Below are 72089 nucleotides of genomic sequence, written 5' to 3' on the forward strand. Positions count from 1 at the left end.
AAATCTCTGATACACTACACTGCCAGCACTATAACACTCTGAAATATCACACACACCACACTTAATTCTCTGATTTAACCCGTACCCCTCATTTTAACAATGTGATATACCCTACACCCCGCACTGTAACAATCTGATACACCCCACACCACTCATTGTAACATTCTGATATACACTAAACCACTCATTGTAACACTCTCATATGTACATCCCTCACTGTAAAACCCTGATATACACAACAACCCTCAGTCTAACACTCAAATATACAACTCACCCTTCACTTTAACACTCTGATATACACCATGACGCTTACTGTAACAATCTGATACAACTAACATCCCTCACTGTGACACACTGCTATTCCCCACACTCTTCACTGTAACGCTCTGATATCCCACACCCAACTAAATGTAACAATCTGATATATGCCACTCTCATCGCTAGAACGCTCTGATATACCCCACACACCTCAAATTAACACTATGATATACCCCATAACCCTCACTTTAACACTATGATATAGCTAACACCACTCACTGGAAGACTCTTGTCTACCCCACACCACTCACTGTTACACGCTGATATTCCCCACAGCCCTCGCTCTAACACTCTGATATACCACACAGCCCTCTCTCTAACACTGATATCCCTCACACCAACCGCTGTAATCATCTGATATAGCCCACACATCCTAAAGTAATAACGATATATCTCGTATCACTCTTACATACTCCGGCCCCCACATTGTAACACTCAGATATAGTCTAACTCCATCACTGCAACACATTCTGATATAATTCACACCCCGAAATGTAACAATCTGAAATTCCTCACGTCCCTCACTGTAACACCGTGATAAACCCCTCAATGTCACACTCTAATATACCCCAAACACAACAATGTAATACACTAATATAACGCAAAACCCTCACTGTAAAATACTGAAATAATCCACACCCCTCACTGTAAAACTCTGATGTACACAAAACCGCTGAAACACTCTTAAATATCCGACACTCCTCACTGCATATCTCTGATACACTAACAGCCAAAACTATAACATACTGAAATGACACACACACCTCACAGTAACAGTCTGATATAACCTACACCCCTCGCTGTAACACTCTGATAGACCTACACCACTCACTGAAACAACCTGATCTACCCCATACCACTCACCTTGACACTCTGATACACCCCGTAACCCTCAATGTAACACTCTTACATAACCCAAAACCCACACTGTCCCACTCTGATATACCCCACACCACTCTCAGTGACAATCTGATGCACCCCACACCCATCAATGTAACACTGCTATATACCCCGCAACCCATAACATACTACGATATACTTCACATCCCTCGCTGTAACACTCTGATATACCCCACAATCCTCAATGTAACACATTGATATAACCCACACCCTCACTGTAACACTATGGTATAGCACACACGCCTCACTGTAACACTCTGCTTTGCACCACATCCCTTGCTGTAACACTCGAATATACCGGCACCCTCATTGTAACATTCTGATATACCCACACCCCTCACTGTAACATTCTGATTTACCTCACACCACTCAATGTAACACTGATACACCCCGCACTGTAAAACTGATATACCTCACACCACTCTGATATAATCCGTTGCCCTCATGTAACAATGATATACTCCACCTCCAACACTAACACACTCTGCTGTACTCCACACCAATCACTGTAACACTCTGATACAGATCGCACCCCGTACTGTAACACTCTATTACACGCCACACCACTCAATATAACACTCTTATATACCCCACAGCCCAGACTGCAACACATTCTGATATACTTCACACAGCTCGATGTAATAAACTGATATAACCGACTCCTTCACTGTATCATTACGAGATACTCCACACACCTCACTGTTATGCTCTGTATTAACCCACATCCCTCGCTGTAGCACTCTAATATACGCCACAGTCAGTACTCCAACACTGATATACTCCACAACCCTCACTTAAAGCATCTGATATACCGTACACCTACACTATTTCTGATATACCACACACCCCTCACTGTACAATCCGATATACCCCAAACCCTTCACTGTAACACATTCTGATATAACCCACACCCCTCACTGAAACAGTGTGATACATGTCACACTCTGGACTGTTATACCCCACACCAGTCATTGTGATACTGATATACATCGCACCACTCACTGGTGCCACTGCCACTTTAGTCCCATGGTCTTCAGTTTTGGTAATATGTGGTACTTTATCAAGCACATTTTGAAAATATAGAGAAATTGGAAAAGGGTGAGTAGTATCAATCATAAAACCATAGAATTGGTGAGCCAAGTTGTGTTGACAATTTTCTTAGCAGAATATGACGCTCCACTCTGATCACAGGCCTCGTCTGGTTTCAGTCAGTGAATTTCATAATCAGTGATTTTATTCCCATTATAATATTTATTTTTATTTGTTCTCAGGATATGGGTGGCACTGTCAAGGCTAGTATTACTTGCCCACTCCTAGTTACCCATGATTGAATGGTGTGCCTTCAACTCGAGCCACTGCAGTCCATGAGGTGAAGGTGCTCCCACAATACTGCTATGGAAGGCATTCAGGTTTTGACCCAGTGACGATGAATGTACGGTGATATATTGAAGGGTATGGTAGCATAGTCTTTATGTTGCTGGACAAGTAAACCAGATGCATGGACGCATGCTCTACAATTCAACACCCAACAGCTGGGGAATTTAAATTAAATGAATTACCAAATCTGGAACAAAAGGTTAGTCTCATTAGTGGTGAACAGGAAACTACCGGTTGGCCTCAAAAACACAGCTGGTTCTCTAATGTCCTTCAGGGAAGGAAGTCGGCTGTTGTTACCCATCCTGGACGCAATGTGACTCTAAATGCCCAGCAATGTGTTTGAATATTATCTGCAAGTCACTCCATTGTATGAGGAGTCACAACAGAACCTTCTCCAGGGCAGAAACGGTTGGGCAATAAATGCTGGCCTGGCCCGCGGTGCCCACATTACAAGATTGAATAATAAAAATGTATTAATTATCATAATGCTTTATAAAGATTTATGTCATAACCCGTGCCGCCATCTTTGTTACGGGCGCTGGAGCCGCCATTATTGCACGGGGGGCTAGAACCGCCGTCTTTGTGCATAGCGCCAGCGCTGCCCTTTTTGATTGGGGTGCCAGAGGTGCTTTTTTTGTGCTGGGCACCGGATCCGCTATCTTTGTGAAGAATATGCATTTCGCCATTTGCTATGGGGCAATGGAACCACCATGTTTGTGTGGCATGTTGGCACCATTATCTTTGTGTGAGGCAATGTCATTGCCATATTTGCGATGGGCGCCGATTGCACCATCTTTGCACCATGGGCCATAAGCGATTCCACAATTGATCAGATCAAATCTCGGCAGCCCTGCCATACCCAGTTGTGAATGTTGGTGACACTTAAACAAATAACGGGAGTAGGAGGCTCCAAGAAAATCCCTATCTTCAATGATGGTGGAGCCCAGCGCCTGAGTGCAAAATACAAGGCTGATGCGTTTGCAACCACATTAAGCCAGAACTGTCGAGTGAATGGACCACATCGGCCTACTCACGAGGTCCCCACCATCACAGAAGCCAGCCTTCAGCTAATTGGATTCACTCCACATGGTATCAGGAAATGGCTGAGTGCACTGGATACAGCAAAGGCTATGTGCCATGAAAACATCGCGGCTATTGTGCTGCAGACTTCTGCTCCAGAACAAGCAGCACCTCTAGCCAAGCTGTTCCAGTACAGCTACAACACTGGCATCTATCCAACAATATGGAAAACGGCACATATATCTCCTGTCCACAAAAAGCAGGACATATCCAACCTGGCCAATTAACGCCCCATCTGCCTACTCTCAATCCTCAGAAAAGTGATGGAGGGTGTCATCGACATTGCTATCAAGTGACACTTACTCACTAATAACCTGCTCACTGATGCTCAGTTTGTGTGCCGCCAATCCACTCGCCTCCCGACCTCATTACAGCCTTGGTCCAAACATCGATAAAGGAGCTGAATTCCAGTGCTGAGGGGTGAGTGACAGCACTTGACATCAAGGCAGCATTTGACCGAATGTGGCATCAAGAAGCCTTAGTAAAACTGAAGTCAATGGGAATCATGGGGAAATTGCTCCACTGGCTGGAGTCATATCTAGCAAACAGGAAGATGGTTGTGGTGGTTGAAGGTCAAACATCACAGCCCCAGGACATCACTGCAGGTGTTCATCAGGGCAGTGACCTAGGCCCAACCATTTTCAGCTGCTCTTTCAATGACCTTCTCTCCAACATAAGGTCAGAAATGGGGATGTTCGCTGGTGACTACACAGTGCTCAGCGCCATTAACAACTCCACAGATAATGAAGCAATCCATGCCCGCATGCAACATGTCCTGGAAGCCTTTCAGGCTTGGCCTGATAAGTGGCAGGTAACATTTGCACCAACGAAGTGCCAGGCAATGGCTATCTCCAACAAGCTAGGTTCTCACCTCCTCCGCTTAACATTCAGTGGCATTACCGTCGCCGAATTCCCCACTATCATTATCCTGGGTGTCACCATTAACCAGAAACATAACTGGAGCAGCCACATAAATAATGTGGAGCAAGAGCAAGTTAGAGTCTAGGTATTCTGTGGCGAGACTCTCACCTTTGACTCCCCAAAGCCTTTCTACTATCATCGAGCCACAAATAAGGGGTGTGATGGAAAACTCTCCCCTTGCCTGGATGAGTGCAGCTCCAACAGCACTCAAGGATCTCGACACCATTGAAAACAAAGCAGCCCGCTTGATTGGCACCCCATCCACCAAATTAAATCTTCACTCCCTCCACCACTGGCGTACTGTGGCTGCAGTGCGTACCATATACAGGATGCACTGCATCAACTCACGAAGACTTCTTTGGCAGCACCTCAGAAACCCGCAAACTCTTCCATCTAGAAGGACAACAGCAGCAGGCATATGGGAACACCAACACTTGCATTCACCCTCCAGATCACACACCATCCTGACTTAGATGTATATTGCGGATCCTTCATCATCGCTGGGTTAAAATCATGGAACTCCCTCCCTAACAGGACTGTGGGAGTTCCTTCACCACACGGACTTCAGTGGCTCACCACCACCTTTTCAAGGGCAACTAGGGATGGGCAATACATGCTGGCATTGCCAGCGACGCCCACATCCGATACACGAATACTTTTATTTAATATCACACCAAGGCAGCTGTCAGGCTGCGAATTATCTGCTTCAAATCATCCTTTAATGAATTTTACAATCAGAGTAAAAGGATAATTCCCCATATTCTTCAACTGCTCTCTGAACTTAGTCTGGGTGACGGCATAAATCCCAGTGTTGGTGCAGCAACTCAGCAGCTGCAGCATCAATCCCAATTCCTGTAAGAAAGGAGGAGAATTTGCAGACATATAACTGATAGAACCTATCCGGCTCCATATATAAACCACCATAAACGCTGCCCATAACAGGATGAAATTGCCAGAGATAACAAGCAGCAAAATGATGGATTTCCAGCGGCTCTCCATCTCTGGGTCACTGTGACTCTCCCCACTGCTGGGACCCCGGAGTCTCCTACGGGCTCTGCTGGACACTAAAATGTGTCTGACAGTGAGAGCATTGAGCAGCAGAATTAGAACAAATGGGACAGCCGGGGTGAGACTGTAATGAAGGAGCTCGATTGCTGCCCAGGCCCGTGATTTCATAACACCGACTGTTACCTCACAAAACCAAGGCATGTTCCAAAGCCAATACCGATCTGTGAACATAAAATACCAGATGATGTTCTTTGAACCGCTCAACACAGTCACTGTTCCCAGAACCACAGCCGCCGTTTTCTCGGTGCAATATTTTGTTTTCAGCTTCTGGCAACAAATGGCCACAAATCGATCAAAGGTGAAAGTGACGGTGAACCAGACAGAACAGTCTGTGGCTGCATAAAGCAGGACGGCATGTATATTACACACGGGGATTGACAGCACGAAATAAAAATGTCTGTAATAAACAATCGGAATTTGCCTCAGTATCACGTCGAGGATAACGACCAGTAGATCCGCCGCTGCCATTGCCAGCAGGTAGCGAGTGACACATGTGGAGAGACCACACTTTCCCCGAGACAGGATCACAATCGTCATTAAATTCACTGTGAGCAAGGGAAATAAACAGGAAAATTATACATCAGGCTGGGGGGGAAATAAACAGGGAAATTATACATCAGGCTGGGAGGGGAAGTAAACAGGGAAATTATACATCAGGCTGGGAGGGGAAGTAAACAGGGAAATTATACATCAGGCTGGGAGGGGAAATAAACAGGGAAATTATACATCAGGCTGGGAGAGGAAATAAACAGGGAAATAATACATCAGGCTGGGAGGGAAAATAAACAGGGAAATTATCCATCAGGCTGGGAGGGGAAGTAAACAGGGAAATTATACATCAGGCTGGGGGGGAAATAAACAGGGAAATTATACATCAGGCTGGGAGGGAAATAAACAGTGAAATTATACATCAGGCTGGGAGGGGAAATAAACAGGGAAATTATACATCAGGCTGGGAAGGGAAATAAACAGGGAAATTATACATCAGGCTGGGAGGGGAAATAAACAGGGAAATTATACATCAGGCTGGGAGGGGAAGTAAACAGGGAAATTATACATCAGGCTGGGAGGGGAAGTAAACAGGGAAATTATACATCAGGCTGGGAGGGGAAGTAAACAGGGAAATTATACATCAGGCTGGGAGGGGAAATAAACAGGGAAATTATACATCAGGCTGGGAGGGGAAGTAAACAGGGAAATTATACATCAGGCTGGGAGGGGAAGTAAACAGGGAAATTATACATCAGGCTGGGAGGGGAAATAAACAGGGAAATTATACATTAGGCTGGGAGGGGAAATAAACAGGGAAATTATACATCAGGCTGGGAGGGGAAATAAACAGGGAAATTATACATCAGGCTGGGAGAGGAAATAAACAGGGAAATTATACATTAGGCTGGGAGGGGAAGTAAACAGGGAAATTATACATCAGGCTGGGAGGGGAAATAAACAGGGAAATTATACATCAGGCTGGGAGCAAGAGTAGCAGTTTGAAGGAATTCGGAGAGAAATCTGCAACTCATTAGTGATTTTCACTGATATAATCTCATTCGATTACCAGTGGAGCTGAATACAGGGTTTATTTTAAGAATAATCGGGAAAACATGGAAGAATCAAACAATGAAACGTGTCTAAATACAACAGGAAAGCAACAGATGAATGATAAATGAGAGATTAAACGATAGATCTGCCTTTAGCCCAGCAGACAAAAGCAACGCCCGAAGTACCAGGGATGCAAAAGACCAGAACCTCTCAGGAAGCATTCGTGTCTCAGGATCAATCAGCATTTATCGCAGCGCAATTTGCTTCAGTGCCCTTTATGTTAGAGAGGGGGATATCCCACTTGGAATCCAGCTCCTGGTTAGATAGCCATTATATTTAGGACAGAAAATGAAGGCAACGGCAAAATAAAGAAACTGCAATCTTGGCGTGCATTAATTACAGTATTTACATGTGCAGCTGTAATATGAAAATACTGAGAAAATAAATACATGTGCACTGCAGCTATAAAGATAACTGGGCTGTAAGAAGTGTGTTTATGATTGAGCTTTCTACAGTTTTGGCTATATACACAAATTGTAGCTCATTGAAAGGAAGATTATCCATATAACATTGCAAAAAATGGACTCTGAATTAAAATAACTATTGATAATTGACCAGGTAATAGCCCACTAATGCATTTATTTGCATCGTAATATCGCGACTTATCCGACAGGCAACGAGCCGCCGAACGCTTTGTAAAGTATCTGAACACAACTGGAAGAGATATATCCTTGTACCTTTTCACCTATTGGTTTCCAAATTGTGCAGAAAATATTGGTCGAGAAAATAGGAAAGGATTTTCTTATCATCAGTCCTTCAGTTTCAATCAGCGAGGATTTTTTATCCTGCAGTACAGCAGGAGGGAATAAAGAATCACTCTGGGTCTCACTGAATCCAGTGAACTGTGACAGACGGGCATGGGCTCCAGTTGTAAATTCAAAACAAAGATTGGAAATAAACGCATTGAAATATGGCTGACTGAACGTTTTTTGAGAATGTAAATAATCCTTGTAATCCTTATCTAACCATCAGAAGCAGTGCCACTAATGCAGAACTGGAGATGGTGGGAAAGGAGACACTGACTGCAACTGAATGATTAGAGGATATTTCAGACATTTAACGATGTGTTTGTGATCTGCCAGGATTTGCTCCTGTGACTCTGTGTCAGTAAATATACCGAGCATTCAGTGAAAACTAATGCAAATTACTGCGGATGCTGGAAATCTGAAATAAGAACAAAAAATGTTTTCAATACTCAGCAGGTCAGGCAGAACCTGTAGAGAGAGAGAGTGTTAACGTTTCAGGTCGATGATCTTTCGGCATTAGGTGAAAATCTCCTCAATTAAGACAATATTTTTCTGATCTGTTACACATGTTCAGTGTAGAAAGCAGAACGGATTTCATTAAGGAGAGAGTCTCGTCAAAATATTTTCTTGAGTTGAATATAGAACAATTAAATCTTGTTAACGCTGTATCACCTTCAGATTCAATAGCCGACAGCAGTGTGGATGGGATGGGGAATGGCTTGGAGAGAAATACAGTTAAAGATGATTAAAAAAAATAATAGCTGGATACAGATACTTACCAGGAACACCAACAGCAGCGAGGATGTGCCATTCTTTTTAAACAACAACTCTTGTATTAACAAAGATGCAACAACTTGTAACACAGATTACCATTAATAACAGAGTATTCCACGGTGATTAGCGAGAATAATATTACAGTGTATCATGGTTCCTCTTCTTAAGCCGTCCCTCGGAACCGAGGATGACTTGCTTCCACATTAAAAATGAGTTCGCAGGAGACTGATAAGTCCAATGCGGGACCTACAGACTCTGTCACAGGTGAGGCAGACGGTGGTTGAAGGGGCGGATGGGTGGGGTTCTATAATTGACGTGTGCTCCTTGCACTGCTTGTGCTTGGCTTCCGCTTGCTCCCGGCGAAGATAGTCGAGTAGTTTGTGGCCATCCCGGATGCCTCTCCTGCACTTTGTGTGGTCTTGGGTCAGGGATTCCCAGATGTCAGTGGGGATGTTGCACGTTTTCAAGGAGGCTTTGAGGGTGTCCTTGAAGCGTTTCCTGAGTCCACCTGGGGCTCTCCTGCCGTGTCGGATCTCCGTGTAGAGCGATTGTTTTGGGAGAATCAAATCGGGCATGAGCACGATGTGACCCGTCCATCGGAGCTGATCGAGCATGGTTAAAGCTTCGCTGCTGGGGATATTGGCCTGAGCGAGCACACTGATTTTGGTGCACCTATCCTGTCAATGGATTTGCAAGATCTTGCGGAGGCAGCGTTGGTGGTTGCTCTCCAGTGCTTTCAGGTGACGGTTGTACATGGTCCATGTCTCTGAGGCATACAGGAGGGCGGGTATCCCTGCAGCTCTGTAGACTGTGATTGAGAGAATTAATAACTGGACATAGATACTTACTAGGAACATTAACAGCAGCGAGAAGGGGATAGTAAATATTTTGTATATCCTACCCTTCTCTTTCAGCATTCCGAAGGACCCGCCCCCGCCGTAATACCCTGGTTCACTCCTTAATCACCCGCAACAGCCCCTCCCATCCCCACAGAACCTTCCCAGGCAAGCGCAGGAGCTGCAACTCCTGCCTTTTAACAATCCCCCTTCCCACTGTCCAGGGCTTCAAATATTCCTTCAAGGTGAAACAGCCATTTAATTTTACTTCTTGCAATTTAGTATACTGTATTCACTGCTCACGATGCGGTCTCCACTCTAATGGGGAAACCAAATGCAGATTGGGTGATCGTTTTGTGGAACACTTCCTTTCAGTTCATAAGCTTAATGCCGAGCATCTGGTCTCCTGTCACATTAATTCTCTGCTCCCCTTCCACCCTGAGCTATCTGTCCTCGGCTTTTCATAGTGTTGCAATGAAGCTCAACTTAAGCTCAAGAAACAGCACTTCCTCTTTCTTTTAGTCACTGTACAGCCTTGTGGACTCAACGTTGAGTTCTGCAATTTCGGACCAGAACTTCGGCCCCTATTTTTTCAGGCGGCAGCGGTTGATGTTACTCCCATCCCCATTTGCAACCTTTAACCACTCCTGCCTTGCACCCTATCACAGACCGACCCTTTGGTTCATTCTGATCCTACCACCTTTCCCTGCCCCTACACCTGCTTAAAATCGGTTGCAACTCGAAACCTTTTCAGTTCTTAGGAACGGTCACAGACCTGAAACGTTAACTCTTTCTCTCTCCACGGATGCTGCCTGACCTGCTGAGTGTTTTTCACATTTTTTGTCGTTAGTCCAAAGTATTTTTGTTAACTACCACTGTTCCAGAATACATTCCATGGAGACCCTCAAACCCACGACATCCCTTCTGTGAGAGGCTGGTGGTCTTTGTGCTGGAGGCAGCGCGCTGATTGTGTGAGGTCACTCAGTGAAGGGAGCTCCTTATTTAGAGCAGAGCGAAATCTCCGAGTGACATCATTAGGCCTCACAGTAACTGGCATTAATTACAGTCATTGAACAAACAGACACATTGAGCCATTATCACCCAACACTTCACTTCAACACAATCTAGCTCACACTATTGTACACCGCCTTAAATTAAAAGTGAGCGTATGCATCACATTTCACCCTCCCTCAGTCCAGGAATTTAACTCGCAGCCTAGATTAAACTGTTCCTGCCTCAGTCCAGGAATTTCATTCCCAAGGCCGAATATATTACACTGCTCCCGCCTCATAACAGGAATTGAATTCCTTTTGCCATCTGGATTACACTGCGCCCTCCTCAGTCCAGGAATTTCATTCCCAGGGCCGCCTGGATTACACTGCTCCCACCTCAATCCAAAAATGTAATTCCCACGGCCACCCAGATTAGACTGCTCCTGCCTCAGTCCAGGAATGTCATTCCCAGGGCAGACTAGATTACACTGCCCCGGCCTCTGCACATGAATTTCATTCCCAGGGTTGCCTAGATAACACTGCGCCCGCCTCAGTCCAGGAATTTCATTTGCATGGCTGCCAAGGTTACATGGTCCCGCTTTAGTCCAGCAAGTTGATTTCCAGGCCATACTATTTGCCTGAATCTAGAACAAGAATAACTAGGTGTTTCTAATGATTGACCTCAACCAGCCAATTTTGTAATAGTGATTTACATAGCTGGAGAAAATAATAAAACGAGCAATGGTTTGACACCAAGGAATCAAAGAAAAATGCTTAAAATATTAACCAATGCGATAAGTACCCTGTAACTATTTCAATACTCTATGAAACGCTCTGGAAACATTGCATTCTCGCACAATCATTGTCGCAGAACCAATACTATCAGTTAACATTCCCAAGTCCTCCATCACCATCCCAGTGTATCTCCTGTACCGCCGGAAGGACAGACTCACCAGCGGCGGGGTCACAGGGATATACAGTCAGCGGGGAGAGATAATGCGAGTCCTCAACAATGCCTAAGGACATAATGAATTCTCATGGTTCCGATCAGGAATGAGCAAGGTAACTTCCTGATGATTACCGCCTACCACCGTCATTCAGCTGATGAATCAGCACATCTTCATGCTGAGCACCAGTTGATCGGAGCACCGAGAGCAGAAAAGGCACAACCTGTACTCTCTGGGTGGGGAGGGGGAGAATTCAATGTCCATCACCAAGAGTGACTCTGAAGCACCATCATTAACCGAGCCCTGAAGAACAGAGCTGCCAGTCTGGCATTGCTGCAGGTGGTGGGAGGACCAACACAGGAAGATATCCTGCATGATCTGGTCCTCACCAATCTAACTATCGCATGTGCACCAGTCCATGACGCTATTGGTAGAACTTACCACTGCACAGTATTTGTGGAGAATAATTCTCGCCTTCACACTGTGGATACCATCCATCGTATCCAGTGCTACTACCATCCTGCTCAGTGGGATTGAATTAGACAGATTCAAGCGAACCCACAGTCAACAGATCAGATTATTTCAAAGCTGTCATTTCCTTTCGTCAATGGTAGTGAACAATAAAGCCGTTGCCCCTTAGTCCTGAACATTTCTCCTCTTCACGGATATACCACATTACCTTTTGAATGTTGCTGTTAAGAAAGAAAGACTTGCATTTATAGAACGCCTTTAACGACCTTGGGATGACCTAAAGCACTTTACAGTCAAGTAAGTAATTTTTAAGTGAAGTCAGTGTTGTACTATAGGAAACACAGCAGCCAGTTTGTAGACAGCAAGTTCCCACTAACAGCATTGCAATTACGACCATGTCATCTGTTTTAGTGATGTTTGTTGAGATCAATAATTACCAGAACACTGGGGAGAACTTCGCTGCTCTTCTTCGAATATTGCCATAGGATCTTTTACATCCAGCAGAGAGGGAGCAGAGCGCCTCGGTTTAACGTCACATCCTAAAGACGGTCCCTTCGACAGGACAGTGATCTCTCAGGAATGCAACTACAACAGTGCGGCGCTCCCTCAGTAAAGTCCCTCCTCGAATTCAGAGCACCCACAGTAATGACCATCTAACAGTGCAGCGCTCCCTCAGCACTGCCCTTCCGACAGAGCATCACTCCCTCAGTACAGCCCCTCTGACAGTGCAGCGCTCACTCAGTACTGTCAATCTGACAGCGCAGCACAACCTCAGTACTGACTCTGCAACTGTAGAGTGCTCCCTCGGTACTGTCACTCCGACAGTACAGCGCTCCCTCAGTACTGGCGCTTCAACAGTGCAGCGCTCCCTCAGTAATACCCATTTGATAGTGCAGCACTTGCTCAGTGCAGCCCCTCAGACAGTGCAGCGGTACCTCAGTACTGACCCTCCAACAGTGCAGTGATCCCTCGGTACTGCCCCTCCGACACTGCAGAGCTCATTCAGTACTGCCCCCCCGACACTGCAGCGCTCATTCAGTACTGACCCTCCGACAGTGCAGTGATCCCACAGTACTGCCGCTCAGTCACTGCAGCACTCCCTCAGGACTGTCCCTCCCACAGTGCAGTGGTCCCTCAGTAATGCCCCTCCGACAGTGCAGCGATCCCTGTATACTGACCCTCAGAATGTTCAGCTCTCACACAGTACTGACCCTCCGGCAGTGCAGCGCTCCCTCAGTACTGTCCCTCCATCAGTGCAGTGCTCCATCAGTGCAGCGCCTCCAACACTGCAGCGCTCCCTCAGTTGCCTCTCCGACAGTGCAGCTCACCCTCAGTACTGCCACTCAGATGGTACAGCGCTCCCTCTATACTGGCCCGCAGACAGTGCAGCGCTCTCTCAGAACTGGCCCGTCTACAGTGCAGATGTCTCTCAGTACAGTCCCTCCATAAGTGCAGCGAACCCTCAGTAATGTCCCTCCGACAGTGCAGCGCTCCCTCAGTACGCCACTTTGACAGTACAGCGATGCCTCAGTACTGAGCCTCCTGCAGTGCAGTGGTCCCTCAGTACTCTCCGTCCGACAGTGCAATGTCCCTCTGTACTGCCCCTCCAACAGTGCAGCGCTCCATAAGTACTGCACTGGAGTATCATCCTTGATTTTTGAACGCAGGTCCCTGGAGTTGGAGTTGAGCACAGAACCTTCTGACTCAGAGGCGAGTTTGCTACCAACTGAGACTATTGAATCTGCTTCCACCAACCTTTAGGAGATTTCATTCCAGATCATTTCACTGCGTGATCAAGGTTCGGCCATTTGGTAATGACAATTCAGCCAGTGGAAAAATGTCCCCTTTGTACTGTATCATAAGAAAATAAGAAATAGGAGAAGGAATAGGCTGCATGGCCGCACGAGCCTGCTCCGCCATTCAATAAGTTCATGGCTGATCTTGGGCTCAAAGGCACTTTCCAGCCCACTCCCCATAACCCTTCACTCCCTTATCTTGCAAAAATGTGTCTATCTCCACTTTAAATGTATTTAATGAACCAGCCTCCACACCTCTCTGGGGCAGAGAATTCCACTAATTTACGACCCCGAGGGAAGAAATATCTCGTCATCTCAGTTCTAAAAGGGCGACCCTTTATCCTAAAACTGTGCCCCAGAGCTCCAGATTTCCCCACGAGGGGAAACATCCTCTGTGCATCAACGCTGTCGAGCCCCCTCAGTACCTTATATGTTCTGATAAGATCACCTCTCATTCATCTAAATTCCAATGAGTATAGGCCCAGCCAGTTCAACCTTTCCTCATATGTCAACCCCTTCATCGCTGGAATTATCTGAGTGAATCGTCTCTGAACTGCCTCCAATGCAAGTATATCCTTCCTTAAATAAGGAGACAAACACTGTCCGCAATACTCCAGGTGTGGTCTCACCAATACCCTGTAGAATTGTAGCAGGACTTCCCTGCTTTTATACTCGAACCCCCTTGAAATCAAGGTCAACATTCCATTTGCCTTTTTGATCTTTTTGCTGGACCTGCATGCTAACTTTGTATGTTTCATGCACAAGGACCCCCAGGTTCATCTGAGCTGTAGCATTTTGTAATCGCTCTCCATTTAAATAATAGTTTGCTTTTTTATTTTTCCTGCCAAAGTTGATAACCTCGCACTTTCCCACATTATACTCCATCTCGCAGGTTTTTGCCCACTCACCTAACCTGTCTATATCCCTTTGCAGATTGTTTGAGTCCGCTGCACAACTTGCTTTCCCATACATCATTGTGGCATCCGCAAAATTGGCTACATTACACTCGATCCCTTCATCCAAGTCGTTAATGTAGATTGTAAATAGTTGTGGCCCCAACACCGATCCCTGTGGCACCCCAATAGTTACCGTTTACCAACCATAAAATGACCCATTTATTCCGAATCTCTATTATCTGTTAGTTAGCCAATTCTCTATCCATGCTAATATATTACCCCAAACTCCGTGAGCTCTTATCTTATGCAGTAACCTTTTATGTGGCACCTTATCGAATGCCTTCTGGAAATCCAAATACACCACATCCACTGGCTCACCCTTGCCCACCCTGCTTGTTAAATCCTCAAATAAATCCAGCAAATTTGTTAAACATGACTTCCCTTTACTAAACCTTGCTGACTCTGTTTGACTACAGTATGTTTTTCTAATGCCCAGCAACTGCTTCCTTAATGAAGGACTCCATCATTTTCTGGTTAACTGGTCTATAATGTCCTGCTTTCTGTCTCCCTCCTTTCTTAAATACGGGTGTTACATTACGGTTTCCAATCCGCTGGGACCTCTCCAGAGTACAGAAAATGTTCGTATATTGCAGCCAATGCATCCATTAACTCTGCAGCCACTTCTTTTAAGAATCTGGGATGCAGACAATCTGGTCCAGGGGACATGTCGTCTTTTAGCCCCATTATTTTACTGAGTCTCATTTCCTTAGTGATAGTGATTGTCTTTAGTTCCCCTCCCTGTGGCCCTTTATTATCCATTATTGGGATGTTGTTAGTGTCTTCTACAGTGAAGACAGATGCAAAATATTTGTTCCGAATCACTGCCATTTCACCGTTCCCCATTACGAATTCCCCAATCTCATCCTATAAGGGACCAATGTTTACTTTAGCTACCCTCTTCCTTTTTATATACCTGTAGAAGCTCTTACTTCCTGTTTTAATGTTTGTTGTCAGCTTACTCTCTTAATTCATCTTCTCTCCCTTTTTCATTTTTCTAGTCACTCTTTGTTGGTTTTTAAAGAATTGCCAATCCTCTGGTTTCCCACTAATCTTAACAACATTGTATGCCTTCTTTTTCAATTTGATACCATCATTTTTGTTGAGAGTTATGAAATATCTCCTTAAATGTCCGCTACTGCATTTCAACTTCTTACCCTCTAATTTGTGTTTTCTCTCCACTTCAGCCAGTTCTGCCCTCATGCCAATAATTTTGCCATTGTTTACCATCAGGACACTGGTTTGGGATACAACTTTGTCACCCTCCAAATGAATTTGAAATTCAACCATGCTATGTTCACTCTTTCCCAGAGGATCCTTTACATTGAGTTCAATTATTAATTCTGCCTCATTACAGAGTACCAGATCCAAGCTAGCCTGACCCCTGGTTGGTTCCTTTACATACTGTTCCAGGAAAACATCCCACTTGCACTCTATCAACTCCCCCTCCAGGCTAACTTGGCCAATTTGATTTGTACAATCAGTATGGATATTAAAATCATCCATGATTGTTACCATACCTTTTTTACAGGCTTCCATTATTTGTTGATTTATACTCTGTCCAGCAGCATTGCTACTGTTCAGGGACCTGTACATTCCGCCCACCAGAGACTTTTACCCCTTATTATTTTTTTACCTCCACCCAAATCCATTCTACATCTTGATCTTCTGAGCCAATATCACTTCTCACCACTGCACTGATCCCATCTTTTACCAATAAAACCACCCCACCTCCCATTCATTTCTTTCTATCCTTCTAAATGACCATATACCCTTGAATATTCAGTTATCAGCCCTGATTGCCTTGCAACTACTTCTCTGTAGTGGCGATCAGATCATACCAATTTGTATCTTTTTGTGTAATCAACTCATCTATCTTGTTAGGAACCAATATTCAGATATAGAGCTTATAACTTTGTCTTTTTACTATTTTTCCTTGCTTTGGCCTTTTTTCCGTTACACTCATATTTTTAAACATTCTGTCCCTTCCTGCCACACTCTGGTTATTGTTTCCCCCATCTATAACCTGCTCTATTGCATTCTCATTTCTCATTCACTGTTTATTTTCCCGCTCACCTGGATCCACCGCCCCCCGCAAATATTTATTTTGAATCCCTGTCTACAGCCCTAGTTATTCGATTTGCCAGGGCTTTAACCCCAGCATGGTTCAGGTGAAGACCATCCAAACGGAACAGCTCCCCCTTATCCCAGTACTGGTGCCAGTGCCCCACAAATCGAAACCCATTTCTCCCACACCAGACTTTGAACCTCTCACTCATATCTCTGATCTTATTTACCTTATGCAAATTCGCTCGTGGCTCAGGTAGTCATCCAGAGATTATTACATTTGTGGTTCTGCTTTTTAATTTAGCCCCTAGCTGCTCATACTCCATCAGCATAACGTCTTTCTTTGTCCTACCTATGTCATTGGTAGCTACGTGGACCATGAGAACTGGTTCTTCCCCCCCCTCACTCCAATTTTCTCTCCAGCCCAGAGGAGTTGTCCTTAACCCTGGCACCGGCCAGGCAACATAGCCTTCGGGACTCACACATTCTCAGCTACAGAGAACAGTATCTATCCCCCTCGCTATACTGTCCCCAATCACTACAACATTTCTTTTTGCTCCCCCACTTGAATTGCTCCCTGTACCACGGTGCTGTGGTCAATTTGCTCATCCTCCCTGCAGTCCCTGGCCTCGTCCACATAGGGAGCAAGAATCTCGTACCTTTTGGACAAGGCCCAGTTGCTGTGGCTCCTCCAACATTACCTCCTGTATCCCAATACCTGCCTCGGTTGTAGTCACACCCTCCTGTCCCTGTCCATGGGCCAAATGGGAAGTAAATATTTAGTCAGTGTGACTGCCTCCTGGTGCATAGTGTCCAAGTAACACGCCCCATCCATAATGTGTCACAGTGTCTGAAGCTCGGACTCCAGCTCATCAACTCTGAGCCGATGTTCCTCGAGCCGCCAACATTTATGCAGATGTGGTCGTCTTGGACCTCAATGGTGTCCGCCAGCTCCGACATGCAAAAACAACATCACATTGCATGGTGTCCCATCTCAATTAACTAATTCGTTTTAACATTTGGAACACTTATATCTTTTAATCTACACCATGGCACTTAAATTTAGACGCTCAAGTTTGGAGAAAAGACAAGAAATATAGAAATACTTACCAACCAATCACTTACCTGCTTTCTAGTGACGTCACATTTCTATTAACTTTTACTTATTTACACTTTATTTTTTTATCTCAGCGCCTCCCGCTGCTTTTGAACTCTCCCGGGTTTTGGCGCTCTCGCTCTGCTCCCGCTGTGTTGAAATCTCCCGGGATTTGGCGCTCTCACTCTGCTCCCGCTGCTTTTGAACTCTCCCGGGTTTTCCCGCTCTCACTCTGCTCCCGCAGCTTTTGAACTCTCCCGGGTTTTGGCGCTCTCGCTCTGCTCCCGCTGCTATTGCAGTCTCCGGGGATTTGTCGCTCTCACTCTGCTCCCGCTGCTTTTGAACTCTCCCGGGTTTTGGCGCTCTCGCTCTGCTCCCGCTGCTATTGCAGTCTCCGGGGATTTGTCGCTCTCACTCTGCTCCCGCTGCTATTGAACTCTCCCGGGATTTGGCGCTCTCGCTCTGCTCCCGCTGCTATTGCAGTCTCCCGGGTTTTGTCGCTCTCTGCTCCCGCTGCTATTGCAGTCTCCGGGGTTTTGGGCTCTCGCTCTGCTCCCGCTGCTTTTGAACTCTCCCGGGTTTTCCCGCTCTCGCTCTGCTCCCGCAGCTTTTGAACTCTCCCCGGTTTTCCCGCTCTCACTCTGCTCCCGCAGCTTTTGAACTCTCCCGAGTTTTGCCGCGCTCGCTCTGCTCCCGCAGCTTTTGAACTCTCCCGGGTTTTGCCGCGCTCGCTCTGCTCCCGCTGCTATTGAACTCTCCCGGGTTTTGGCGCTCTCGCTCTGCTCCCGCTGCTATTGAACTCTCCCGGGTTTTGGCGCTCTCGCTCTGCTCCCGCTGCTTTTGAACTCTCCCGGGTTTTGGCGCTCTCACTCTGCTCCCGCTGCTTTTGAACTCTCCCGGTTTATCAGAACCCTCAACATTTTGAACACTTCTATTCAATCTCCCACTAACCTCCTCTGCTCTATGGCGAAGAATCACTGCTTCTCCAGTCTCTCCACTTAATTGAAGCCCCTCACCCATGGTATCATTATTGTAAATTCTCTCCACACAAGCAGCAGGCGATGACCAACTCCAGCAAGAGATATTCTAAATTCCAGCATTTGACAGTCAATTGCATTTCCATCACCGAATCCTCTAGCATCAATATCCTAGGGGTCGCCTTTAATCAAAAAATCAACTGGACAAGCCACATAAATGACTATAACAGCACGTCAGATGCTAGGTATTCTGTGGCGTGTAACTCACCTCCTGAATCCTCAAAGCCTTTCCAAAACCTAAAAGGCATAAGTCAAAAGTATTATGAATTACTCTCTGTAGACACCGAGTACATTAGAGTAGTGGTTATTTTACTGGACTAGTATTCAAGAGGCTTGGACTATTAATCCGTGAGACGTGAGTTCAAATCCTACCATGGCAGCTGGGGAATTAAAATTCTGTTAATAAAATAAATTCGGAATTAAAAAGCTGGTATCAGTAATGGAGACCCTGAATCTACCGGATTGTTGGAAAAACCCAACTGGTTCAATGACGTTCTTTGGGGAAGGAGATCGGCCATCCTCACCAGGGCTGCTCATATGTGTGTGACACATAACTGCCCTCTGAAATGGCCCAGCAAGCCACACAGTTGTACCAAAGTCAGACACTGTGAGGGTATCTAAAACTCAAGGACTGCAGCGGTTCAAGAAGGCAGCTTACCACCACCTTCTCACGGACAATTAGGGATAGGCTTGTCTTGCCAGTGATGCTCACAGTCCATGAAAGAATCAATAAATAAAAAACACCGAACCTTTCTCAAAATTAAGGAAAATTAAACATATTAAAACTAAGAGTCTGCAAAATAATCAGGTTCAAAGGGGTTATATTCAGGACAAGATTATAATCTGTGAACGAACTTTAATTGTCTACTAATCTGTAAGGACTAATATGGGTTCCTAGAATTGCCGGTCCGAATACTTCTGTTAAGTACATTCGCTCGAGAGAAAGTTCTAGACCCTTCAGCTATCACAGTTGTTTCTCCTAAATACGCCGGTGTGACTGACTCTGTCTCTTCAAAAATCTATTTAACTGGCCCTGTTTCTTGAAAAAGCAGTTATCAGTGTTTCTGATTCATTAAAATGCCATTATCACGTGTCCTGTCTCTTTAAAAAGCCTGTAAGACTTGTCCTGTCTCTTTCGAAATGCCTCCTTGTTTGGTGCTGGCTCTTTAAAGAGCCCGAGTGACTGGTCCTGCCTCTTCAAAATGTCAGTTTGACAGGTAGTGTCTCTTTACATAACATATCTGACTGGACTTGTCTCTTTATAAAGACATTGTGACCAGTCCTGTATCTATAAAAAAGCCTGTGTGACTGGCCCTGTCTCTTTAAAATGTCTGTTTGACAGGTAGTGTCTCTTAAAAAAACCTAAGTGACTGGACTTGTCTCTTTATAAAGACCTTGTGACCAGTCCGGTATCTGTAAAGAGCCTGTGTGACTAGTACTGTCTATTTAAAAATCCTGTGTGAATGGTCCTGTCTCCTTAAATAGCTTGTGTGACTCGTTCAGTCTCTTTAAATAGCGAATGCGACTGTCCCTGCTTCTTTATGAAGGCGCTGCGACTGGTCCTGCCTCTTTAATAAACATTACGACTGGTTCTGTCGCTTTAAAAAGCCTGTGTGGCTGGTACTGTCTCTTAATAAGCCTATATGACTGGTCCTGTCTCTTTAAGAAGCCCGAGTGACTGGTCCTGTCTTTTAAAGGAGCCTATATGACTGGTTTGTCTTTAACTGGTGTGTCAGATCATTCATTTTCAGATCCTGCTCTCATCTGCCAATACTGCTCAGTATTCCAGAATCATTCTGGAAAGCAAAGATGAATTCCGGCTCCTATTCTCTACTGCTAACCGTCTTCTTAAACCCCTCTCCACAGTCTCCTCCACCCTCACCTCCGATGACAAGTGTAAGGAGCTCATGGACTACTTTGCCTCTATGATTGAGACCATCCGTTCAGCTGCCTCTGCTACTTCCCTTCCTTCCTCTAGCCCACCGGGCCAAACTTGCTCTCAGGTTCCCCCCTACCCTAGCCCTGAACTAAAAACACAAGAAAATAAGAAATGGGAGCAGGAGGAGGCCCTATCGTCATATCCCTTGATGCCTTTACTTGTCAGAAATCTATCGACTTTTGTTTTCAATATTCCAAATGATTGAGCATCCACAGCCCTCTGGGGTAGAGAATTCCAAAGATTGATCACCCACTGTGTGAAGAAATTTCTTCTCATCTCTGTCCTGAATGTCCTACCTTTTATCTCGAAGCTCTGGCTCCTTGTTCTAGAATCCCCAGCAAAGGCAAACGTTCTCCAAGCATCCAGCCTATCAAGCCCCGTAATAATTTTGTATGCTTCAATGAGATCCCCTCTCATTCTTCTGAATTCAAGTGAATACAGACATAGTTTACTCAATCTCATCTCATACAACTGTCCTCCCACGCCAGGAAACAATCTCGTGAACCTTCATTGCACACCCTCTATGACAAGTATATCCTTCCTTAGGTATGGAGAACAAAATTGTACACAGTACTCCAGGTATGGTCTCATCAAGGCCCTGTATAATTGGAGTAAGACTTCTTTACTCCTGTACTCAAATGCTCTTGTAATGAAGGCCAGCATACCATGTGCCTTCCTAATGGCTTGCTGCACCTGCACATTCACTTTCAGTGACTCATGTACAAGGACACACAGGTCACTTTGAGCATCTGCTTTCCCCAATCTTTCACCATTTAGGAAATACTCTGCATTTCTGTTTTTTCTACCAATGTGGATAATTCACACTTATTAAGTTTGTATTCCATCTGCTATGTCCTCGGCCACTCTCTGAACCTGTCGAGATCCCCTTGAAGACTCTTCCTACGCTCTGCACAACTGACAATGTCACCCAGCTTTGTATCATCAGCAAATTTGGAAATGATACATTTAGTCCCCTCATGCAAATCATTTTTATAGATTGTGAATAGCTGGGGCCCAAGACCAGATCCGTGCGGTAACTGACTAGTCACTGCCTGCCACCCTGAAAAAGAGCCATTTACCCTCACTCTTTGTTTCCTGTCTGTTAACCAATTCTCAATACATGCTAGTTTATTACCCAGCCAATTCCAACTCAAATCTTTCTCCAGTTTCTCGCTGATCTCCGCTCTTGACCGCTCCGCACTCTTCTTGTCCAGGAGACCAACTTCCAACTTCCTCCTCCCTCTACCCTATTCCTAGCAAGCTGCTGACCACCCTACTTCCTTTTCAGGCTCCCATGTTAGCTGACGTTGTTAACGGTTCTCTCTGCTCGGGTACTGTCCCCCTCTCATTCAAAACTGCCATCAGCAAACCTCTCCTCCGCATAGAAACCTTGACCTCACTGGCTTGCAATCTAATGCCACATCTTGAAATTCCCTTTCCTCTCTAAATTAATTGAATGTGTCCAAATCCGTGCCTATCTTTCCCGCAATTCCTTGTTTGAATCACTGCAATCAGGCTTCAGCCCTTGCCTCAGTGCCACTGGTGAAACCCTCATCCACGTCTTTGTTAACTCTAGACTTGAATATTACAATGCACTCCGGGCTGACCTCCCATATTCTATCCTATGGAAACTTGAGATCTTCCAAAACTCGGCTGCACCTATCCTAAATCAACCAAGTTCCGTTCGCCCATCACCCATGCTCTCGCTGAACTACATTGGCTCCTGGTTAAGCAGTGCCTCGATATAACATTTCTGACCCTTGTTTTAAAATCACTCGATGGACTCGCCCCTACCTATCTCTGTGATCTCCTTCATCCCGATCCCCCTCGAGGTATCTATGCTTCACTAATTCTGCCCTCTTGAGCATTCCTGGTGATAACCACTCAATCATTTGTGGCTGTGCCTTCTGTTGCCTAAACGCTGACATCTGGAATTCCCTGCCTAAGACTCTCCGGCTCGTTACCTCTCTTTCCCCCTTAAAGATGCAGTTTGAAATCTACCTCTTTGACCAAGCTTTTGGTCACCTGCCCTAATTTCTCCTTATGTGGTTCGGTGTCTATGTGTTTGTCCCATAATACTCCTGTGCAGTGCCTTGGGACGTTTTACTACGTTGAAGGCGCTATGTAAATACACGTTGTTGCTGTTGTTATTGTTGTTAAAGAAGACCAGATGGGTTTTTACTACAATCCATTAGTTTCATGGTGTCCGTTACTTAGACTAGCTTTTTGATCCAGATGTCTTTAATTAATTGAGCTTAATTTCCCCAGCTGTTGAGATTAGAACTCAGGGTCATTCGTCCGGGCATCTGGTTTACTAGTCCAGCAACATAATCACTGTGCTACCATACCCATCAAATATATCGCCGTTCCTTCATCGTCACTGTGTCAAAAGCCTGAAATTCTTCCGTAAGTGCATTGTGGGAGCACCTTCACCTCACAGACAGCAGCACATCAAGATGAGGGCCCACCATTTTATCTTGGGTAACTAGAGATGGGCAAATAATACCACCCTTGACAGCGGCACCCATATCCTGAGAGCAAGTACATATAAATAATACAATGGGAATAAAGTCAATGATTTTGTAATTCATTGCTTGAAACCAGGTGCGACCTATGATCAATTCTATGGTTTTATGTTTGATACTGCTAACGCTTTCCCAATTTCCCTATGCATTCCAAAGTTTTTTGATAAAGTACCACATAATACCAAAATTGAAGCTCATGGGATTAAAGGGGCTGTGGCAACAGGGCTCGGAGATTGGCTAAGAGACAGAGAGTAGTTGTAAACGGTTGTTTTTCAGACTGGAGGGAAGTATACAGTGGTCGTTCCAGGAGTCGGTATTGGCACCATTGCTCTTTTCCTGTATATCAATGCCATGGAGTTGGGTATACAGCACATAATTTCAAAGGTTGCAGATAATAGAAATCTCCGAAATGTTAAGTAACAGTGAGAAGGGTAGAAACAGACTTCAGGAGCACATAGACAGATTGGTGAAATGGGCTGTTACATGGCAGAAACAATTTAACACAGAGAAGTGTGAAGTGATACATTTTTTTAGGAACTACGAGCAGAGGCAATATAAACTAAACGGTACAATTTTAAAGTGGCTGCACGATCAGACAGAGCAAGGGAACATTACACAATTTATTGAAGGTGGCAGGACAAGTTGCGACAACTGCTAATAAAGCATACAGAGTACTTGGCTTTACAAACAGAGACACAGAGTAACAAAATTCAGGTAGAAATGCTAACCTTTTCTAAATCAGTGGTTAGACCCCAGCTGGAGGATTGTGTCCAATTCTGGGCACCACACTTTGCCAAGCATGTCAAGGATTAGAGATGGTGTAGGGATTTAAAAGGATTGTACCAGGGATCTGGGACTTCAGTTGCGTGGAGAGGCTGGAGAAGCTGGGATTGATTTTTTTAGAGCAGCAAATCTAAAGGAATTATAGAATTATAGAATCATAGAATCATAGAAATGTACAGCACAGAAGGAGGCTGGTCACAAAGGAGCCATCCAGACTGATCCCACTTTCCAGCTCTTGGTCCGTAGCATTGCAGGTTTTGGCAATTCACGTGAACATCCCAGTACCTTTTAATGTGATGATGGTTTCTGCCTCTACCAACCTTTCAGGCAGTGAGGTTCAAACTCCCGCCACCCACTCGGTAAAAGGAATTCACAACTCCCCTCGATTCATTCTACCAATTACGTTAAATCTATGCCCCTCGTTATTGACCACTCTTCTGATGGAAAAAGGTGCTTCCCATCAACTCCATCCAAGCCCCTCATAATTTTATGCACATTAATTAAATCTTGCCTCAGCCCTCTCTGCTCCAAATGAAGCAACCCCAGCGTGTCCAATATTTCCTCATAGCCAATATTCTCCAGTCCTGGCAACTTCCTCGTAAATCTCCTTTGTACCCTCTCGAGTGCAATGACATCTTCCTGTAAAGTGACGAGAGCTTTACACAGTATTCTAGCTGTGGCCTACATAGTGTTTTATACAGTTCTAGTATAATCTCTCTGCTGTTACATTCTATGCCTCAGCTAATAAAGGAGATTATCCAGTATATCTTCTTAAACACCTTATTTAACTGGCCTGCTACCTTCAGGGATCTGCGGACATGCACTTCAAGGTACCTCTGTTCCTCTACATTTCACAGTATCCTATCATTTGTTGTGTATTCCCTTTATTTGTTAGCCCTGCCTACTTCCTCGGATTGAATTCATTCTGCCAATTTTCTGCCACCTTACCACTCCATTGTTATCTTCCTGCAGTCTAGATTTTTCTTCCTCACTTCAGCCACACGGCCAATTTTTGTATCATCTGCAAACATTTTAATCATGCCCCCTATATTGAGGTCTAAGTCATTGATATTTCCACAAAAAACAAGTCACCTGGTACTACACCCTGCACAATCCCACTGGAAACAGCCTTCCAGTCACAAAAACACCCATCGATCATTACGCTTTGCTCCCAGTCACTGAGCCAATTTTGGATCCAAGTTGCACTTTCCCTTGGAGCCCTTGGGGTTTTACCTTTTTGACCAACCTGTTACTTGGAATTTTGTCAAACGACTAGCTAATAGCTATGTGGACTACAATAAATGCACTATCCTCATCGACCCTCCTCGTTACCTCCTCATAACATTCAATCAAGTCACTCAGACACAACCTTCTCTTGCCTCTCTTAACACCTCGGATTCATTTCATCTGGGCCGGGCAATTTATCTGCTTTCAAAGATACAAAACCTCTTAATACTTCTTCTCTCTCTATGCTAAGCTCATGTAATATTTCACACACTCCCTCTTTAAATACAATGTCTGCATTGAGGGGGTGACTAGGTGTGTGGATGAGGGTAACGCAGTTGATGTGGTATACATGGATTTCAGTAAGGCCTTCGATAAAGTCCCGCACAGCAGACTGGTCAAGAAGGTAAGAGCCCATGGAATCCAGGGTGCCTTGGCACATTGGATACAAAACTGGCTTAGTGGCAGAAGGCAGAGGGTGATGGTCGAAGGTTGTATTTGTGACTGGAAGCCTGTGGCCAGTGGGGTACCACAGGGATCGGTGCTGGGTCCCTTGCTGTTTGTGGTCTACATTAATGACTTGGATATTAATGTAAAGGGTATGATCAGTAAGTTCGCGGATGATACAAAAATTGGTAGGGTGGTAAATAGCGAGGAGGGTAGCCTCAGTCTGCAGGACGATATAGATGGGTTGGTCAGATGGGCGGAACAGTGGCAAATGGAATTTAACCCGGAAAAGTGCGAGGTGATGCACTTTGGGGGGACTAACAAGGCAAAGGAATACACAATGAATGGAAAGACCCTAGGCAAGACGGAGGGTCAGAGGGATCTGGGTGTGCAAGTACACAGATCCCTGAAGGCGGCGGAACAGGTGGATAAGGTGGTAAAAAAGGCATATGGGATACTTGCCTTCATTAGCCAAGGCATTGAATATAAGAGCAAGGAGGTTATGATGGAGCTGTATAAAACACTGGTTAGGCCACAGCTGGAATACTGTGTGCAGTTCTGGTCGCCACACTACAGGAAGGATGTGATCGCGTTAGAGAGGGTGCAGAGGAGGTTCACCAGGATGTTACCAGGGCTGGAGCGCTTCAGCTATGAAGAGAGACTGGGCAGATTGGGTTTGTTTTCCTTGGAGCAGAGGAGGCTGAGGGGGGACATGATTGAGGTGTACAAAATTATGAGGGGCATAGATAGGATGGATGCTGAGGAACTTTTTCCCTTAGTAGAGGGGTCAATAACTAGGGGGCATAGATTCAAGGTAAAGGGCGGGAGGTTTAGAGGGGATTTGAGGAAGAACCTTTTCACCCAGAGGGTGGTTGGAGTCTGGAACTCACTGCCTGAAAGGGTTGTGGAGGCAGAAACCCTCACAACATTTAAGAAGCATTTGGATGTGCACTTGAAATGCCACAGCATACAAGGCTACGGGCCAAATGCTGGAATATGGGATTAGATTAGACAGGGCTTGATGGCCGGTGCGGACACGATGGGCCGAAGGGCCTCTATCCGTGCTGTATTACTCTATGACTCTATGACTCTCTATTATTGCTCTTTTCTGTGATGCCAGATGCAAAGTATTCCTTTAGAACCATACCCATGTCTTATGCCTCCACACACAGGTTACCTTTTTTTGTCTCTAATAGGCCCTACACTTTCCTTAGTGATCCTCTTGCTCTTTCTCTATTTATTAAATATATTTGGGTTTTCCTTGATTTAACATGTTAATATTTTTTTCATTCACTCCATTTCTTTTACTTGAGACATGGCTAACGGAAAATAAGGACTGGGAATTAAACATTGCTGGTTTTGACATATTTAGAAAAGATAGAAAGAGTTAAAAATGGGAGTTGGAGTAGCTGTACTTATTCGGGATAACATAATGGCATTAGACAAAAGTGATGCAGGTATCAGCAAGACAGAAATATAAATAACGTGGATATAGATGAAAAATTATGAAGAATCAATCACACTAATAGGGGTCGTCAACATACCACCTAATATTGGAAGAGAGGTGGAGGAAGAAATATGAAGACAACTTAGGTAAATTTGTAAATAACACAGAATAATAATCAAGGGGGCTTTCAAATACCCAGATATTAATTGATCAACTGAGGCAGGTAAAGGGAATAAGGGAATGGAGTTACAACAATGTGTACAAGACACCTTTCTAACCAATATGTAAAAATCCCAACAAGGGAGGATTCACTATTGGATCTAGTAATGGGGAATTAAACAGAGCAGATAAGAGTAGTAAAATTAGGGGAACATCTAGGCAATAGTGACTATAATATAATACTCTTTAAGATAATAAATGAGAAGGATATAAGTATGTCAAAGACAAGGGTAATAGATTGGAGAACAGCTGATTTGAGGGGCTGAGAATAGCACTTGGGAAAATAAAATAGACAACATTGGAGAACAACGATGTAGAACAGCAGTGGTAAACATTAAATACAGTGTTCAATAGTGCCAAGGAAAAATATATTCTGCTAATAAACAAGAACAAGCTAAACATTAATGAATCACCGTGGATGAAGAAAGGCGTAAGGGAAAAATTGAGCATAAGGAAAGCGGCATACATTAAGACCATTGTCAGCAGGGGAGAGTGATAAGGGAGAATATGAAGCTTTTAGCAGAGGACTCACAAAAACAAGTTGGAAGGCAAACTGGAACTAAAAAATTAAATTATCAAGGAACATAAAACAAAATATTGAAATAATTTACAGGCATCTCATTAAAAAAGCAAAGTCGCAATAGTAATAGAGCCAGTAAGTGATAGGGAGGGTAATGCCACAAGCAGCAATAGAGAGTTGGCAGAGATATTACATAATTCCTTTGCTTCAATATTTACAAGGGAAATAGAAGAGGTGGATATGACATTGGATGATGAGATTAGTAACGAGTTAACTGCATTTAATATAAAATGAAGAGATATATTAAATAAACTTATCAAAATAAAAGAGGATAAAACCTCTGGTGTGGGCGGATTACATCCACGTGTTTAAGAGAATCTTGCGAAGAGAGAGCAGAGGCATCACTACACATATTTAATCATTCGTTCGCAAAAGTTCTAGTGCCAGAGGACGAGTGATTAGCTAACGTAATACTTATATATAAGATGGGAGCTAGAACATGTCCACGGAACTATAGACCAATCAGATTAATATCGGTGGTTGGAAAAATATTGGAATCCCTTCTAAATGATAACATTAAAAAAAATCTAGCAATGAGAAACATAAGAATGAATAGTCAGCATGGATTTCAAAAGGGATAGTCTTGCTTGACAAAACTAATGGTATTTATTGAAGAGGTAACAGAGAGAGTAGACAATCAAAATGCAGTAGATGGAATCTATCTAGATTTTCAAAAGGCTTTCGAAAATGGATAACACATAATAGTCTAATCAATAAGTTCAGGGAATGCAGAGTCGGGGACAAGTAGCACAATGGATAGCTAGCTGGCATCAACACAGAAAGCAAAAAGTAGGGGTAAAGGGTAGTTATTCAGGGTGGCATAACGTGGGTAGTCGTGTTCTACAAGGATCAGTGCTGCTACCACTGCTGTTCACAATTTATAATTAATGAATTAGACTTTGGAATGTAGAACACAATTTCTACATTTGTGGACGACACTAAATTGGAGGGGATGGCCAATACTGAGGATGACTGCAACAAATTACAAGAACACGTTAAAAATCTTGCAGACTGGGCATATAATTAGCAAATGAAATTCAACACACATAAATGTGAGGTATCATATTTTGGTAAGACAAATAGGAAAGTCACATATTACTTGGAAAATAAGAATCAACAATGGGGTAGAGGAATAAAGGGATCTAGAAGTACAAATACACAAATCATTGAAATGTATTTGCACAATTTAACATGAACTTAGAAAAAACAAACCAAACAATAGGGTTTATTTCTAGAAAGATAAAATTGTAAAGTAGTGAAGTTAAGCTAAACTTGTATCGAACATTGGTGTGGACTTGGTTAGGCCACACTTGGATTATTGTGTGCAATTCTGGTCGCCATATTAGAAAAATGGATATAAAGGCACTGGAGAGGGGGCAGCGAAGAATTACAAAGAAGAAACCTGATTGCGAGGGAACACCTACCAGGAAAGGATGAAGTGTCTGGGACTATTTTCTCTTGAAAAGAGAAGGCTGAGTGGTAAACTAAGAGAGTTCTTTAAAATCATGAAAGGTGTTGATAGATTAGACACAGAGAGAGTGATTTCACTTCTGGGGGAGAGCAAACTTGAGGTCAACAATATGAGATAGTCTCCAAAAAATCAAATAGGGAATTCAGAATAAACGTCTTTACCCAGAGTGTGGTGAGAATGTGGAACTCACTACCACAGGGAGTGGTTGAAGCGAATAGTATCGATGCATTTAAGGGGCGGTTAGATAAGCATATGAGGGAGAAGGGAATACAGGGTTCTGCTGATAGAGTTAGATGAGGAAAGACGGGAGGAGTCTCGAGTTGCTATGTAATACTATGTAATACTTTTTACCCCCTGCAATTCCTATACTGCTCTGGACATTCTGTAGTTGTGAGCTCTCAGTATCTGAGAAAAGCTTCCCTTATTTCCCTTATACTCCCCTGGAAGCTTCTTCACATTCAGTGGGCTCTAGTTTGTTGAGTCCCATTCTTTTTGCCAGCTGTGGCTCAGTTGGTCGCACACCCACCTCTGAGTCAGAATGTTGTGGGTTTAAGACCCACTCCAGGGAGCTGAGCTCATAAAGCTAGGTTAACACACCAGTGCAGTGCTGAGGGAGTGCTTCAAAGTCGTAGGTGCCGTCTTTTGAAAGAGACGTTAAACTGAGGACCCGTCTGCTCTCTCAGGTGGATGTAAAAGACCCCGTGGCACCATTTCGAAGAAGAGCATGGGATTTATCCCCGGTGTCCTGGCTATTATTTGTCCCTCAATCAACACAACAAAACACATTATCTGGCCATTATCACATTGCTGTTTGTGGGATGTTGCTGTGTGCAAATTGGTTGCTGCAGTTCCCACATTACAACAGTGGCTATTCTTCAAATGTACTTCATTGGCTGTAAAGCGCTTTGAGAAGTCCACTGGTCTTGAAAGGCGCTATATAAATGAAAGTTTTTCCTTTACTTTTTTCTTTGTGGGAACATATTTGCTCTGAACCATCTCTATCTCACCCTGGAAAGAGCCCATTGCTCTGACACTGATTTAACTCCAGGTGAATGTTTCCAGTACACTTTTGCTGAATCACATCTCAGCTTATTAAAATGGGCATTTCCCAAATTGAAAGATTTTACACGTTGTTTATCTGTATCATTTTTCATAAAGAGAGATTTAATATAGATTTCAAAACTTTGAATGAATTTGATCGAGTGCATTTGTCATTTTCTTTCCACTGACAGACAGGTGGGTAACCAGAGGACACAGAGTTAAGGTAATAGGCAAAAGAACCAGAGGAGAGATGAGGAGAATGTTCTTTTTGCACTGAGTTGTGGTGATCTGGAATGAACTGTTTGAGAACGTGGTGGAAGTCGAGTCAATAGTAACTTTCGAAAGGGAATGGGATAATTAGTGGAAGGGGAATTTTTTACAGGGCTCTGGCTGAAGAGTAGGAATAATGAGACTGCTTTTTCAAAGAGACACCACGGACACGATGGGCTGAATGATCTCCTTCTGTGCTGTACCATTTCATGATTCCATGAGCATGAAACAGAGAGAGAGAAGAGGGAGAGAGAGAGATAGAGAGAAAGAAAGATAGAGACAGAAAGACTGGGAGGGGAACAGCAGGGAATACATTAAATTAAAAAGAGGAATTGGATAAATACTTGAAGGGTAGCAATCAGAAGGACTATGGGAAAAGAATTGGGAAATGCGACTGATTGGAGTGGTGAGGCCATGGTGGGATTTGACTTTAATGAGGAGAATATTAAGATCGAGGCTTTTCCCACTCGGAAGCAAATGTTGGTCAGCGAGCAAAGGGGTGATGGGTGAATAGGACATGATGCGAGTTCGGTTTTGGGCAGCAGAGTTTAGGATTAGCTCTAGTTTATGGTGGTCAGCCAGTAGATTATTGGAATAGTCGAGTCAGGTTTATGCAGTGGAAGGGCTGAGGAGAGACGGACACGGTCGATATTATGGAGGTGATTTTAGGCAGGACTGCTGAATCAGAGGATACGAGGTAGGTACTCAGCTCAGGATCACAGAAAACGCCCTGGTTGCAAACAGTCTGGGACATCCTGACACGTTGGGCAGGGAGGGGGATTGAATTGGTAGATTAAATAAATGGAGTTTGTGACGAGGACCGAAGACACTGGTTTTGGTGTTTCCAAGATTTAATTGACAAACACAGTAATACAGTGAGACGTGGTGTAACAGATGTAATTGCTGGATGTAGAGACTTAGCAGGAACAACAATAGCAGCAAATATGAGAGAGTAACATACGAGAATAGTGATAAAGTATGCAAAGGTTTGCCGTGTTAATAGCTGGATACAGAGACTTACCCATGTTACGACAGTGGCTCAACTTCAAAAAGTACTTAATTGGCTGTAAAGCACTTTGAGACATATGGTGGTCTTGGAAGGCGCCACAAAAATGCGTTTTACCAGGAATAACAACTGCAGCAATGTAGGGGTTTGTAAAAAATAAGAACAGTAATGCTGTTAAACACGGTTTATAGACTTAATAGCAATATGGAGAGCCTTACCAGGAACACCAACAACTGCAAGGAGGGGATAGTAAATGGATTGAATCGTCTGAAGTGCATAAATGATCCGACTTTGTAATGATAGCAAACCATAATATTCAGAAAGTGCATCAAACGCCCAGGAAAAACTCCTGCCCATTGTTGTAAGATTCCAATCTACTGTTTTCAGATTCTGATCCATTGTTGTAACATTCCAATCTTCTGTTCTCAGATTCCAATCCATTGTGTAACATTCCAATCTAATGTTCTCAGATTCTAACTCACTCTATGTAGAGCAGCGCGTTGATCCCTGTCAGTGCCAGAGGCAATGCTGTCACTGATACTATGGGATAACACATTGAAAGGTGTCCCTTATTAATAGAAGAGGGAAACCCTGCACTGATGCAATTAGGGTCCATGAAGACTGACATTAATTACAGTCACTGAACAAACAGTTTCAGTTAACCCGTGGAGACTGACATTAATTACAGTCACTGAACAAACAGCATCAGTTAACCCTTTCAATCCAGCACGTTTTCAACCATAGTAAAATAGAACTTGTTCGTGGTCCGGATGGGATTAATGATAGTTGCTGAGGGAAGGAATGGTGGAAATAGCGCAGGATCTAGCCAGAATCATTCATTGCTCCTTGGATATGGGTGTGGTGCCAGAGGATTGTAGGTTTGCAAATGGTCCACTAAGACTAAAAAAAGGAGAGAGGGATAAACAATGTAACTACAGGCCAGTCAGGGTAACGTCGGTGGTGGGGAAATTTCTAGAGGCCATATTCCTGGAGAAAAGTATCTGTCACTTGGAAAGTGACATGAATTAATAAATGACAACCAGAACAGATATGTTAACGGAAAAGTATGTTTGACAATCTGGATTAAGTTTTTCATGAAGTAACGGAGCGGATTGTTGAGTTTGACGTGATTGACATTGTCTATATGGATTGTTAAGAACAAAGGCGCAGTGGCAGTTGGGATTGGACTTTGGCTAAGGGACAGAAAACAAAAGGTAGTGGTGAGTGGTTGTTGTTCAGACTGGAGGGAAGTAACGTGTGTTATCCCCAAGGGGTCCCTATTCGAGCCATCGATATTTTGATAAAAATTAATGATATAGGCTTAGGCATAATTTGAACTCATGCAGAAGAAACGAAACAAGGAAATGTAGTAAACAGTGAGTGGGATAGTAGCAGGCTTCAGGAGACAGAGACAGTCTGGTGAAAAGAGCAAAGTGCTAAAAAGTTTCATCGACACGGCTTTGAAGTGGTCGTTTCCAACCAATAACCTACTCAACGATGCTCAGTTTGGGTTCAGCCAGGACCGCTCGGCTCCAGGCTACATTTCAGCCTTTATCGAAACATGGACAAAGAGCTGAATTCCAGTGTTGAGTTGAGAGTGACTGCCCTGTACATCAAGGCAGCATTTGACCAAGTGTGGCATCAAGGAGCCCTCGTAAGATTGAAGTCATTGGGAATGAGGGGGAAAACGCTCCATTAGCTGGATTCATACCTGGCACAAAGGAAGATGTCTGTGGCGTTGGAAGTCAATAACCTCAGGCCAAGGACATCGCTGCAGGAGTTGCTCAATGCAGTGTCCTAGGCCCAACCATCTTCAGCTGTTTCATCAATGACCATCCCTTCATCATGAGTTAAGAAAAGCGGAATTTTGCTAACGATTGCAGTGCTCACTGCCATTCGAAACTCCTCAGATATTGAAGCATTCCGTGTCTGCATGCAGCAAGGCCTGGACGACTTTCAGGCTTGGGCTGATAAGTGGGAAGTAACACACGCACCACATAATTCCAGGCAATGATGACCTCTAACAAGAGCAAACTGCCCGTGATATTCTGTGGCATTGCCATCGCCAAATCCGCCACCATCAATATCCTGAGCGTCAGCTTTCAACAGAAACTTAACTGGACTGGGACCAGACACATAACAATTTTGGCTACTAAGACAGATCAGAGCCTGGGTATTCTGTGGCGATTATCTCAGATCCTGACACCCCAAAGTTTTTCCACCATCTACAAGGCACAAGTCAGGAGTGTTATGGAATACATTCCACTGGTCTGGATGAGTACAGCCCCAACAATGCTGAAGATGTTCGACATCACCCAGTATAAAGCAATTCCTTTGATTGGCACCAAGTCCACCAACTGAGAAGTTCACTCCCTCCATCGCCGGCGCACCATGGCTTAAGTTTGTACCCTCTACATGATGCATTGCAGTAACTGGCCAACGCTTCTTCGGCAACACCTGGCAAATCCGTGAACTCTACCACCTAGAAGGATAACGGCTGCAGGCGCATGGAAACGTTTCCACCTTTAAGTTCCCTTCTAAGTCACACACCTTCCTGGTTTGGATGTATATCGCTGTTACTTCATCGTCTCTGGGTCAAAATCCTGCAACTCCCTCTCAGCACTGTGGGAGAACCTTTGCCTCACGGACTGCAGCGGTTCAAGAAGGTGGCGCAACTCCAACTTCTCAAGAGTAATTAGGGATGGGCAATAATTGCTGACCGTGTCAGCCATGACCACATCTCATGAATTAGTCAAAATGAAATAAAGACTAATGAAATTTAATGCAGAGAAATGTGATGGTTAAATCTGGGAAGTCAATGAGGAGTGACAATATAAATTATGTTGTACAATTTTACGCCGCGGCTGGAGTATTGTGTCCAATTCTTGGCAGCACACTTTAGGAAGGATGTCGCGGTCTTGGATTGGGCACAGAGGGGATTTACTACAATGGTACCAAGGAGGAGGAACTTAATTTATGCAGAGAGACAAGAGAAGCTGGAATTGTTCTCCAGAGAGCACGCAATATAAAAGGGAGATATACTGGAGATGTTCAAAATTTGCACGTGTTTGATAGAATAAATGAGAAAATATCTGCTCGGTAACCAGAAGACAAAGATATATAAGATAATTCGGAAAATAACCAGAGGGATGATGAGGAGAATCTGTTCTAAGAAGCGATTTGTTATGACCTGTAATGCACTGCCATAAAAGCTGACAGAAGAAGGTACAATAATTACTTTCAAAAGGGAACGGGATCACTTATGGAAGTGAAGGATTTGCAGGATTTTGGGAAAAGAACAGGGAGGGGCACTACTTGAACAGCTCTTTCAAAGAGCTGGCACAGGCTCGATGGACTAAATGGCCTCCTTCTGTGCTGTATGATTCTATGTAATTTATTTAGATGAGCATGACGCCACACTTAGAACACAGGCATCGCCAGGTTTCAATCAGTGAATTGATAATCATTGATTATATTTCTATTACATTATTTCTATCTATTTGTTCTCAGGATACCATGTCTGGAGGTAACCAAGACATGGGTGATGGTTGCAGCAGAAGGTTAGCTCAGGCAGGGGTGGAGACGGTCGATGTTACCGAAGTGGAAATCACGATGGAGACAGACTGTGACGCCACCCAGGGTTCAATAGAAACACTCAGCACTGACCATGAATGAACTGCCCGAAGAACTGGGATGCCAGCGATAGACTGAACCTTACAGGCTGAACAGAAGGTGTTTTGTAATAACAGGACTGACCAACATATACACAGTCTCAGATTAATGGTCAGGAATGTGAGGCCTGGTTAATGACAGCCATCTTAAATTAATCTGCTCCCCCGGCAGGTACAGCACGGGGTTAGATACAGAGTAATGCTCCCTCAACACTGACCCATCAATCATTTCCAGGGCAGGTATAACAAGGGTTAGATACAGAGTGAAGCTCCATCTACACTGTCCAATCAAACTCTTCAACAGCAGGTATAATAGGGATAAGATACAGAGTAAAGCTCCCTCTACACTGTCCCATCAAACATTCACAGTGCAGGTATAGCAAATGTTCGATTGAGAGTAAATCTTCCTCTACACTCTCCCATCAAACACTTCCACGGTAGGTATAACAAGGGTTAGATACAGAGAAAAGCTCCCTGTACACTCCTCCGGCAAACACTCCTAGGACAGGTAAAGCAAGGGTTAGATAGAGTAAAGCTCCGTGTACACTGTCCTATCAAACACTCCCAAGGCAGATATAGCAAGGGTACAATTGAGAGTAAAGCTCCCTCTACACTGTCCCATCAAACACTCCAAGCGCATGAACAGCACGAGATAGAACAAAGTAAAGCTCTCTCTACACTGTCCCATGAAACATTCCAAGGGCAGATAAACACCGAGTTAGATAAAAAGTAAATCTGCCTCTACACTCCCCATCAACACTCCCCAGACAGATAGAGCTCGCATTAGTTAGAGAGTTAAGCTCCCTGTACACTTTCACATCAACACTACCAGTGCAGGTACGGCAGGGATTAGATACAGAGTAAAACTCTCTCTACACTTTCCCATCAGACTCTCACAGGGCAGATAAAGCTCGTGTTAGATACAGTGTGAAGCTCTCTCTACACGGCCCCATCAAACACATCTAGGGCAGATATAGCATGGGTTAAGATACAGCGTAAAGCTCACTCTACACTGTCCCATTCGCTGTGTATGTGGCGCCCAGTACCACACGGTGTGTGAGTTCAGGCTAACTCACTACAGGCCGGGGATAAAGCCTGGGCCTTTCCTGATCTGTGTGTGTGGGGTTCAGTAACACAGCAGTTAATTTCAGGATAACTCAGCACAGGCCGGGGATGGAACCTGGGCAATTCCTTCTCTGTGCGCATGTGAGGCTCAGTAATACAGATGGTGAGGTAAAGCTAACTCAGCACAAGCCGGGAACTGAGCCTGGGCCTTTCCTGCTCTGTGTTTGGGGGTGCTCAGTACCACAGCGGATGAGATAATGCTAACTCAGCAAAGGCCGGGGATGGAGCCTGGGCCTCTCCTGCACTGTGTTTGCCTGTGCGGGGCTGAGTCCCACACCGGGTGTGAGATCAGGCCATCTCAGAACAGGCCGGGGATGGAGCCTGGGCCTCTCCCAATGATCACTGCCTCCTAACACTCTCAGTAATGCCCCTCCCTGGGATTTCTCTGCTCCAGTCTCTGTCAGATCAGTGTTGAGACATCAATTCTTGCTTCTGTCACCCCAGTTTATTTAAATGAATCCACTTTCTTCCTGGAACAACTCTACTGTCTTTCCAACAAGTGCCTTCTGTGGAAATGGCAAAACTCAGCTCATTGCCATTTTTGGAGATAAAAAAATCTGTGATCACACCCAGTAATAAATCACGTTCTGCCAAAGGATGTTTAACAGCTCAAAGGGCCCACAGCACACATGATTTTACAGAACCAAGAGGGAACCACATCTCCCTCTCTCTATAATATGCTTCTCACTCCGCATTTGTCTGCTATCATCTATCTCTCCTCTATCCCTCTCACCCTCTCTCTCCTTGTCTCCCTATCGCTATGTAATAATTTCACATCGCTCTTCTTTATATCCGTTAGCCTCTCTCTTCCTATCTATTTCTAATAATCTCTCCTCTCTACCTCCATCTATGTGTAATTTTCGCAAAATTCTGCAGATTCCCCCAAACCAAGAAGATTACCCCAAAGCAGAGATTGTTGGACTGTTTAAAGAATATTGGGCCAAAAAGGGGCTTACAGTCAAAACTGCAGGATTTTGGTTATTTTCAAAGGCCATGTCCAGGCCTGTGGAAGGCTGTGACAAAGGGGTTGTGATGGGCCCCTGTAATACAAGCAGTTTGGGTATTGGCATAAGCCAAACCGTCTGGGAATGTACTGGATAGTCTCAGTCGTGTTACATAATGACAATAGGCCAACGGAAGAGCAGTTCCCGCCAAAATTACAGAGCCATCAAGAGGATGCATAATGCAGTACTTGCCACTGACCACTAAAAGGGGCCCCGGCCCCAGCAGGAAATGACAAAATTTACTAATCCGACCAGAGGTTATACAGTCATTTAAAGCCAATTTAGGTTTCGATGGACCATCCCGAAACTAGTTCACACCAACTTAAATCTATTAAGATAGATGGGAGCAGCTCGAAACCCGTTAAAGAATTCGAGAAATATTAATTTGAATGAGCCCGCCAAAAATGACAATGGGCCAGAGAAGATTTGGTGGGCATATAAGCAAGGCCTCAAACGGTATAATTGGGGCCTGCATTTTCAGTTGAAACAATCGGAGAAACGGGAAGAAAACGGAAGGAAAACGGAAGGAAAAGAGAGAAAAATCGGTTCTTTTGGTCATGGAGTTCGGTTCTGAGAAGAAGCACAAAAGTATCTGGAGTGCGAGGCAGGAGAAGACAGCATCAATGCATCACGGCAACTAAAGGCCCCCAAGAAATAAATAACCAAAATTTTACCAGCAACTAGGTAGTATTGGGCCACCACGACCAACAAGAAACCAATCTGGAGGAAACCGAAGATTCGCAAGTTTATTTCCACTCTACAAACTATTCTAACTTACCCCTGGGTAAGATTTGATTAAAAGACTCTAGGCACCCGACCGCATCAGCGGACACTCGGTGACTGAAGCAGTAACGCAGTGGAAATCATCTAACCCATCCGGAGTACGGCAGGCCCCAACCACCACATCTAGAGAGCCCCGAAATCGCGACCCTCTACAACTGTTAAAAGAGGTCGTTGGGTGAGCATTATCCCTGGTCCTCTGGAGTCCAACCTAGTTAGTGTAGTGGGATTGGGTGGGTTGAAGTATTCTGCCTACTGTTATTCTCCCTCGTATATATCGAAGTGCTCCCCCTTTTAGAGTGATAAGATTGTTGTGTTGTGTATATTTTCCTGTCTCAAATAAAATCCAAGTTATTTTTCACCAACTCAGTTGTCTGTTGAAATTTCATTACAACCCCAAATAAGTCCAACGCCTAGAACCAAGGGAGTGGGAGCGATTCGATCCACTCAGGAGTCAGTGGCAAATCTGACCACACTCACCACCCCTTACAGATAATGGCGACCGTGGCAGGACCTTGGCAAAAGAATGTAATGAAATGGACCCTGTACTTGATGAAACAACGAAGATGGAAGAGAGGATTTCCTCTTATGTGTTTGAGAAGGTGAATATCACCAAGAAATGGGTGACCAGTCTGTTGCGCGCTGAGCGTCCCATGGACACTGCAGCCAAATGGACTGAGAGCAAGGATCATAAAAAGTCGGAGGAAAAGGCCATCAGCACATCAAGATCTGAACAGAAGAGCTCCAGGAGGCAGCCAAACTGTCCCAAGCAAGAGCTATAGCAGGGGAGGGATTACTGCAGGAATTACAGGCCCAAAGTCAGGAGAAGTTACAGATAGCAGAGAAACACAGGAACAGACATGAGTATTTTCGGTGTCAAGTCACCGAGGCTAAAAGCAATGAGTTAGTGTTAAGAGAGGAAAACGCTCGCCTAACTAAACAGTTAAAAGAACAGGGAGAGAGGTTAAGAGACGTGAAGGCAGCTTATAAGGTAGCACGCACGAGGGATTTTGAAGCGGGAGATCACAGCCCTTGCGAAAAGCAGATCGACAGTATAAAACTTGCTCTGTCCAGGGCAAAATGCATGGTATGCCTAGTGAGCCCGGGTGTGGCCCAGCTGGACCTGGAAGTAGAAGGAGAAACTGTTCAGACATCACCTGTGGCGCTGAGCAACAACCCGTTTGGGCAGCAGGAGGGACAAGCAATCTGTAGCGAGGGCAGGGAGGAGTGCAATCCACCACCACCCATGGTGCCGGGTTTTAATTCGGTTTGGCAGCATGCAGCAGGGGGCAAGCCATTGCAGGAAAGGTCAGAGCCAGGGCCGATGTGCCCGGCTCGGCAGCAAAAGTTTGGTTCACCCAGCGGTGGTTGGGGTCAGGGACACCTTGTAAGCCAATTTGTGATTCCCCACGGTACCCAACAGCTTAGGGTTATGGTAAACCACCTGAACAAAGTCACCCTCAAGGGAGACCACTCAGTCCACTTCATGGAAGTGGAACAAGCAGCAGGCATCAACGAGTGCGACGAATTTGAGATGGCCAAAATGCTTCTGTTCTCCCTTGATGGCAAGCTGGACCAGTCCCTCTCTGCTGAGAGCAAGAAAGGACTGGGCGGGTACACTGCCATCCGGGAGCAAGTTCTGGAGGCGATGGGGATGAACGATGGTAGTCTCTTCTCCCGGGTGGAGTAGACTTCAAAATTAGCAGGGGAGACCCCACAGGCTTTCGCTGACAGGCTGTGGCCTGTGTACAAGTGTGCCTGTAATGGGTATTTCGACCGGACTAACTTGAACCAGGACGAGCTGGCCGACCGGCTCCGGAGCCTGGTGATAAAAAGTTTGCCACAGATCAGGGCCAAGGCCGAGCTGTGGTTTGACACAAAGGGCCCACAAGTCACCGAGGTGACAGTGGTCAGACAACTGACCCTGGTTTACCGCAAAGGTAGGGGGTTAGAAGAACCAGAAATGAAAGGAGAGGTTCACGAATTAAAACCAATCCAAAGTAAGAAAGAATGGCACCAGGAAGGGGGTAACACTTCCGATACAAGGTGTAACTGCTTCGGGTGCGGGGAAGTGAGCATTGGATAAGGGACTGTAGGAATCCATGGAAGGATAATGTAGGGAAAATCTCCCCAGTTCCTGCCCCAAAGACGTAGACACCGACCTCTCCCCCCACAGTTGTTTCATTAGTAACTGCACTTCCAGTTTTGTTGGCTGGCCCAGGTAGCCACAGCCATGGGTGCTTTAACTCCATCTGCCCCAATTAACACAGACTTATGAATAGAGCCAGCGCAGCCTGTCTATCTGTGTCCCCTTGAGTACGATGTATGGCAGAGGCTGATTGTTAAGATGGAGGTGGAAAAGGTGAAAGGGGAATATCTGTTGGACACGGGAGCATCGAGCACCATTGTCTATTCAGATAACCCCGCTGCCTTAGCTCCGTCTAATGGGGTCCCATACAGCTTCGTGGGGTTAACAGGTAACGAGCAGGCTGGCTCGTTCTCCATTACGCTGTGCATTCATTTAGGAGCACTCCACACCAAGTGGACTTGTGTATTAATAAAATGGGCGCAGGATGGGAAAGGGATCCTGGGGGTGGATTTTATTACAGGCCACATGAATCTAGTGGATCTTAGGAACGATTGTCTGTGGGGAGCATGCACCGGCAAAGTAAACGAAGTAACAGTTATCCCAGAGAAACAGGGCAAGGGGACCTTGTGTACTCTAAAATCAAAGGAGGGTTACGACCTGGAACAAATGGTCAGTAACACTCCACTGGAGTACCAGGAATTTGTGCGAGCATACCTGGGTGCATTTGCCACACATATGCATGATTGTGGGAGGGTGACCGAGGTCGAAGTAAAGAAGATGGGGACTCCATGAGCAGACAACAAAAGCTTTATAACTTCCCTAAGGAGGCGGAGGCAGTCATGGAAACGGCCATGATCTCTCTGGGCAAACAGGGGGTATTGAGACCGATAGCCACCCATGTAAACTCTCCACTGTGGCCGGTTAGGAAACTTGACAACTCCTGGAGAGCCATAGTGTACTATCGGGTACTCAATAGCAACATCCCCACCTGTGCCTCCGCCGACCTCATTGGAAGTATCCCAGCATCCACGACCACTTTCACGGTGCTAGAGATTTCCAACAGTTTTTGGTCCATCTCTCTACGGAGAGCACACCAGTACAAGTTCGCCTTCACGTTTAAAGGCCAACAATACACCTTGAACTGCCTACCACAGGGTCTCCACACTAGCCCCAGCATTTTCCACCCGTGTATGGCAGATTCTTTAAAGGGCCACAGCTGGCCCCGACAGTTAGTTCAGTATCTGGATGAGCTGCTCCTATTCACCGATGAAGGGGAGGAACATGGTCCACTATTGGCTGAACTGCTGGAGTTGCTCAGGCAGGAAGGCTTTAAAGTAAACCCTAAGAAAGTAGAGATCGGCCGACAGGAAGTAAAGTTCCTAGGGTTGGCTGTGTGCATAGGGGAAAGGGCCATCGATAAAGCCAGAAGGGAAGCAGTGAATGAGTTATCAGCCCCCAATACAGTGGCAGGAGTGAGACCTTTACTAGGGCTAACCGGGTAATGCAGAGATTTTATTGAGGATTACACAGCCACAGCATCCTCTCTGCTCCGACTCCTACATAAGGGAGTGGAGAGGGTTTGGGATGAGGGTTGCGAGGTAGCATTTGTAAAACTCAAACAAGATCTGCAGACTGCGCCAGATCTAGAGGACATTGATGGGGAGGAAGAGTTTTTCTTGGAGGTAGCAGCCAGCATGATTTATCCAGGGACGGACCACTGGTGTTCCATTGAAGGAGTATGGGAAGTCAACATAGGTTTTCGGGCCGGGATACACCCCACAGGCCGCGAAATCAATATAGACGGTTCGTGCATGGTATCTGCTGGGGAACGACTCACAGTGTGTGGAGTTTATGACCCGGGGCAGACAATGCCCTGGCAATTATACTCCCCAGCACCATGAGCGCCCAGCAGGCTGAACTGTGCGCGGTAGTGTACGTGGTTACACGCCCAGAGAAATTCCCTACCCCGTACACGATTTGCTCGGACAGCATGTTCACATGCAATTCGTGTACGGAATACCTGACCCTCCGGTCCCATCGCGGGTACACCTCCTCTAATGGGAGATCCCTGGCAATCAAGTCTCTGCTGGAGAAAATCATGACAGCCATAGTGGAGGAGGGGAAGGTCCAGGTCAATAAGGTTAAAGCTCATTCAAAGACATAACCCATGTGGGAAGGCAACCAAATGGCAGATGAATTGGCCAATCAGGGAGCCAGGGGCGGAGAGTTTTGGGACCCCTACCAGACAGGTTCCGTAGCCGCAATCCAGGACAAGGGAGGTACGCAAGGGGTAGATTTGGTCCCAGACCTTAAGCAGGCCCAGGTAAGGGATCCCGTTCTTAGAGCCGTCCTGAATGCGCTCACGAAAGGGCAGAAAGTTGATGCCCCATACGGTACAGCAGCAATCACCGTCAAGGAAGGCATGCCCTTCAGCACGGAGCAATGGGTGGTGCCGCGCCAGCAGCAAAGGGAATTCCTCCAACTGGCCCATGAGTGTCCAGGAGCAGGGCATCCCGGGCCCGAGGCCACCAGGCAAATGTTGGAACAGGCAGGAAGGTGGCCATGACTGAGGGAAAAGGTCTGCGAGTTCTGTGTCGGCTGTCTGGTTTGTGCTGGCAACAACCCTGACCCCTAGAAAAGGAAGGCATCTTTGGGACACATCAGGAGGCTAGAGGAACCATGGCAGTCGACCCAGAAAGATTACATCGGACACTTACCCACCGCCGAGGGAGGCTACAAGTATTGCCTAGTCCTGGTGGATGTGTTCTCAAATTGGGTGGAAGCTTCTCCCTGCCGTACAGCCACTGCATTGGGTCCAGCTAAGATCCTGGTAAGGGAGGTGTTCTAATGATGGGGACTACCGCAGTATGTGGAGTCCGACCAAGGGAAATCACTTTACCGGAGAGGTCATGCAAGAGACCCTCATGGTACTCGGCATCGAATGGAAATTGCACGTCGCCTACAACCCGCAGTCAACGGGTCCAGTCGAGTGTTTTAACCACACTATAAAAGAAAGTCTACGCAAGGAGACGGGAGAGTCATACAAGAAGTGCGTGGAAGTCTCACTCTTTCTCAGTCTCAGTCTCACTCTCTCTCAGTCTCGGTCTCAATCTCTCTCAGTCTCGGTCTCACTCTCTCAGTCTCAGTCTCACTCTCTTAGTCTCGGTCTCACTCTCTCTCAGTCTCGGTCACCACTCTCTGTGTCTCGGTCTCATTCTCTCAGTCTGGGTCTCATTCTCTCAGCCTCGGTCTCACTCTCTCTCAGTCTCGGTCTCACACTCTCTCGGTCTCACTCTCTCTCAGTCTCGGTCTCACTCTCCCTCAGTCTCGGTCTCACTCTCTCTCAGCCTCGGTCTCACTCTCTCTCAGCCTCGGTCTCTCTCTCTCTCAGTCTCGGTCTCACTCTCTCTCAGTCTCGGTCTCACTCTCTCTCAGTCTCGGTCTCACTCTCTCTCAGTCTCGGTCTCACTCTCTCTCAGTCTCACTCTCTCTCAGTCTCGGTCTCACTCTCTCTCAGTCTCGGTCTCACTCTCTCTCAGTCTCGGTCTCTCTCTCTCAGTCTCGGTCTCACTCTCTCTCAGTCTCGGTCTCACTCTCTCTCAGTCTTGGTCTCACTCTCTCTCAGCCTCGGTCTCACTCTCTCAGTCTTGGTCTCACTCTCTCTCAGTCTCGGTCTCACTCTCTCTCAGTCTCGGTCTCACATTCTCTCAGTCTCGGACTCATTCTATTCGTCTCGGTCTCATTCTCTCAGTCTCGGTCTCACTCTCTCAGTCTCGGACTCTCTCTCTCAGTCTCGGTCTCACATTCTCTCAGTCTCGGACTCATTCTATTAGTCTCGGTCTCACACTCTCTCGGTCTCACACTCTCTCAGCCTCGGTCTCACTCTCTCACAGTCTCGGTCTCACATTCTCTCTGTCTCGGACTCATTCTCTCAGTCTCGGTCTTACTCTCTCAGTCTCGGTCTCACACTCTCTCAGCCTCGGTCTCACTCTCTCACAGTCTCGGTCTCACTCTCTCTCAGTCTCACTCTCTCTCAGTCTCGGTCTCTCTCTCTCTCTCAGTCTCGGTCTCTCTCTCTCAGTCTCGGTCTCACTCTCTCTCTGTCTCGGTCTCACTCTCTCTCTCAGTCTTGGTCTCACTCTCTCTCAGTCTCAGTCTCACTCTCTCTCAGTCTCAGTCTCGGACTCACTCTCATAGTCTCGGTCTCACTCTCTCTCAGTCTCGGCCTCACTCTCTCTCAGTCTCGGTCTCTCTCTCTCAGTCTCGGTCTCACTCTCTCTCTGTCTCGGTCTCACTCTCTCTCTCAGTCTTGGTCTCACTCTCTCTCAGTCTCGGTCTCACTCTCTCTCAGTCTCAGTCTCGGTCTCACTCTCATAGTCTCGGTCTCACTCTCTCTCAGTCCCGGTCGCACTGCCTCTCAGTCACGTTCTCACTCTCTCTCAGCCTCAGTCTCGCTGCCTCTCAGTCTCTGTCTCACTCTCTCAGTCTCGGTCTCAATCTCTCTCAGTCTCGGTCTCACTCTCTCAGTCTCCGTCTCACTCTCTCAGTCTCGGTCTCAATCTCTCTCAGTCTCGGTCTCACTCTCGGTCTCACTCTCTCTCAGTCTCGCTCTCATGCTCTCAGTTTCTGTCTCACTCTCTCTCAGTCTCTGGCTCACCATCTCAGTTTCTGTCACACATTCTACATCATTCTCTGTCTCATTATCACTCCGTCTCTGACAATCTCTCTCACTTTCTGCTACACTGTCTCTTAGTCTCTATTTCACTTTGCCGTAGGGGAGAGAGAGGGAGGCAGGTAGAGAGAGAGAGAGACTGGGGTGAAACCAATAGATAGAGAGAGAAAGACTGGGGAGAGAGAGAGAGAGAGACTAGCGAGAGGGAGAGAGAGTGAGTGAGAATTTGGAGTGAGAGTGAACGTAACGAATTCAGAAATTAGGACAGGAATAGGCCGTACGGTGCCCCGAGCCTGCTCCACCTTTCAATAATTTAATGGATGATCAACGACCTAATTTTTCCCGCCCAATTGCCATGTGCCTTGATATCCCAAGAGTCCAAAAATCTATCGATCTCAGCCTTGAATATACTCAAAGACTCAGCATTTATTTCCGTCTTGGGCAGAGAATTATAATGATTTACAAAACACTCACTTAAGAAATTCCTCATTATCTCTGTCTTAAATTTCTTCCCATCATTCTGAGACTATGCCAACTCGTTGTAGACACACCTGCTAGGGGAAACAACTGGTAGAGAGAGAGATAAATACTGGCGGAGGGAGAGAGCCTGGAACAGAGAGAGAGGTTAGTGGAGAAAATGACTGGGGAGAGAGAGAGAGAGACTGGGGGAGAGAGAGAGGCTAGAGAGAGAGAGAATAGGGTAGAGTGAGATACTGGAGAGAGAGTGACTAGGGAGAGCGAGATTGGGAGAGAGTGAGCGAGATTGAGTGAGAGAGAGACTGGAGCGAGAGACTGACTGGGGAAGGAGAAAGACTGGAGATAGAGAGAGACTGGGGAGCGAGGGATTGGGGAGGGAGATATACTGACTGTAGAGAGAGAGAGACTGGGGATAGTGAGACTGGGGGAGGGAGAGAGAGACTGGAGAGTGATAGATACTGGGGGAGAGAGAGCGCCTTTTGGAGAGAGAGGGACTAGTGGTGAGATTAACAGCAAAAAGAAAGACTGGTGAGATAGATGGAATGGGGCAGAGAGACAATGGAGAGAGAGTGAGATACTGGGAGAGAGAGACTGGATAGAGAGAGAGAGTGGGAGAGAGATAGACTGGATGGAGAGTGAGAGACTGGAGAGAATGAAACTGGGTGAGAGAGACTGGGGACAAAGAGAGATGGATAGAGACTGGAGAAGAAGAGAGTCTGCGAGAGTGCAACTGGAGCAGAGAGAGAGAGACTGTGGAGAGAGAGCGACTGGAGGAAAGAGACTGAGAGACTTGGGAGAGAGAGATGGACTGGGGAGAGAGAAAGACTAGAGGAGTGAGATTGGAGTGAGAGAGACTGTTGGAGAGAGAGAGGGAGACTGGGGAGAGAGAGAAACTGGAGAGAGAAGGAGAGACTTAGCGAGAGAGTGAGAGAATGGGGAGAGGGAGAGATTGGGGCGGGAGAAAGACTGGAGAGAGAGAGAGACTGGAGAGAGAGAGAGACTTGAGCAGAGAGAGAGAGAGAGACAATGGGTGATAGGGAGAGACTGGGGCAGAGAGAGTGAATGACTGGGGAGAGAAAGAGGGATGGGGGAGAGAGAGAGAATGGGCAGAGACACTGGAGAGAGTGAGAGAGAGAGACTGGAGAGATGGAGAGAATGGGGAGAGAGGGAGACTGTGTTAAAGAAAGTGACCGAAGAGAGCGAGACTGGGTGAGAGTGAAAGTGGGGAGAGAGATAAACTGGAGTGAGTGAGAAACTGGAGAAAGAGAGGGACTGCAGCAGAGAGAGAGAGACTGGGTGATAGGGAGATACTGGAGCAGAGATATAGACAGTGTTGGGGCAAGAAAGAGGGACAGGAGTAGTGAGAGTGAGACGGGAGAGAGAGGCACTGGAGAGAGTGAGAGACTGGAGAGTGAGAATTGTGAGAGAGGGAGACTGTGAGAGAGAAAGAGACTGGAGAGAGAGAGAGAGACTGGGGAGAGAGAAATTAGGGGAGAGAGAGAGAGTGGAGAGTGAGAGAGACTGGAGAGAGAGAATATGGAGAGAGAGAGACTGGGGAGACAGAGAATGGGGTTGGAGAGAGTGACGATGGGAGAGATAGAGACTGGAGAGCAAGAGACTTGGGAAGAAATAGAGACTGGAGGAGAGAGAGAATAGGGAGAGTGAGAGACTGGAGGGAGAGACAGAGACTGGGGAGAGAGAGAGAGAGACTGGGGAGAGAGAGAATGGGGGAGAGAGATAATTGAGAGAGTGAGAGACTGGAGAGAGAGAGAGAGAGAGACTGGGGAGAGAGAGAATGGGGGAGAGAGAGAATAGGGATAGTGAGAGACTGGAGAGGGAGAGAGACTGGGGGAGAGAGAGAATTGAGAGAGTGAGAGACTGGAGAGAGAGAGAGAGACTGGGGAGAGAGAGAATTGGGAGAGTGAGAGACTGGAGAGAGAGAGATAGACTGGAGAGAGAGAGAATTGGGAGAGTGAGAGACAGGAGGGAGAGAGAGAGACTGGGGAGAGAGAAAATGGGGGAAGAGAGAATGGAGAGAGAGAGAGAGAGAGAGACTGGCATGAGAGAATATGGAGAGAGAGAGACTGGGGAGAGAAAGAATGGGGTTGGAGAGAGTGACTGTTGGAGAGATAGAGAGTGGAGATAGAGAGACTTGGGAAGAAATAGAGAATGGGGAGCGTGAGAGTCTGTCGGAGAGAGAGAGATTGGGATGATGAAAGAATGGGGGTGAGAGTGACTGGAGTGAGAGAGAGACTGGGGGAGGGAGCGAGACTGGGGAGAGTGACTCGAGAGAGAGAGAGAGACTGTTTTGCGAGAGAGACTGGTTTGAGAGAGATTGGGGAGAGAGAGGGCCTGGAGGAGAGAGAGAGAGAGAGACTGGAGGAGAGATAGCAGACTGGGGGAGAGTGAGAGACTGGGGGAGAGGGAGAGGGAGACTAAGGAGAGAAGGTGCGACTGGGGGAGAGAGAGTGAATGGCGGAGAAAGAAACTGGAGAAAGAGTGTGACTGGAGAGAGAGAGACTGGGAGAGAGATGGTGAATGGGGAGACGGAGACAATTGGAAGGAGACATCTGGGGGAGAGATGGAATTTGGAGTGCGATACTGGGGTGACGGAGACTGGGGAGAGAGACTGGAGATAGAGAGAGACTGGGGAGAGAGAGAGAGACTGGGGAGCGAGCGAGACTGGAGTGATTGAGTCTGGGGGAGAGGGACGGTCTGGCATAGAGAGAGAGGCTAGTGGAGGGAGGCAGAGAGAGAGTATGGGTGAGAGAGACTGGAGACAGAGATGCACTTCCTCACAGCTTGTGGAAAATATCAGAGCATCAGGGAGAATTTCTACCAAAAATTCTCACAAATATGCCCTGAATTCAGAAATTTGAATGACGACCAAAAACTCCCATACCTACTAGGGGAACAGAGAAACTGTGTAACCTTAGCGGCACACTATGTTACAACTTGCCACAAACAGAGGGACAACCAGTAAACCTAAGAAAAGAGTATATACAAATTATACGAATGTATATTTATACACTCAGGGATATATCTGTTTATACACTGTATGAATAGATCTGCGTTTATGTGTTCAACCATAAATGTTTTTCGATGCTTTGGCAACATAAGATGTACCTTATCATGCCAATAAAGCGATTTGAATTGAATTGAATTTAATTGACTGGAGAGAGAGAGAGAGACTGAGGATGAGAGAGACTAGAGAGAGAGAGATTGGCAGAGAGAGAGAGTCTGGGGGAGAAAGAGAGACTGGAGAGAAAGAGAGTCTGGGGAGATGAGACATGGGGACAGAGGGAGACTGGAGAGATTGGGACTGGTGATAGCGAGAGACTAGAGGACAGAGAGAAACTGTGGAGATAGAGAGACTGGAGAGTGTCGGGGAGAGAGAGAGAGACTGCACAGAGAGAATATGGGGGCGAGAGAGAGAGAGACTCGGGAGAGTGATTGGAGGTGAGAAAGTCTGTGGGAGAGAGAGAGAGATGGGAGAGAGAGAGAGACTGGAGGGAGAGGAGAGGGGGGCTAGAAACAGACTGGAGAGAGAGATAGAGTGTAGAGAGAGGGTTACTGGTGGAGAAAGATAGACGGGGAGAGAGAGATTTGGGGAGGGAGAGAGACTGGAGAGAGAGAGGGACGGGGGAGAGATAGAGACAGGAGGAAAGAGATTGACACTGGGGGCAAGAGAGAGACAGGGGAGATAGAGAGAGAGACTGGGGAGAGAGAGAGCGACTGGGGGAGAGAGATAGAATGAGGGAGATAGAAAATGGTGAGAGTGAGTGACTGGAGAGAGAGAGAGAGACTGGGAGGGAGAGAGACAGAGAATGGGGACTGCAAGATTGTGGGGGGCAGAGAGAAAGGGTGAGAGAGAGGGATGGGGAGAGAGAGACTGGGGAGACAGGGAGACTGGGGAGTGAGAGAGTCTGGAGAGAGAGAGAGACTGGGGAGAGGGAGGGCATGGCACAGAGAGAGAGAAAGAGCGATAGGTTGCGAGAGAGAGAGAGAGAGAGTGGGATGGAGAGAGACCGGAGGGTGAGAGAGACTGGAGAGTGAGAGAGACTGGGAGTGAGAGAGACTGGACGGAGAGAGGGACTGGGGAGATAGAGATTGTGTAAGAGAGATTCTAGAGAGAGGCGAGACGGGGGTTAGAGAGACTGGGGAAGAGAGAGATTGGGGAGGAAGAGAGACGGGGAGAGACAGATTGGGGAGAGAGAACGAATGGGGGAGAGATTGAGATAGTGAGGAGAGAGAGAATGGAGAGGGACTGGGGTAGAGAGACATTGGTAGACTGCGGGATAGAGAGACTGCGGAGAGAGAAAAACTGGAGGAGAGAGAGACTGGAGGAGATAAAGTGAGACTGGGGGAAGAGACTGGTAGAGAGAGAGACTGGGGAGCGAGAGAGACTGGACTGAGAGAGAGTGTCTGGGGGAGCGGGAGGATCTCGCATAGAGAGAGAGGCTAGGGTAAAGAGAAATACAGCGAATGGTGGCGAGAGAGAGAGTGGGGATAGAGAGGCTGGAGACGGAGAGAGACTGGAGAGAGTGAGACAGAGACTGGGGGAGAGTGAGACTGTGGGACACAGCGAGACTGGGGAGAATGAGATGAAAGATAGCGAGAGACTTGGGGACAGATAGAAACTGTGGAGATAGAGAGACTGGAGTGAGAGAGACTGGGGTGAGAGACTGGGGAGAGAGAGATTGGGGAGAGAGAGACTGAGCGCGAGAAAGGGAGACTGGAGAATGTGGGAGATTGGCGAGAGTGAGACGGGGAGAGAGGGACTGTGGAGAGAGAGACTGGAAAGCAAATGTCTGGGGGAGGGGGAGATTGGGCAAGTTAGAGACTAGGGAGAGTGAGATTCGGGAGAGAGAGACTCGGGGAGTGAGAGAGGCACGAGAGAGAGAGAGAGACTGGGGAGAGTAGGAGACTAGGAATGAGAGAGACTGGGTGAGAGTGAGAGGCTGGGGAGAGAGAGAATCTAGGGGAGAGAGAGAGACTGGGGTGAGGGTGTCCTGGGGATAGTGAGAGGGAGTAGTGAGAGAGACAGCGATTCGGCGAGAGAGTGACTGGGGAGAGAGAGACTGGAGAGAGAGTGAGTCTGAGGTAGAGAGAGAGTTTGGGGGAGAGGGAGAGAGACTGCAGTTGAGAGAGAGATTGGGAAGGGAGAGTGAGACTGGAGGTGAGAAAGATTGCGGGAGATTAAGAGACTGGAGAGAGAGATAGACTGGGGATAGATAGGGATTTGAGAGAGAGCAGACGGGGTTAGAAAGAGGCTGGAGAGAGAGACTGGAGAGAGAGAGAGACTGGGGAGAGTGAGACTGGGGAGAGAGTGGGAGAATCGGGGAGAGAGAGACTGGGCAGAGTGAGAGAGAGAGGGGAGAGTGAGGGAGATGGAGACTGGGGAGAGAGGAAAACTGGAGGAGAGAGAGACACAGGATGAGAGAGAGAGACTGGGGAGAGAGTGGGACAATCGGGGAGAGAGAGAGACTGGGCAGAGTGAGGAAGATTAGGGGAGAGAGAGACTGGGGAGAGAGGAAGACTGGAGGAGAGAGAGACTGGAGGAGAGAGAGTGAGACAGAGTGAGCGAGTGAGAGAGAAAGACTTAGACAGGGAGGGAGACGGATAGAGAGAGAGAGAGATGGGGAGAGAGAGAGAGACTGGGAGGGAGAGAGACAGAGAATGGGGACTGCAAGATTGTGGGGGGCAGAGAGAAAGGGTGAGAGAGAGGGATGGGGAGAGAGAGACTGGGGAGACAGGGAGACTGGGGAGTGAGAGAGTCTGGAGAGAGAGAGAGACTGGGGAGAGGGAGGGCATGGCACAGAGAGAGAGAAAGAGCGATAGGTTGCGAGAGAGAGAGAGAGAGAGTGGGATGGAGAGAGACCGGAGGGTGAGAGAGACTGGAGAGTGAGAGAGACTGGGAGTGAGAGAGACTGGACGGAGAGAGGGACTGGGGAGATAGAGATTGTGTAAGAGAGATTCTAGAGAGAGGCGAGACGGGGGTTAGAGAGACTGGGGAAGAGAGAGATTGGGGAGGAAGAGAGACGGGGAGAGACAGATTGGGGAGAGAGAACGAATGGGGGAGAGATTGAGATAGTGAGGAGAGAGAGAATGGAGAGGGACTGGGGTAGAGAGACATTGGTAGACTGCGGGATAGAGAGACTGCGGAGAGAGAAAAACTGGAGGAGAGAGAGACTGGAGGAGATAAAGTGAGACTGGGGGAAGAGACTGATAGAGAGAGAGACTGGGGAGCGAGAGAGACTGGACTGAGAGAGAGTGTCTGGGGGAGCGGGAGGATCTCGCATAGAGAGAGAGGCTAGGGTAAAGAGAAATACAGCGAATGGTGGCGAGAGAGAGAGTGGGGATAGAGAGGCTGGAGACGGAGAGAGACTGGAGAGAGTGAGACAGAGACTGGGGGAGAGTGAGACTGTGGGACACAGCGAGACTGGGGAGAATGAGATGAAAGATAGCGAGAGACTTGGGGACAGATAGAAACTGTGGAGATAGAGAGACTGGAGTGAGAGAGACTGGGGTGAGAGACTGGGGAGAGAGATTGAGACTGGAGAGAGAGAGAATCTGGGGGTGAGAAAGCCTGTGGGAGAGACTGTGGGTGAGAGAGGGACTGGAGAGAGTGTAGGCGGGGGCTAGAAAGAGGCTGGAGCGAGAGAGAATGGGGAGAGAATGGGAGGCTGGGGGTGAGAGAGACGGGGAAGAGTGAGAGAGAGTGGAGCAGGCTGAGGGAGATTGGGGAGAGAGAGACTGGGGAGTGAGTGACTGGGGGAGAGAAATATAATGCGGGAGATAGAAACAGGTGAGTGTCAGTGACTGGAGAGAGAATGAGACTTGGAGAGAGAGAGAGAGAGAGAGAGAATGAGGAGGGAGAGATTGTTGGTGGGAGAGAGACTGGGTGAGAGAGAGGAAGTGGGGAGTGAGAGACTGGGGGAGACAGCGAGACAGGAGAGCGAGGGCTACTGGAGAGATAGAGAGAGACTGGGGGAGAGGGAGAATTTGGCACACAGAGAGAGTCTAGGGGAGAGAGAGAGAGCGAATGTGTGCGAGAGAGAGAGAGTGGGGGATAGAGAGAGCCAGGAGAGAGAGAGACTGGAGAGAGAGTGAGACTGGGAGTGAGAGAGACTGGAGGGATTGAGACTGGTGGTGAGAGAGAGAAGGGGGAGAGAGAGAAGGGGAGAGAGCCTGGGGGATAGAGAGACTGGAGGAGGCAGAGACTGGAGAGTGTGGAGACTGGGGAGAATGAGACTAGGAGAGAGAGAGGGACATGGAGAGAGAGAGACTGGAGAGAGAATGACTGGGGAGAGGGGGAGATTAGGCGAGAGAGAGACTAGGGAGGGTGAGATTCGGGAGAGAGAGACTCGGGGAGTGCGAGCGACTGCAGAGAGAGAATCTGGATGTGTGAGAGAGAGACTGGGGAGAGAGAGAGAGACTGGGGTTGAGAAAGACTGTGGGAGAGAGAGATACAGTGGGAGGTAGAGGGTCTGGAGAGAGAGAAGACGGGGGCTAGAAAGAGACTGGAGAGAGTGAGAGACTGGAGAGAGAAATTGACTGGGGAGAGTGATAGACTGGGGAGAGTGAGGGAGATTGGGGGAGAGAGACTGGGGAGAGAGATGCTGGCAGAGAGAGAGGGACAGGAGGAGAGAGACTGGGGGAGAGAGAGAGTCTGGCAGAGAGAGTCAGTGACTGGAGAGACTCAGTGACTGGAGAGAGAGAGAGAGACTGGGAGAGAGAGCAAAAGAGATAATGGGGAGGGAGAGCTTGTGGGTGAGTGAAACACTGGGTGAGAGAGAGGAACTAGGGAGTGGGAGACTGGGGAGAAAGGGAGACTGGAGAGCGAGAGAAACTGGAGTGAGAGAGAGAGAGAGAGAGAGACTGGGGAGACAGAGAGTGCGAAAGTGTGTGAGAGGGAGAGAGAGATTGGGGGATAGAGAGAGCAAGGAGAGTGAGAGAGACTGGAGAGAGAGTGAGACTGCGAGTGGGAGGGACTGGAGGGAGGGAGACTGGGGGTGATAGAGACTAGGGAGAGAGAGATTGGGGAGAGAGAGACTGAGGGCGAGAAAGGGAGACTGGAGAGTGTGGGAGATTGGCGAGAGTGAGACGGGGAGAGAGGGACTGTGGAGAGAGAGACTGGAAAGAAAATGTCTGGGGGAGGGGGAGATTGGGCAAGTTAGAGACTAGGGAGAGTGAGATTCGGGAGAGAGAGACTCGGGGAGTGAGAGAGGCACGAGAGAGAGAGAGAGACTGGGGAGAGTAGGAGACTAGGAATGAGAGAGACTGGGTGAGAGTGAGAGGCTGGGGAGAGAGAGAATCTAGGGGAGAGAGAGAGACTGGGGTGAGGGTGTCCTGGGGATAGTGAGAGGGAGTAGTGAGAGAGACAGCGATTCGGCGAGAGAGAGACTGGGGAGAGAGAGACTGGAGAGAGAGTGAGTCTGAGGTAGAGAGAGAGTTTGGGGGAGAGGGAGAGAGACTGCAGTTGAGAGAGAGATTGGGAAGGGAGAGTGAGACTGGAGGTGAGAAAGATTGCGGGAGATTAAGAGACTGGAGAGAGAGATAGACTGGGGATAGATAGGGATTTGAGAGAGAGCAGCCGGGGTTAGAAAGAGGCTGGAGAGAGAGACTGGAGAGAGAGAGAGACTGGGGAGAGTGAGACTGGGGAGAGAGTGGGAGAATCGGGGAGAGAGAGACTGGGCAGAGTGAGAGGGAGAGGGGAGAGTGAGGGAGATGGAGACTGGGGAGAGAGGAAAACTGGAGGAGAGAGAGACACAGGATGAGAGAGAGAGACTGGGGAGAGAGTGGGACAATCGGGGAGAGAGAGAGACTGGGCAGAGTGAGGAAGATTAGGGGAGAGAGAGACTGGGGAGAGAGGAAGACTGGAGGAGAGAGAGACTGGAGGAGAGAGAGTGAGACAGAGTGAGCGAGTGAGAGAGAAAGACTTAGACAGGGAGGGAGACGGATAGAGAGAGAGAGAGATGGGGAGAGAGTGAGAGACAGAGAGAGGTAAGAAATTCCTCCTCACCTGAGTGTTAAATGGCCTAGCCCTTATCTTGATACAATGCCCTACTTCTAAATACTCCAGCAAGGGGAATCAACTGGTAGAGTGAGAGGCTGGGTGAGAGAGAGAGCCTGTCACAGAGAGAGAGGCTGCGCGAGAGTCAGAGATGGTGGGAGAGAGAGACTGGAGAGAGAGAGAGATTGGAGAGAGGGAGTGAGACTGAGGGAGAGTGGGCCTGACACAGAGTGAGAGGCTAGGGGAGAGAGAGAGAGTCTCTAGGAGAGAGAAAGACTCGGGGAGAGAGAGAGAGAGAGACTGGAGAGAGAGACTGGGGAGAGAGAAAGTCTCGGGGAGAGAGAGAGAGACTGGAGAGAGAGAGACTGGAGAGAGAGAAAGACTCGGGGAGAGAGAGAGAGAGACGTGGAGAGAAAGACTGGAGAGAGAGTGTCTGGGGAGAGAGAGAGACTGTGGAGAGAGAGAGGGAGACTGGGGGAGAGAGATTGGAGAGAGAGAGAGAGAGAGAGACGTGGAGAGAGAGACTGGAGAGAGAGAGTCTGGGGAGAAAGAAAGATTGGGAGGGAGCGAGAGAGACTGGGGGAGAGAGAGACTGGAGAGAGGGAGACTGGGGGAGAGAGATTGGAGAGAGAGAGAGAGACTGGGGGACAGAGAGCCTGACAAAGAGTGAGGGGATATGGGAGAGAGAGTGAGAGACTCTGGGTGGGAGAAAGACCCGGGCAGAGAGAGAGAGAGACGGGGGAGAGAGAGACTGGATCGAGAGAGAGTGGGGGAGAGAGAGGTTGGAGAGAGAGTGAGTGAGGCTGGGGGAGTGAGAGATCCTGACACAGAGTGAGAGGCTACGGGAGAGACTCTGGGAGAGAGAAAGATTCGGGGAGAGAGAGAGATTGGAGAGAGAGTGAGAGACTGGGGGAGAGAGAGAGAGACTGGGTACAGAGAGAGAAGACTGAGGGAGAGAGAGGGAGAGACTGAGGGTGAGAGAGAGAGAGACTGGGGAGAGAGAGGGATTGGGGCGAGAGAGGGACTGGGGCGAGAGAGGGACTGGGGCAGAGAGAGAGAGACTGGGGGAGAGAGAGAGACTGGGGGAGAGAGAGAGACTGGGGGAGAGAGAGAGACTGGGGAGAGAGAGAGACTGGGGAGAGAGAGAGACTGGGGAGAGAGAGAGACTGGGGGAGAGAGAGAGACTGGGGGAGAGAGAGAGACTGGGGAGAGAGAGAGACTGGGGAGAGAGAGAGACTGGGGAGAGAGAGAGACTGGGGAGAGAGAGAGAGACTGGGGGGGAGAGAGAGAGACTTGGGGAGAGAGAGAGACTTGGGGAGAGAGAGAGACTGGGGGAGAGAGAGAGACTGGGGGAGAGAGAGAGACTGGGGGAGAGAGAGAGACTGGGGGAGAGAGAGAGACTGGGGAGAGAGAGAGAGACTGGGGGGAGAGAGAGAGACTGGGGGAGAGAGAGAGACTGGGTGAGGGAGAGAGATGGGGGAGAGAGAGAGAGACTGGGAGAGAGAGAGACTGGGGGAGAGAGAGAGAGACTGGGGGAGAGAGAGAGAGACTGGGGAGAGAGAGAGACGGGGGGAGAGAGAGAGAGACTGGGAGAGAGAGACTGGGGGAGAGAGAGAGAGACTGGGGGAGAGAGAGAAAGACTGGGGGAGAGAGAGAGACTGGGGGAGAGAGAGAGAGACTGGGGGAGAGAGAGAGACAGGGGAGAGAGAGAGAGACTGGGGAGAGAGAGAGACTGGGTGAGAGAGAGACTGGGGGAGAGAGAGAGACTGGGGGAGAGAGAGAGAGACTGGGGGAGAGAGAGAGAGACTGGGGGAGAGAGCGACAGCGAGGGGCGTGCCTTTGAAATCCTCACAACTTTCTATTTCTAAATTGACACTATGGGGAAGAATCCATCAAGAAATTTCTGCAAATATATATATTTTTTAATTTCCACTACGCGCTTCAGCAAAATATCCCCCAAAATCAGCAACATTCCTATTTGAAGTTTGTTTCCTGAAGCAGAAGTTTCCCAAACACTCGCTCCGGATCCGACCTGTCAATCACCTGACTGTGCACCGCCCATCACAAATCCCATTGTCTGTCCTGCAAGACCGGTCTGCACTGATTGGCTGGGTCGGCTGTCAATCATTCGTGGCATCAATCACCTGGTGAAATCCGCTGGAATATTTTCCCAGAGCAGCTGTTGGCATTTGGAATCTGCCTGAAGGGAGCCAGCTTGTGAGATTGACCAGAAATCAGCACCGCTGCTGCATTTCAATGGAGATTCTCACCAACACACTGCCCGACTGGTTAAATAAAACCATGTATTTATTCCTTTAAACTTTGTTTGGGAATGTGGCATTTTAAACAATCCTTTCTCCTCACTACAAAAATCAGAATTCACTTGAAACCCTGCAACGCTTCAACAAAGCAAAATTTGTTGCAGTTTTAAAATCGGCTATTGGGAGCTGGGTTTGCGGTGGAGGAACAGCCTGAGTCTCACTGCCAGCATGGTTTGCCCAAGCGGCTCCTCCCTGGGCAGCAGTGTTCTCACTGGAGCTCTCAGTAGAAACCGCTGGCTATTCCCTCGCTTCCTTCACTCTGCATTTCTTACACTTACACAAAGAGCCATTTGCTCTGAACCCGCCCTTAATATCATAAGAACATAAGAAATAGAAGAAATTGAAGCAGGACTAGGCCATTTGGCCCCTTGGAGCCTGCTTCACCATGTATCAACGACATAGGTAGAACTATGAATGAGGTTCTGCTGAGGAAGTTTGAGGAGTTAGGGTGTAAAGTAATAAGCTGAATCACAAGGGCAATAATCTCTGCATTACTACCTGAGCCACGCACCCAAGGGCATCGGGTCAAGCAGATCAGAGAGTGAAATGCGTGCCTCAAAGAGCGCTGTGGGAAAAAGGGGTCTCAATTCATGGGGCACTGGCACCAGTACTGGGGAACGAGGGAGCTGTTCCTTCGGGATGGACTCCTCTTAAACCAGTCTGGAATCAGCGTCCTGGCGAATCGAATAACTAGGGCTGTAGATAGGGAATTAAACTAATAAAGGGGGGAGGGGTCAGGTGAGGGGAAATTATAAAAATCTAAAGAGAAAGGTCAAACTAATAGAGCAGTGTAGCGATTTGGGTAAAAATAAGCAGAGTGTGACAGGAAGGGACAGTGAGTTTAATGGTAGCAATGCAGCAGAGTATACGGTCAAAGCAGGGAATAATGTTAAAAACATGAAATTAAAGGCACTTTATCTGAATGCACGAAGCATTCGTAACAAGGCTGACGAACTCTTGGCACAAAGAGAGATAAATGGTTTTGATCTAATAGCCATTACAGAGACATGGTTACAAGGTGACCAAGGTTGGCAACTAAATGTTCCAGGGTGATTGACGTTTCCAAAAGACAGGCAGGATGGTAAAGGAGGGGGAGTAGCCCTGATAATAAAGGATGATATAAGGACAGTAGCGAGAAAGGATCTCGGCTCGGAGGAGCACGAAGTAGAATCAGTATGGGTGGAGTTAAGGAAGAACAAGCGGCAGAAATCACGAGTAGGTGTTATATATAGGCCCCATAACAGTAGCTATATCTTTGGACAGAATATTTATTCAAGAAGGGGGCCAGGAAAGGAAGCCCGACCCGGCCTGGGCGTATATGTGACTCCTGCCCCCCACCAACGTGTTTGATTCTTCACTGTTCTCTGAAGTGACCTAGAAAGCTTTCAATAAGAAGGCCCACCAGCACCACCATCTCGAGGCAACTAGGAATAGGGAGTAAATCCCAGCCTTGCCAGTGAGGCCCACACCCTGAGCATTTAACAAAAATATGTGAGGTAAATCGCAGGCATTCGGCGGCTCAATTCTAAAAGAAGCTGACAGTGCTGATATTACCCTGCAGTTCAGTCCATCCAGGAACATTGATTGCATTTACAACATAATGGTTTTGAGAGACAAAATAAGGCAAAACAATTTCCAGTGTCAGAATGTTGGTAACCAGAGGACACAGATGTAACGTTATTGACAAGAGAACCTGGGGCAGAGCAGGGGGGAAATTATGCAGCGTGTTGTTATGATCGGGAATATTTTATTGTCTTTGTACACTCCTGTGAAGCGCCTTGGGACGTTAAAGGCGCTATTACAATACAAGTAGTTGCTGGAATGCACTGCCTTAATGGGTAGTGGAAGCAGATTCAGTAAAAACTTTCAGAAGGGAATTGGATAAATACTTTAAGCGGGGAAATGTGCAGAGTTATAGGGAAAGAGCGGGGGGGAGTGGGACTGATTGGACAGCTCTTTCAAAGAGCCAGCACTGGCGCGATGGGCCGAATGGCCTCCTGAGCTACATCATTCTATTAATGTATGAAACTGTGGAGTTACTGCCGGTGATTGGGTTTAAACCGGGATTTCATCAGCAGCACTAAGCCCCACTGAAGGAGACAAATCCAGTTTGCCCCATTCTAATCCGAGAACCTGCTTGCATACCATCTAAAGTGCAGGCTCGATACAGTGAGGAACCAACCACACGTGCTACTGGTCACAGTAGGAATAGCACATTAAATCGAGCGAACGGAGAGATGTGGCTTGGAGCCTGGCTTCTCAAACATTTTATTCCTGAGGCTCCCTCCTCTGTTATAAAAATTCCACCGACCCCCTGTAACACAACACGAGTATTTACTCACGTATAAAAATTAGTTATACAATGAAACATATATTTTTTATTATTCTTGTTTTATTTACTTAACGTGAAACTTGGTGCTGGGCAACATTTCTGTCAAGACATGGAGCTATCTTCGACAAGCACACACGCAAGTCACAGTCAATGTTCATCCTGATTCAGTAATTTGTTTTGTGCTGCCTGCGGGGTCCAGAGGGTCCCCCCCGCCCTGCCTGCGGTGGCCGGAGCCCCTCTCGCACTGCCTGCGGTGACCGGAGCCCCTCGCGCACTGCCTGCTGTGCCCGGAGCCCCTCTCGCACTGCCTGCAGTGCCCGGAGCCCAATGCCTGCGGTGCCTGCGGTGCCCGGACCGCCCCCTCGCACTGCCTTGCAGTGCGTGGAGCCCCCCGCCCCTCGCACTGCCTGCGGTGCCTGGAGCCCTCCCCCTCTCACACTGCCTGCGGTGCCTGGAGCCCCCCCTCGCACTGCCTGCAGCGCCCGGAGCCCCCTCGCACTGCCTGCAGTGCCCGGAGCCCCCACACGCACTGCCTGCGGTGCGTGGAGCCCCCCTCTCAATGCCTGCGGTGCGCGGAGCCCCTCCCCGCACTGCCTGCAGTGCACGGAGCCCCCCTCCCCTCGCACTGCCTGCGGTGCCTGGAGCCCCCCCCCCTCTCACACTGCCTGCGGTGCCTGGAGCCCCCCCTCGCACTGCCTGCAGCGCCCGGAGCCCCCTCGCACTGCCTGCAGTGCCCGGAGCCCCCACACGCACTGCCTGCGGTGCGTGGAGTCCCCCTCCCAATGCCTGCGGTGCGCGGAGCCCCTCCCCGCCCTGCCTGCAGTGCACGGAGCCCCCCCCGCCCCACTGAGGCCCGCGGCCCGCCCCCCTCCCCCGGTATGCCCGGGGGTCCCGCCACCTCTGCTCCCCGGGGCCCCTCTGTATACCTTATTTTTATGGAAAGCTAGCCCCGATATTTCGAACAGAACGGTCGTCTCGCTCTATCCGGAAGCACGGCGGTGGGGCATTGGGAGTGAATGGTAATAAATCGGACATCACACAGTCATAAAAAACATTTAATTACTGGATCTAAACAGTGAAAAATGTATTAAAATTTTTGTCGGCAGTTTGGTTTTAAAGTTGAACCTTGTAAACTAAGTTCTGGCTCATGAGAGAGAGGTCAGACGGATTACAGGGCTGGAATGGTGCTGACTGTGATGGCTGCTGATCAGCAGACGGTGAGATCTGAACCGATCTAATGGCTAGATTGATGGTTTCGGGAGAGGAGGCTTGCAGGCGGTGGGCCCCATGGCATGTTCTACCCTGGTGGAGAACCCATGGCTTAGTCAACTTTCTGGGCCTGTGTTTGAATCCACTCCAGTCAGATGGAGAGTGGGATTAATCGGATAGCTCTTTCCAAAGCAGGCACAGCAACGATGGGCTGAATGGCCTCCTCCTTTGCTGTAAGAATCTATGCAATAGTAGGAGCTTGCAACAAAGGTATTGCAATAATCTTGGGGGCCATTAATCTTCATATAGATTGGACAAATCAAATTGGCAAAGGTAATCTGGCGAGTTGGCTAAGGTCAATTGGATAAAGGATTAAAACTTATAGTGGTAGATAAGCAGTGGCCAGCATTTAAAGAAATATTTCATAATTCTCAAAAAAATACATTCCATTGAGAAACAAAAACTCCACGGTCAAAGTGATCCAACTGTGGATAACTGAAGAAGTTAAGGATAGAATTAGATTGAAAGAAGAAGCTTATAATGCTCCAAAGAATAATAGTAAGCCTGAGGATTGGAAGAGTTCAGCAAGCAGCAAAGGTTGGCTAAAATTTGATAAAATGGGAAAATAGAGAATATGAGATGAAACTGGAAAGATATATAAAAACAGATTGTAAGAGTTTCCACAAGTATGTAAAAGGGAAAAGAGTAGCAAAAGTAAACGTTGGTCCGTTAGAGGCTGAGACAGGAGAACTTATTATGTAGAATATGGAAATGGCTGAAACGTTAAACAAATCTTTTGTAACGGTCTTCACAGTAGAAGACACAAAAAGCTTATCAAAAATGGTGGGGAAACAAAGGTCTAAAGCGGGTGAGGAACTTAATATAATTAATAAAAGTTGATAATAAGTAGTAGAGTAACTTATGGGACTAAAAGCCGACAAATCCCCTGGACCTGACGGCCTACAGCCTAGGGTTTTAAAATAGGGGGCTGATGAGATAGTGAACACATTGGTTAAGATCTTCCTAAATTCCCTAGCTTCCGGAATGATCCCAGCGGATTGGAGGGTCGCAAATGTAACGCCAGTATTCAAGAAAGGAGGGGGAGAAAAAAACAGGGAACTGCAGGCCAGTTAGCCTGAAATCAGTCGTCGGGAAATTGTTGGAATCCATTGTTAGGGAAGTGGTATCAAGTCACTTAGAAAATCATAACATGATTATGCTGCGTCAACATGGTTTTATGAAAGGGAAATCGTGCTTGACAAATTTATTAGTGTTTTTTAAGGATTTGACTAGCAGGGCAAATAAAGGGGAACCAATGGATGTATTACATCTTGATTTCCAAAATGCATTCGATAAAGTGCCACATAAAAGATTATTACACTAGGGCTCATGGGGTTGGGGGTAATATATTAGCATGGATAGAGGATTGGTTAATGGACAGAAAACAGAGTGTAGGGATAAACGGATCTTTTTCATGTTGGCAGGCTGTAACTAGTGGGGTGCTGCAAGGATCAGTTTTGGGTTCTCAGCTATTTACAATCTATATTAATGAGCTAGATAAAGGAACCGAGTGTAATTTATCCAATGTTTGCTGATGATACAAATCTAGGTGGGGCAGTAACTTTAAGGAGAACACAAAGAGTTTGCAAAGGTATATAGATAGAATAAGCGAGTGGGCAGTAAGGCGGCAGATGGAGTATAATGTAGGGAAATGTGAAGTTATTCACTTTGGTAGGAAGAATAGGAAAACAGAACATTTTTTAAATGTTTAGAAACTTTCAAATGCTGGTGTTCAGAGAGATTTGTGTGTCCTCGTGCAAGAAATACAGCAAGCTAGCATCCACGTACAGCTAGCAATAAGGAAGGCAAATGGCATGGTGGCCTTTATTGCAAGGGGGTTGGAGTATAAGTGTAAGGAAGTATTGCTGCAATTGTACAGGGCCTTGGTGAGACCACACCTGGAGCACTGTGCACAGTTTTGGTCTCCTTATCTAATGAAGGATATACTTGCCTTGGAGGTACTACAAGGTAGGTTCACCAGATTGATTCCTGGGATGAGAGGGCTGTCCTATGATGAGAGATTGTGCAGAATGAGCCTATTCTTTCTGGAGTTTAGAAGAATGAGAGGTGATCTCGTTGAAACACACGATTCAGAAGGGAACGACAGGGTAAATGCTAAGAGGTTGCTTCCCCTGGCTGGAGTGTCCAGAATTAGGGGATATATTCTCAGAATAAGGGGTCGGCCATTTATGAGTGAGATGAGAAGGAATTTCTTCACTCAGAGGGCCATGAATCATGAAACTTCTCCGCACCAGAGGGCTGTGACTGCTGATTCATTGTAATAGCAGAGCACCTTGAAAACAGTGACAGGATCGGACAAAGTCAATATGGATTTACAAAAGGTAAATCGTGCTTGACTAATGTACTGGAATTTTTTGAGGATGTAACTGGTAAAATAGATAAGGGAGAACCAGTCGATGTGGTGTATTTGGATTTTCAGAAGGCATTCGATAAGGTCCCACATAAGAGATTAGCGTGTAAATTTAAGGCACATGTGCTTGGGGCCAAGGTATTGACTTTGATAGAGAACTGGTTGGCAGACAGAAAGCAAAGAGTTGGAATAAACAAGTCTTTTTCCGAGTAGCAGGCAGTGACAAGTGGGGTACCGCAGGGATCGGTCCTTTGACCCCAGCTATTCACAATATATATTAATGTTCTAGGCAATGCAGATGACACAAAGCTGGGTGGGCGTGTGTGCTGTGAGGAGGATGCTGAGAAACTCCAGGATGATTTCGACAGGTTGGATGATTGGGCAGAAGCATGGCAGATGCAGTATAACGTGGATAAATGTGAGTTTATCCACATTGCTGGCAAAAAAAGGATGGCAGATTATTATCGGAATGGCAATAGATTGGGAGAAGTGGAAGTGCAACGATACCTGGGTGTCCTTGTGCACCAGTCGCTGAAGGTAAGCATGCAGGTGCAGCAGATGGTTAAGAAGACAAATGGTATGTTGGCCTTCGTAGCGAGAGGGTTTGAGTACAGGAATAAAGATATCTTGCTGCAGTTGTACAGGGCCTTGGTGAGACCACATCTTGAGTATTGTGTGCAATTTTGGCCGCCTTATCTGAGGAAGGATGTCCTTGCCATGGAGGGAGTTCAGCGAAAATTCAGCAGGCTGATACCTTACCTGGTTCTCTGAAGCATTTTTAAGCTCCTGCTCGCGCCTCCCACCAACACCCGCGGTCTGAGGCCTTACCTGGGTCTCTGAAGCCTTTTTATGCTTCCCACTCACGCCTCCCGCCGTCTGAGGCCTTACCTGGGTTCTGAAGCCTTTTTAAGATTCCCGCTCGCGCCTCCCGCCGACACCCGCAGTCTGAGGCCTTACCTGGGTCTCTGAAGCCTTTTTAAGCTTCCCACTCGCGCCTCCCGCCGACACCCGCGGTCTGAGGCCTTACCTGGGTCTCTGAAGCCTTTTTAAGCTTCCCGCCGACACCCACGGTCTGAGTCCTTGTCCTTACCTTGATCTCTGAAGCCTTTTTAAGCTCCCCGCTCGCGCCTCCCACCGACACCCGCGGTCTGAGGCCTTACCTGGGTCTCTGAAGCCTTTTTAATCTTCCTGCTCACGCCTCCCACCGACACCCGCGGTCTGAGGCCTTACCTGGGTCTCTGAAGCATTTTTAATCTTCCCGCTCGCGCCTCCCGCCGACACCTGGGGTCTGTTCCTCCCTGTCATTAGACCCGATGTTCCCCAACATCTTTGTGAGGTTATTTGTGTCCTCCTTTGTGAAGACAGTACCAAAGTATGTATTTAATTGGCTGCCATTTCTTTGTTCCCCATTATAAATTCCCCTGATTCTGACTGCAGGGGACCTACGCTTGACTTCACCAATCTTTTTCTCTTGACATATCTATAACATTTTTACGGTCAGTTTTTATGTTCCCTGAAATCTTACTCTCATACTCTATTTTCCACCTCTTAATTAATCCCTTTGCCCTCCTTTGTTGAATCCTAAACTGCTCCCTATCCTCAGGTTTACTGCTTTTTCCGGCCAATTTATATGTCCTCTCCTTGGATCTTATGCTATCACTAATTTCCCTTGTTAGCCACGGTTGAGTCACCTTTTTTGTTTTATTTTTGCCAATTTGTATGGAATGTCACGGTGAGGAGGCACGGTGGGGCAGGCTCGACCAAAGATGACTAGGCCACAACCGCAGCCTTACACGAAGACCAACCACGAGCACCGCTGTAACAAAAGTGCCGGGTAAACCATACCATTACACAGGTAATGATCTAGGCCAGCGCGACCGAGCTGTCACCAAAGACCGCCAACCGAACCCCAATCGAAACAAAACTCGACGACCAGACCACCACCAGAAGAAAAAAAACCCGAAGTTTTCCACTCTACAAGCTAGAGTACCAACAAAGACTTTACTCCCTATCTCTAACGGAGAAAAGAAGGTACTTACACAGACAAATCCATAACCGCGCCCTTACCGCATCTGCGGACTCCACCCAACTGAAGAATCTTCACAGATTCTAAGACTGGGACCACGTGGCGACGGCAGGCCCCAAAGGACATAAAGAGCAAACCCCAAACCCGCAACTGGCTCAACTGACAGGTTTCGAACTGTCAAGAAACCCCTATTGGTGAGCATAATCCCTGGCTCTTGCAGTGCAATTAGTTAGTTATTTGGGTGGGACAAGGGTAGGGGGTTATTAATGTGATTTTCCCTTGTTGTGCCAGGTGTTCCCCATTGTTAATTAAGTGTACACTTGTAAGCCTGCAATCATTCCAGTAAGTTAAGTGTGTAATTTTTAAGTGTGACTCTAAATAAAATAGTTTTCTTGCAGCAAACAAGTTGACTACTCCAATTCTGTAACGCCGCCTGTACCTAAGTCCAGTGTCTGGAGCCCAGGGGTGTGGGAGCGATTTGAACCGCTCAAAAACAGTCAGGGGCAAAGCTGACTGCACACACACCACACCCTACATCTCTCTCTCTGCCCAGTCTCTCTCTCTATCTACAGATTCTCTCTCTCCCCAGTCTCACACTCTCACCTAATCTCTCCTCTCTCTCTCTGACATACACTCTCTCTCCTCCAGTCTCTCTCTCGACCAGTTGGTTCCCCTGGAGTGTGTAGAACTAGGTGGCCTTGTCTCAGGATTAGGGGTAGGAAATTTAAGACTGATTTGAGGGGGAATTTATTCACTGAGAGGGTTTTGAATCTTTGGAATTCGCTGCCCCAGAGGGCTGGGATTGCTGAGTCTTTGAGTATATTCAAGGCTGAGATAGATAGATTTTTGGACTCTAGAGAAAGCAAGGGAACTGGCGATGGGGTGGGAATGTAGAATTGAGGTCGATGATCAGCCATGAACTTATTGAATGGCGGAGCATCCTCCAGGGGCCGTATGGCCTTCTCGTGGTATTATTACTTATTTACTTATATTCTTATGTTCTTATGCTCTCGTTCTCTGTCTCCAGTCTCTCTCTCTCTCTCTCCCCCAGTCTCTCTCTCTCTATCCCCTGTCTCTCTCTCTCTCTCTCTCCAGTCTCTCTCTCTTTCCCCAGTCTCTCTCTTTCTCCCTCAATCTCTCTCGCTCCCCCATCTTTCTCTCTCTACCAGTCTCTCTCTCTCTCCCCGTCTCTCTATTTCTCCCCCAATCTCTCTCTCTCCCCCAGTCTTTCGCTCTCCCCTGTCTCTCTCTCTCTCGCCTGAGAGAGAGTGAGACAGAGAATGAGAGAGAGAGTGAGACAGAGAATGAGAGAGTGAGACAGAGACAGAGAGAGTGAGACAGAAACTGAGAGAGAATGAGAGTGTGAGACCGAGACTGAGATTGAGACCGATACTCAGAGAGAGAGTGAAACCGAGACTGAGAGAGAGTGAGACCGAGACTGCGAGAGAGGACGATGGACAGAGTGATAGAAATAGAGAGGAGAGACAGATGGAGCTGGGAGAGGAGAGATTATTAGATATCGATAGCGAGAGAGAGAGGATGCAAGATAGGGTAGCAATAGATGGAGATATAGAGAGGAGAGATTATTAGATATATATTGGGAGAGTGTAAAGGAAATAGAGGTGAGATAGATGGAGATAGAGCGATGTGACATTATTAGATATAGCTAGGGAGAGAGAGGGAGGCTAACAGAGATGGAGGTGAGCATGCTAGCAGACAAACATGGAGTGGGAAGCAGATTACAGACAGAGGGAGATGTATTTCCCTCTTGGTGCTTTGAAATTCTGTGTGCTGTGGGCCCTTTGAGCTGTTCACGATCCTTTGACAAAGGTGCTGTATTAATGGGTGTGGTGGCAGATTTTTTATCACCAATAATGGAACAGAGTTTCACATTGTATCTAATACGTGCTGTGCATGCCATGGGAGTGTTTCATGAGACAATGTAAATTGAGCTTTACTCTGTATCTAACCTGCCTGAGAGAGTCTGATGCGACAGTTCAGAGGGAGTTTTACTCTGCATCTAATCTGTGCTTTACTTGCCCTGGGAGTGTTTGATGGGACAGTGTAGTGGGAGCATTACTCCCTATCTGATACGTGCTGTACCTGCCCTGGGAGTGTTTGATGGGCGTGCAGAGGAAGATTTACTCTGTATCTAACCCGTTCTTTATCTGCCCTTGGAATGTTTCATGGGAAAGTGTAGAGCAGCTTTACTCTTTTTCTAACCCTTGCTATACCTGCCCTGGGAGTGTTTGATGGAACAGTTTAGATAGAATTTTACTTTTGATCTACCCGTGCTGTTCATGCCTTGGGAATGTTTGAAGCGACAGTGTAGCGAGAGATTTACTTTGTATCTAACCACGTGCTGTACCTGCCCCTGGGGGTTTCTGATTTGCCAGTGCACAGGGAGCTTTACTCCATATCTAAACCGTGCTGTACATGGCCTGGGATTGTTTGATGGGACAGTGTAGAGGCTGCTTTACTCTCTATCTAACCATTGTTATAGCTACCCTGGGAGTTTTAGATGGGACAGTGTAAAGGGATCTTTACTCTATCTCCAACTCCTTGCTGTACCTGGCAGGGTAGCAGTTTAAACTATGATGGTTGTCATTACCACGCCTCACATTCCTGAGCTGTGTTTGTTGTTCAGTCCTGTTATTAAAAAACTCCTTCTGTAAGGTTTTGTCTATCGCTGGGGTCTAGGATATTCACGCAGTTCCTTCACGGGTCAGGGCTGAGTGTTGCTATTGAACTGTGGGAGTCGTCATAGTCATGATCAATCTCCAGCGTGATTTTGGCTTCCATAACATCGGCCGTCTCTGCCCCTGCTTCAGCTCATCTTCAGCTCAACCCTCATCCATATCTTGATTACCTCTAATTTTGATATCCTGAGAACAAATGGATAAAAATAATGTAATAAGAATATAATCAATGATTTTTAATTCACTGATTGAAACCAGGCAAGGCCTGTGATCAGAGCGGGGCGTCATCCTCCGCTAAACAAATTACATAGAATGTACAGCACAGAAATAGGCCAATCAGCCCAAATGCTCCAAGCCTGTGCTTATGCTCCACATGAACCTCCTCGCACCCCTCCTCATCTTACACGATCAGCATAACCTTCTATTACTTTCTCCTCCACGTGTTTATCACGCTTCCCCTTAAAAGGATGAATTCCATTCACCTCAACCACTCTCTGTTGTAGCGAGTTCCACATTCTCACCTCTCTCTGGATAAAGAGGTTTCTCCTGAATGCCTGATTGGATTTATTGGTGACTACCTTATATTCATGGCCCCTATTTTTGGTGTCACAATTATTTCATGATTTCAGTTTTTTTCAACTCCATAATAAATTTGTCAACACACCTTGTCTCACCAGCACATTGTGTTTGTTTTTCTGCTGTCGACTTTATCAGAGTACAAGTAACGATTAGAATCCGGCTCAAAAAATGCAAGACTCCGATTAAACACATGAGACAAGGACTCAATGCTTTCTGTTATCACAGAATCACAGAATCATATATCACAGACGAGGCCATTCAGTCTATCGAGCCTGTGTCGGCTCTTTGACAGAGCTATCCAATTAGTGCCACGCCCCTGTTCTTTGCCCTCAGTCCTGCAGGTCCATCACTTCCAGTATTGATCCCGTTCACTTTAGAAAAATATTATTGAATGTGTTTCTATCACCTTTTAAGGCAGTGCATTCCAGATCAGAGCAACTAGAATCTTAGAACAGATTCTCCTCATCATCCCTCTGGTTCTTCCCCCAGTTGTCTTATAGCTTTGTCTTCTGGTTACTGACCCCTCTGCCAGCAGAAATATTTTCTCCTATTTAACTCTATCAAACCCGTCATAATTTTTGAACATCTCCAGCATATCTCCCTTTTATATTGCGTGCTCTCTGGAGAACAATTCCAGCTTCTCTTGTCTCTCTTTATAAATTAAGTCCCTCATCCTTGGTACCATTTTACTAAATCTCCTCTTTGTCCACTCTAAGACCTTGACATCTTTCCTAAAGTTTGCTGCCAGAAATTGGACACAAAGCTCGAGCCGAGGCCTAACCAGTGATTTATAAATTTTCGGCATAACACCCTTGCTCTTGTACTCTGCCTTTATTTATAAAGCTAAGGATCCCATGTTTTTTTTAACAATCTTTAAACTTGTCCCACCATCTTCAAAGGCTTGTGTAAGTAAACACCCCGAAGCCACTTTTCCTGCATTCCCTTTAAAAATGTGGAGTTTATTCATATTACCTCAACTCATTTTCCTCCAGATTTATCTTTCACATATTCTGCATTTTAAATTTCATTTGTCTTTAATTCATTTTTATTAATTCATGGTATGTTCCCATGGCTGGCGCGGCCAGCATTTATTGCCCATCCCTAATTGTCCTTGAGAAGGTGGAGTTAGCCACCTTCTTGAGCCGCTGCAGTCCGTGAGCTGAAGATACTCCAACCTCGCTTTTACAGAGGGAGTTGCGGGATTTTTATCCAGCAACGATGAAGGAACGGCGAAATACTTCCAAGTCAGGAAGATGTATGACTTGGAAGGGCAATTACAGGTGGTGATGTTTCCGTGCGCCTGCTACCCTTGTCCTTCTAGGAGGAGAGTTCGTGCGTTTGGGAGTTGCTGGCGAAGAAGCCTTGTAGATGCTACACACTGCGGCCATGGTGCACCAGCGGTGGAGTGAGTGAATATTAAAGTGGTGGATGGGGTGACAATCAAGCATGCAGCTTTGTCGTGGATGATGGCGAACTTCTTCAGTTTTGATGGAGCTGCACTCATCCAGTAAGGTGGGGATTATTCCATCACACTCCTGACTTGTTTCTTGTAGATAATGGAAAGGCTTTGGGGTGTCAGGAGGTGAGATACTCGCTGCAGAATACCGAGCTTCTCAGCTGCTCTTCTAGCCACAGTTTTTATGTGTCTGGTCCAGTTAACTTTCTTTTCAATGGTAACCCTCAGGATATTGATGGTGGTGGATTTTCGATGATAATGCATTGAATGTCAAGGGAGGTGGCTCTAGTTGGAGATTGGCATTGCCTGGCACTTATGTGGTGCATGTTTTACATGCCACTTATCAGCCCAGCCTGAAAGTCGTCCAGGTCTTGCTGCATGCGGCCATGGACGTCCTTATGATATGAGGAGTTGTGAATGGAAGTGATCAATGCAATCATTAGCGAGCAACCCCAGTTCTGACCTTATGTTGGAGGGAAGGTAATTCACGAAGCAGCTGAAGATGGTTGGGCCTCGGACACTGCCCTGAGGAACACCAGCAGCGATGTCCTGAGGCTGTGATGATTGACACCCAATGACCACATCCATCTTCGTTTGTGCTAGGTATTACTCGAGCCAATGGAGAGCTTGCCCCCTGATTCCCATTGACTTCAAATTTACTAGGCATCTTTGATGTCACTCTCAGTCAAATGCTGCCTTGACCTCAATGGCAGTCCCTCTCAACTCACCTCTGGAATTTCGCTCCTTTGCCCATGTTTGGAACAAGGATCTAATGAGGTCTGGAGCTGAGTGGTCCTGTCGGAGCACAAACTGAGTGTAATTGTGCAAGTTATTGTTGAGTAAAAGGCACTTAATAGCACTGCTGAGAACACCTTTCATCACTTTGCTCATTTCACCAGTGTATGTCCTCTTGAAACTTACTATATGCCCCTCAGATTTTACTACTTTTCCGAGTATTCGCTCATCTACAAACTTTCAAATTATGCCCTTCATATATATAAGACTATATCGTTAATATATTTCAAAAGGAGCAGTGGTCTGAATAGCGACCCCTGGTTTACACAACTCTATGTTTCCCTCCAGTCTGAGCAACAACCAGTCAACCCTGCTCTTGTTTTCTATCCCTTAGACATTGTCAGATCCCTACTGCCACTGCCCCTTTGGTCCTAACATGTTCATTGAATGGCAACTTATCTAAAGCATCGTTCAATTTCCATATACACAACATAAACCGCAATATGCTCATCAACACTCTCTGTTAATTCATCAAAGAAATCAATCAAGTTCGTCAGACACATTTTACCGTTAAAATATCCGTGCTGGTTGTCATTTATTAATCTATGTTTTTTCCAAGTGACAAAAATTTTTCACGGAATTTTGACATCTAAAATTTTTCCCACAATCTTCGTTAGGCTGACTGGCCTGTAGTTATGGGGTTTATCCCTCTCTCCTTTGTTAAACAGGATGTAACATTTGCAACACCCCAGGCCTCTGGCACCTTTCCCATATCCAGTGACAGGGATCAGTGCGCTGATGCACAGAGAGAGTGTCGGAATCTGAGAATAGTTGATTGGAATGTTACAACAATGGATCAGAATTGCAGAATAATAGCTTGGACTGTTACAACAATGGCCAGGCATTTCATCTCGGAGTTTGAATATCTTTCTGCATCTTACGATAGAATACCATTAGAAATGCGGATCAATTACATGCTTATGCTGATTCAACACTTTTACTATCTGCTCCTTGCTGCTGTTGGTGTTCCTGGTAAGATCTCTATCCAGCTATTCTATTAACCATGTCTAACTGCACTACCGTTCTTGTCATTTACTCTTCCCTCTTGTTGCTGTTGTTGTTCCCGGTAAGTCTCTGTATCTAAGTATTAACTCTGCAAACATTTGCTAACTGCAATACTATTCTTGTAATTTACTCTCTCATCTTTGCCCTGTAAAGCCTTTATATCCAGCAATTAGGTCTGAATACCGCTAAATCACCACCTCCCCAATATCCCCTGTCTTCGCCCCACCTCAGACATTCTGCAGAATTAACCCCATTTGCTAAATCTAGACTCGACTATCCCAAATCTCTCCTGGTCGGCCTCCCAGTTAAAAGCCTCAATAAACTGGAGCTCATCCAAAACACTGCTATCCATATCCTAACATGCATCATGACCCGTTCGCACATCACCCATGTGTTTGCTGATCTGCATTTGCTCCAGATCCGGCAACACCTCAAGCTTAACATTCTTCTCCTTGTGTTCAATTCCCTC

General features: G+C 46.8%; 1 protein-coding gene across 1 annotated transcript; it reads right to left on the minus strand.

Annotated features, from left to right (window-relative positions):
• Positions 1–5303: 5303 nt before the first annotated feature.
• On the minus strand, positions 5304–32759 carry LOC147092031 (putative G protein-coupled receptor 139). Its single transcript, XM_085975606.1, has 2 exons — positions 32152–32759; positions 5304–6209 (listed from the first exon to the last, which is right to left on the minus strand). Exons 1-2 carry the CDS (start codon positions 32372–32374, stop codon positions 5308–5310), a joined length of 1125 nt encoding a protein of 374 aa, XP_085831732.1. The 5' UTR covers positions 32375–32759; the 3' UTR covers positions 5304–5307.
• Between the last annotated feature and the right edge of the window lie 39330 nt (positions 32760–72089).

The sequence above is a fragment of the Somniosus microcephalus genome, unplaced genomic scaffold (genome assembly GCF_052327205.1).
Source record: "Somniosus microcephalus isolate GS21.2 unplaced genomic scaffold, FLI_Smic_1.0 unresolved_chr2, whole genome shotgun sequence".
NCBI lineage: Eukaryota > Metazoa > Chordata > Chondrichthyes > Squaliformes > Somniosidae > Somniosus > Somniosus microcephalus.

Excerpts from the sequence above, each read along its gene's own strand:
- LOC147092031 (XM_085975606.1), bottom strand. The coding sequence starts at position 32,374 with ATGGATTGGAATCTGAGAACAGAAGATTGGAATGTTACAACAATGGAT. Across the intron at positions 6,210-32,151 it reads TGCAGTTGTTGGTGTTCCTG|TGAATTTAATGACGATTGTG; the intron begins GTAAGGCTCTCC and ends CCTTGCTCACAG.